Source organism: Emys orbicularis, chromosome 1, assembly GCF_028017835.1.
Source record: "Emys orbicularis isolate rEmyOrb1 chromosome 1, rEmyOrb1.hap1, whole genome shotgun sequence".
In the NCBI taxonomy this organism is placed as follows: Eukaryota; Metazoa; Chordata; order Testudines; family Emydidae; genus Emys; species Emys orbicularis.
The window spans coordinates 252,141,758-252,213,846 of record NC_088683.1 but is presented as its reverse complement, the minus strand read 5'-3'; positions in this window follow the sequence as shown (position 1 = coordinate 252,213,846).

Below are 72,089 nucleotides of genomic sequence, written 5' to 3'. Positions count from 1 at the left end.
AGTGAAGCAGCCCTGCTAAGCCAGTGTGTCTGTTGGGGAATAAGACTGAAGGCAGGGAGCTGTTCAGCCTGGGAATAACAAGTTTAAAGGGAAAGAGCTACGGGTCTCTGCCCAAGGGAGGTGACAGCCAGGGAGCCGGAAGCCTACAATGAGTATCCTTGGTTGGCCATTGAGGGGGAATATAGGTGCAGTTGCCCTGAACTGGAACACTGTGATTGCTGCCTATCATGCTGACCAGCATTGTTTCAGTCACGAGACTCCCCCTGTCAGTTTGTATTCCTGTTCTCTCTTGTTTTACACTTAAATTGTAAGCTCTTTGGGTTCAGAAACTGTCCTTTTGTTCTCTGCTTGTACAGTGCTTGTACAGCCTAGCATAGTGAAGTCCTGGTCAGTGACTGGAACTCCTAAGTGCTACCGGAATAGCTATGATAAATCATAATTATGCAATCATTTAGGACAATAAATTAAGCATGCTGCAGCCACGTGAAATGGCAGGATGAATTAAAGAATCAGTGGCAGAATATAAGTATGCAAACTGGAATTTGGCTGGACAAGTGGGCTAACAGGGGTTACTATGGCAAAAAAATGTTGTGGCATCTTTAATGACCACAAGTTGTCAGGACCTCAGTTTTATAGTTCAGCCATCTTCAGCCTCTCAGTGGTTCCTCTTACTACCTGGAGCACTGGCTCAATAGACTCAGATGGCAGAGTGATAGCTACTGAATCATCAACATCGTTTCTAGCAACAACTGAGCGTCCTTGGTTTCCAGGGCTCCAGCATTCTTTTCAGTAAAAAAAGAAAAATCCTCAAATAAACAAGCCTTGATGCCTACAGAATACAATGCTGACATTGGTATTGACTTCACTAGTGCACACACAAGGAAGTAATGCAAACAATGGCCTATCTTCTTGGGAATAGTATCCTAGTCCAGTCAGATGTTATCAAACATTCTTGTCCATCTGAAACAGACCCATTGACTTCTAATAATAAAAATAAAATCCCGTTTAAGTCGAGCAGTGCACAACATTTCCACTTGTATGAAGTAAGAGAAACAAACTTCCCTTTCAAGAAAAATATACTAAATCCTAATGCTGGTTAATCCAAGTTCTCCTGTTGTACACAAATGAGATGTTATTGCTACCTGCACTTCAGCAAGATATTTATATGGGATCTCCTCTCCTTAAACAAGGAAATTTGTATCCTTCCCACTTGATTGTCCTCCTAACAGCATGCACACCCACCTAGAGATACCAAAATGGAGGTAACAGTAATCCAAATAACACCTGACTATGGCGAGGTCCCACCAGGAAGCTTCATCGAACAGTCACTATTATAGGGATTAATACACCAATTTCAAGTATCTTTCTCTTAGGACAAAATGTACCTTTAAATCAGCACAGCAAGGTTATAACCTCTTCCCTAATCATATGCAATGAGAACTCAGCCTTTTTGTTTTTTGTTTTTAAATGATCATTAGATTCAGTCATGAGATTGAAACTGCAGTGCTTTATTTCACTTTGCATCCCTCCTGATCTTTCTCCCCATCTTGGCTTTTTTCAGTGAGCCATTTCTACCTTCCAATCATTCTGGATTTCAATGACCATCCCCTTTTTTAATTTAAAAAAAGGGGAGCCTCTTCTCAGAGGGCTTCTCTGGTTCAGTCTTTTGCGGAATGACATTCAGATCAAATAGCACAGCTTGCCCAATGTGAGTATGTTTTCACTTCGATGCAATTCCCACAACTTTTGTTTGGTTGGTTTTGGTGCAGCCTGTACTTCTGTGCTCAACAATTAGGACCAGCTCTGCTAGTACCTCTCATACTATTACTCAGAAGAGGCGGAAGGGAAGAAGTTCAAAAAGTTATCACAATACCTTCACAATGGGCCTTTTGTTAATGGAAAGTAACATGTTCACTTCACAGGAGAGTGGAAATACTGTACTCTCTATTATAGCTTATGAGACTTTTTCTGATTTTAAGAATTATGCTGGTTTTAGCAGCATTCCAGGACCATATAGTTACTCTAAATTTGAGACTAAGAGTAGACACTGATGTCAGAAAAAGAGGGTACTGCATTATAAATGGAAAGCCTGTACAATATTTCAGCTGCTCATTAGAGTTGCACCCAACTGTTGATCTACACACAAAAACAAATCAAATCTACAGACAAATAAAACTCGTAACAGCCATTTACAGAGGTCTGTATTAGAAGCAAAGTCAAGGGTCCATTTTAGCAGACAATTAAGAGTAGTTAAACAAAAATGAGATAGTTACAGGAATCCAAACATCCAGTTCACTTTGAGCCTGACCCAGCTCCACTGAAGTCAATGGCAAAAATTCCCATTGGCTTAAATGGTGCAGTATTACACGTATAGGAAGGAAGACATGGGCTGTACTCAGACTGCTTTTTTTGTCACCAATCTTGCAAATAAAAGCTATTTTTGTCCATTGTAAAATCCCACTTAATTACATAAAACAATTTACACAAGAAATCTGGAGAGAATCCTCCTTATAACTTATAAGTAAACTGGTACTTTTCAGTGCAAAACCTTTTTTAAAAAAGTGAAAAACAACCCCTTTGATGTTTTTGTATGTTCACTTGTTTAAAAGACAGTAATTTGTATGCCGCCTTTTTCTTATCCTGTTGTCCAATGTGTGGTGAAAACATTGCCGTGTGTCATTTGCATATAATACATGGGGAAAATACATCTATTTGGGCTGCATTTTCTCATCTATTATGGATTTAAGATCTTCACCGCACTGCATTTCAAATTCCAAAAAACCTGAAAACCAGACAGCTGTATCTGTGCACAGAAGGAAATCTCTTTTCATCGAGATGGGATTATTTTTCTGTGCCAGGTGCCTCAGACTGGGCTTTCTCTTGGTCTAATTGATAACTGGCAGGCTCCTCCCCCTTAACCCTTTGACTTTTGTACTTTCTCTTCCTGGGCTACCACTGCTTCAATGTTCTACCACATTTACTTATGGTTGACCCCAAGGTCCTGGGTTAAGCTTCCCCGCTGCTATTCAGCCTTGGACCTTATTATTGTTCTACTCGTCTGACCTTTGATACACTAAATTCTAACAAGGTGATCTGAAAAAAAAATTCACTCATTTCTCTGTGTGGTTTCATGGCTCGCCTTTTACTGCTTTCTGGTGATGTTCTTTTCTCCACTCCAGACCACCAAGTGCTCTGCTTTAGTTTGTCAATTTATAGTGCTGTCATGGTTTCAAATGCTGCAACCATTGTGTAGAATATACTCTCCTGACCTCTGAAGCAACTTTCTGTATTTCAATTGTTAACTCATTAGGGTTTGGAAGAACAGCTGAAAGGAAAATGGCTTTTTTCCCACAATTGCCTCCAATGAACTGCTTGAGAGTCATAACAATCTGGGATTAAGGGAAATAGAGAGGATACTGCTAAAAATTAGCTCCAGTTATTTTGCATTCTTGACTGAGGGAAAAAAACAAAACCAAACATTGGCGCTTGTCTTCAGCACTTCTCCAAGTAAGGCACCCAAACTAAGGAAGAATGCACAAGAAAACAAAGGTAAACTAGTGATATGGACTTTCCCATGCAATGCCAAAACCTAGGCAAAACATTTCCTTAACAACATTTTCATATGCCACTACTATTGCTATTGTCTAAAGTTGTTTATTTCTACTAAAATCCTCCCTCTTTTGATATTGTCCCTTACACCAGCACCTCCTGCCCAAGTTTGTCTACTACTGCTTCAGCTCTTTCCCTCCAGAGATGCTTCAGGAGTGGCCGTGTGTGTGTGTGTGTGTGTGAAGGGGAAGCAGCCCCAAACTTCTTTCTCAGGTCAAGTCTCTTCCCCATATGGACAACAGCAGCAGTGGCAGAGTGAGCAATAGTTATAAAAAAATATTTTCACCTCTTTGCCTTCCCCCAATCCTATTTAATTGAATTAGCCTTCTTGGCTATTGTGCAAATAAAGAGAGCTGCTTCTAAACTCAAGGGAGAGGCTCAATAGCAAGGGGCAAAAGGCTATCATCTCTCTCTATCCTCTATTTTCAGAAAGATGCCCAAATACTAGATTCCTCATTTTAACAAAGACTCTACGTACCAATTTTAAATAAAAAAAAAAAAGCTGCTCTGTGGGGCTGGCATTTTGAATGATTTTATCATGATGACAAAAGTTAAACTTAGCCATAATGAAATAATATTTTTAAAAAAATGTTTTTTATGATTTTTAGCTCTCCTCAGTCATCACAACAGAAAGGCAGGTTTAGGTTTAGCTTTGCCCCAGATTTCAATTGCATCACTAGAGAAATTAAAATTTTGTACTGTTAGGAAAATATCTTCAACCAATAATGAGACACTTGGCTTTGTGAGACCACTTATTGCTACATATTTAGAGAACTAGGTGATATCAGTCATGGCTGTCTATATATCTGACATGAAATACTTCATTATTGTGTAAAAAGTTAAATTCCTGTATACTACTACTACTAAAAATAATTAATAATATAATTTACACTTCTATAAGACCCATCATCAAGAATCTCAGAATAATTTGAAAACATTAATTTAAACTTTATTGTTCCTCTGAGGTTGGTGATATGGGTCAAATTCATCTCTGGTATAACTGCACTGATTTAAATGAAGTTAATAGAGTGATGAGTTTGACCCTATGTTTATTATATCCATTTTACAGATTTGTAAATTGGAGGAAATATTTTACCCAAGATCACAGAGTGAGCCAGTGAAGGAGCCACACATAGAAACTACCGCCCACTCTTTTCTTCTGTCTACTAAAACATCTGCCTAAGTAGCACCTACTTGAGGGCCACTGGTTTCACTTACACCAGTTTTACACAAGTATAATTCCCTTGATTTAAACAGAGTTACTCCTGATTTGTACTGCTGTACATGACATTGGCATGAGGCCTTAATAGTTTGACAACAGATCCATGGAATTTAATTAATATTTTAAGATGACAAAATGAAAAAAAAAAAAAACCCACCCCAAACATTCTGGAGTTTAATTCTTGCTAAAAAAGCAGTGACAAAACTCACTATGCCATATACTTCTAGCTTTGTAACTTTAATAAAATAGTACAGCTGATATTGTACAGGAGCTTAAAACAATTTATCTAAAATCACATTAAAGCTGCCAAATCTTCTAGACTTGTAGGTTGTTTCTTTCCTGCAAAGAGGCAGGGAGCTCTCCAATCTTATTTTCCCCTTTAAAAAAAATTTGCATGGGTGATAAAATGGTATCAAAAAGCAATTTGTGTTAGTGTTTGTAGAAGCAATTGCAAAAAGTGCCTTGGTTGATTTTGTTGCTGTGCTTCTTATGCATCACTGTTTTTAACAGATGGTTTGTTATTATGACTGCCTTTACCTCAACAAGACTTTCTAAGCTTGCATTTTTTTTTCACTTGGGGTTTTTTGAAGTACACCATTTGTATTCTAAAATTTATGTGGGTTACTTTCCAAATGTTCTGTGTCTCCGTTAAATTCTGGGTCTCTCATGGCTCTGGGATAGTAAATCTGTACTTGATCTGGACCCAAAGATATTCTGATTGTAAACAGAAAGTCTTCTTTTATGAGGATGCTCACCTCACAGCTTGAGCAGTGTAATTTTTATACTGGTCTCAGCAATCAATAAAAAAGCCACAGGAGGAATGATTTATCTTGTTGGCTACAGAAACTGTCACTGAGAGAAATTGTAAAAGATCAATTTACACAACCTGGTGTGAGAATGTTATTGATATAACATGGCTGATCAGTTTCTGGTTGTCTGTGGGCAGTCACTGAAAAGGGAGCCTACCCTCTGATAGGGCCACTGCCCAAGATCTTAATAGACTCAGTGGTCCATAAAATGGACAAGAAGCCAATGGAGGAAGAGATTCCACAGGCTCATGGCGTACTAACCAGCCTGGAGGAGAACGTATTGGCTAAGCTCCGCTTAGTTAGTTAAGCAGTGTTATGCATCCTCCTCCCCCCCCCCCATTGTGAGAACTGTTCACTTGGAGACTTGCTGCCTTAATTACAAAAAGGCCTTTTAACTACAGGTCACAGGAGTTGGCTCACTTGACAGGAAATAAGGAAACAAGCTACCTTCCTGAAAAAAAAATCAAACTTCCACTTCTCAAATTAGTTAAATGAAGCTTATCAGCAGTTGTTAGTTGATCCTTTGACAGTCTGTTAATTGCAGCTGGTACATTAACTATGTTATAACCAGCATGCCATATTATTTAAAAAAAACACAAATCTGTGGATATGCCACATGGCATGTATCTTGGTGGAGAAAAAGTAGGAACAATGTTAATCTTTGCTGTAAATATCATAGCCCAAAAGACAGAGAAACATTTACATTTTAATTCAATAGAGTTTAATTTTATTTAAACTGAAACTGTTTCTCTAGACCAGAAAGAAAATTACTTCTTTGAGTTACTAGTTTCAAAAGGTCCCCAATATGTTCTCTTGACAAAAGTCTACAAGGAATATACTGTAAATATAGGCAGTGTGAGTGTATGTTTGTATGTTACACATACAGTTTTTTAAATCTTATTTTTTATGAAGGTAAAAGTGTCATTACATTGCTTTATTTATTGACTTGCAATTTCTCAATATTGATACTAAAAGAAAGGAACATCAGCTTCAATAATAACCCCCATAGCAGTTGTTTCTTCCTTGGAGGAAGTTATTATACTGTATTAATGATAACAATATAAAGGAATCAGAGGCACATCAAGGAAAAAATAATGTTTTCATGTGTGTAACCTGTTAATTATAGTAATCTACACTACACTGTAAGTATTGTAACTTGGAATGAGTAACAGAAAGAATGAAACAGAAAGTTTTCATATTTCCTCACTCAGAGGTATGTATCAAAGTGAATGGTTTGCATTTGAAACCAATGTTTTCTTGCCCTCATCTGCTATATTTTTTAACATTCTTTTTAAAGTGTGACATGTTTCCTTGGTGTCATGATATGCCCTTTTAAAGGTAATGATGAACACATTCCAAGCTTAAGAAATTTTAATAGCTTATGTCCAATTAGTATGTACTCTCTTTCTGTTCACAAACAGTGAATAAATGCAATGTTACATTCATATTCCTGTATATTAAAAATTCCTATTATCTATCATTGTCTTTTCATTAGATAAAATTAATCTTCAAATCTCTCACTGTGTTCATTAGATGTCTATATTCTGAACACAAGCGCACACAAAATACATGTTCCCTCCAATTCATTAGATATTTGAACTTCAGTGTCTGCAGTGTGCTGGTAATGGATGCACTCAGGGCACTGTTCCTTTTCCATACTTACTTCAGTTAGTGACAACCAGAAACAGAAAGAAAAAGGCTGTAGAAAAATTATATCTAATAATACTATTGGCCTTTCAAATGGGTAGCTTCTCGAAAGGGAAATTACACCTCAGTCCATTCCATGCTATGAGGGGAAGGGCATATGCTCCTACCCATGTAAGAATATGGTGCATGTTATGCCACCATTCTCCCTTTCTAAATCTCCTTCAGCTGTGGGGAAGTCACCTCTGACCACATCCCAAACCAAACCTCTCTTGCAGGTGATCTTTCTGAGATATTTTTAAAAATGGGTGTGGGGAGGAGGGGGAGCCACCCCTCTGTTTCTGCCAAGCTCATCACTACCACAGGCATGTCAATAATCATTTACTAGTTATGTCCCAACACTGCACTTCTCAAACTAAATTGGTCCCTCCCCGGTATTCTACAGATCCAAGAAAAACAGTCATTTCCTGCTTCTGATAAGTGGCTGCTATCCAGGCAGAACAAATCTATGCAATGACAAACATGAAAACATTTAACCTCTGCTTTGATTCCCACCCTGCTCTTCAGTTGTTTTTGTGCCTGCTATCCAATGTGCTCTCCATACCCAAACTCTGACTGGTCCAAAGACATGTTCAAAAGAGGGGAAGTTTTCAAGCAGTTCCTCAATTTTTTCCCCACTAATTCATTACAGAGGAACCTGGTAGTGACCCTTATATGTAGGTTGCTGAATTCTTGCTAGTATAAAGAATTATTGTGACCTTTTCTTTGAGATGCTGTCACACCTCCTTTGATTGCAGAAGGTCTTAATATTTGGCAGAGGAAGTCCTCTTTGGCTTTTTAAGTATCTTTTCTTTGTCTCCTGCAATTCCAATCAGCTCTGGCTATAGGAGAAATTAATAAAAAATGGCCACCTCTTTTCTCTTATTTGTGTTCCTCAGGAGAAGTCTGGTGATCTGCCTAAATCACTGAACATTCCAAGGCCAGGTCAGCAGCAGAAGCACACACTGCATAGGGAACACAAGGGAGCTACTAGGACAACTGTAAGCAGGGCAGGGAGCTGGAGCAGGTAGGCTGGGCTGGGCTCCCTCTCACTCCCCAGGACCCAGCACGTGACCCACCTAGGTCCACCCCTCCAAGGGTACCACATGGGGCAGGAGCTTTCCCAATCCCCAGGCAGGGAGGGAAAGAGAGGGGCCAAATTCCACCTCAAACACCCCCCAGACCCAGCACATGGTGCAGTGGCTAACTCCTCACTCTTGGGGCAACAAATGGGTCAGGAGCTCCCCCAGCTCCAGGTGTAGGGGAGGGATAGTGTCAGGCTGGGCTGGACTAGGCTGGGCTTCCTCTTGACCACTCCTTGGATTCAGCAATTCACCCCAGGTGATGTAGCTCTAATAGTAGCTGTCTCTGCTGCAGTGCAGGGAGAGAGGAGTTCAGGTGTCAAATCTTGCTGGTGGTTCACAATAGGGGATGGGGAATTGTTAAAGTTGCACAAAAGAGAATTTGTTTTTAATTTTTTCTTTAAAAGAAAAAAATAAACCTAAGAAAAATTATGCACACACACAAAAAACCCTGTTAAATGAATGTTATTTAGGTTGCAAAGTGAAGCTCCTGAAAGTTAGGAAATGACAGATTTACAGTTGCCTGTGCAACCTTTACAGTTTAAACCATGCAATATGTGTAATATTACATAGTTTGAGTCTTATATCTTCAAACATAGAATCAAAGAAATGTAGTCCAGCCCCCTGTTCTGAGGCAGGACCAAGTAAACCCAGACCATCCCTGGCAGGTTTTTGTCCAAGCTGTTCTTAAAAACCTCCAACGACAGGGATTCTGAAACCTTTTCCAGAATTTAACTACCCTTATAATTAGAAAGTTTTCCCTAAATCTCCCTTGCTGAAGATTAAGCCAATTACTTCTTGTCCTATCTTCAGTGGATATAAAGAACAATTGATTATAGTCCTCTTTGTAACAACCCTTAACACACGTGAAGACAGTTATCAAGTCCCCCCCCATCAGTCTTCTTTTCTCATGACAAACCATGCCCAGTTTTTTTAACCTTTCCTCAGGTTTTCTAAACTTTTTATCATTTTTGTTGCTCTTCTCTGGACTCTCTCCAATTTGACCACAGCTTTCTTAAAGCATGGCACCCAGAATTGGACACAGTTTACCAGCCCCATGTCTTACATATGACACTCTTGTTAATACACCCCAGAATTATATTAGCCTTTTTTCCACCTGCATCCCATCGTTAACGTCTATTCAATTTGTGATTCACTATAATCCCCAGATCCTTTTCAGCAATACTAAGATTTAGCCACTTAATTCCCATTTTGTAGTTTTGCATTTGATTTTTTCCTTTCTAAGTGTAATACTTTGCACTTGTCTTTATTGAATTTAATCTGGTTGATTTCAGATCAATTCTCTATTTGATCAAGGTTTTTTGAATTCTAATCCTGTCATCCAAAGTGCTTGCAACCCCTCCCAGCTTGGTGTCATCTGCAATTTTTTATAAGCATACTCTACACTACATTCAGGGGAGGGATAGCTCAGTGGTTTGAGCATGGGCCTGATAAACCCAGGGTTGTGAGTTCAATCCCTGAGGGGGCCACTTAGGGATCTGGGGCAAAATCAGTACTTGGTCCTGCTAGTGAAGACAGGGGGCTGGACTTGATGACCTTTCAAGGTCCCTTCCAGTTCTAGGAGATAGGATATCTCCATTTATTTATACACTCCATTATCCAAATCATTAATGAAAATATTGAATAGTATCAGACCCAGGATTGATCTCTGTGGGACTCATCTAGATATGCCCTCCCAGTTTGACAGCAAACCATTGATAACTACTCTTTGAGCATGATCTTTCAATCAGCTGTGCACCCACCTTACAGTAAACTCATCTAGACCACAGTGCCCTAGTTTGCTTATCAGAATGTCATGTGGGACTGTGTCAAAAGCCTCACTAAAATCTACTGCTTCCCCCTCTCCATTAGGCCAGCAAGCCTGTCAAAGAAGAAAATTAGGTTACTTTGGCATTATTTGTTCTTGACAAATCCATGCTGGCTATTCCCTATAACCATATTATTCTCTAGGTGCTTACAAACTGAGTGTTTAATCATTTGTTCCAGAACCTTTCCTGATATTGCAGTTAGGCTGACTGATCTATAATTCCCCAAGTCCTCTTTGTTTCCCTTTTTAAAGATAGGTGTTATGTTTGCCCTTCTCCAATCCTCTGGGACCTCATCTATCCTCCACGAATTCTCAAAGATAATTGTTAACAGTTCCAAGATTAGGTCCTTAAGTATCCTAGGAAAAAATTCATCAAGCCCTGCCAACTTGAATACATCTAACTTATCTAAAAGTTCTTCAACCTGTTATTTCCCCATTTTGGTTTGTATTCCTTCTTCTCCTTGTTGTTAGTATTAACACTATTAATTCTGTTCAATATCTGGTCCCCATTAACCCTTTTAATGAAGACTGAAGCAAAATAGGCATTAAACACCTTAGCCTTCTTGATGTCATCAATCAGCTTTCCTTCCCTGCTAAGTAGAGGACTTACACTTTCCTTCATCTTTCTCTTGCTCCTACTGTATTTAAAGAACCTCTTCTTGTTGCCTTTTATGTCCCTTGCTAGGTATAACTCATTTTGTGCTTTAGCCTTTTGTCCCTATGAGCTTGCACTATTCTTTTGTACTCCTCCTTAGCAATCCATCCATGTTTCCATTTTTTGTAGGATTCCTTATTGATATTCAAGTCATTAAAGAGCTCTTGAGAGAGCCACTCTTTTTCCTATCTTCCCTTCACATCAGGATTGTCTGCAGGTGTGTCTCTAATACTGTCACCTTGAGAAACTGCCAGCTCTCCTGAACTCCTTTATCCCTTAGAGTTTCTTCCCATGGGGCATAGCAGAGTAGGGTGGCCATTTAAGTTTCTAGAATATAAAGTACAACTGGATGAAAATTCCAGGACAAAATTGATTTTTAAGGGATAGTCTGTTGATGGCATTGCATCATACACAGCAATAATGACAGCATACATTTGTATCATAGCACCTGATCTTTCACATGGTTATTGCTGAAAGAAAGGATGAAGTGCATCCTATATTGACTTGGTATGGAACACAAAACATTAGACACCAAACAAAGAGTATCACTTGAAATAGGGATGGAGATGAGAAATAACAGCCACCTGCTAATCTATCCAAAAAAGTGGGAGGGTCAGCTGCAAACAAAAAAAGACTGGGAACAACTGGAATAAAAACTATGGGAAGATCAAATGTCATCAATTTAAGGGACCAAAAGGACACTACACTTTACAATTAAACTGTTTTGTATTAACTGGAAGTGTAGCACAGGGTGCAGTGACACAACAATAATCAAATCAGGAAGTCCAACAACAAATTATATTTTTTATTATTTTCCCAGCTCTCCTACACATGCAAAACTGCACATATTCCAAGAGATACATTTTCAAGGCCTAACTTCCACTTGTGTGGGTGACATTTGTGTGTACACATGACTATTCCAAAATAAGTGCTAGTTTATTCAAATAAGGCAGGTGTGGAAAGGTTAAAGTACCCACACACACACATACACACACACAATTCTGCACTTGCCAAGTGCAGGCACCTGTATTTGCACACATAATTTGTTCCTGCATGAATGGCTACCCTTTTAATAATTTACCACTAAGTCTGTGCAATAAAATTACTTACACTGGGAATAGTGACCAAGCTTTAAAATGCATAAAGAAAAGACAATGTTGTTTCCACCAGTTTGTAACAGTATACTCTTATTTTCAATTTAAGCAAAACAGGAAATTGTCAGATGGGTGGTGGGAGGATCACATCTTGTCCAATTTTACAAGAATTCACCTAGTTCTCTGCACTTTCATAAGTATCACTGCCAGATTCACCATGCAATTCTCGTGCAAAGCAAACAGAAAGTACATTCATCTTGTCACATCCATCTAGTTCTCCACTTTAACCCCTGGTTCAATTATTAATTATTAATGTGATTTACTATAGAATCATATTATAGATGAGAGTTGTTTGGTTGGTTTTACTTAAGAAGATGTGGAGGGGGATTGGATGTTTCTTGAGAAGAGTAATAATTTTCCCTTCCAGGCCACTTGTTCTAATCCAGCCCAGGTTAGCAGTGAATTAAAGTTGTTCCTATCTGATTGATGGCTGCTCAGTGGTTTACGTAAAATGAATTTGGTGGTCTCAGTCCAGTTCATGGTAGAAATGTGTTCACATCACAAATTGTAGGCCAGAGTTGCCACTTACAGGAGCTAAGGATTGAAGAGACATGGAGCCTGAAATACCATCTCAGTTACAATTAGTTATACTTCCAGATTTGAGATGCATGGACAGCAAGGGGAAGTGTGCACTGCTACTGCCTTTGAGGTATTTGTCTTATGTATGCACAAATGGATGACTAGATTTTTAGATTCTTTAGGGCTATTAATCCAGCATCATTCAGGAGCATTAAATTTCCATTGCCCCATTTTTATTTTTATAAAAAGTTAATGTGGAAAGGTCAGGTGAATTATTGTGCTTCCTTCAGCATCCACGTCATTTATTAATTAATTATTAATTATTATTATTATAATATAGGAGACATGAGATCAAATTGCATTTCAAACACAAAGGTTGGTAAACCCAAATATAAAAAAAGTTTAAGTAGAGTATTTTAAAAATGTGGAGAGGGATCTTAAATTTTTCTCTTGGCTTAAAAACTGTAGCTTGAAATGGAAATGGTCTGGAAACAAAACCACCATAGATGCTGTTTCTATCTAAAATATAAATCTTATGTTAATAAGGGCCACTGGTAGCATAGTTAGAGAGGCCAAAACATTATAGCCCCATATATATAAATAAATTACAACAAGAAGAGAATATAAAGTTCTTTTGGAGAGGAGAAGAAAGCAGGGGGACGGGGAGACAAAAGAGAAAAGTCTGTCTTTCAGTTCCAATAGGTCTTGATGTTTAAAATCTCTGAAGTTTTCTTATGTAATGAAAAGCTACAAATTTATCTTTTGCCATTTTCCCAAGGGAAGCTGACCCAAATCCACCAGCAGCAGTTGAAAAGGTTTTTCCAAGCTTTATCAAATGGCCCCAACAGAGCCCAGCTTAAAATTAAAAGCTTCCCCTACCAGAGGGAATATATGTGACTTTAATAACTGAAATGTGTTTTTACTTTCTATTACAGGGGTCAAAAGGTTTCTAAACAAACCAAATTTATCAATTATTTAGAGCTGATTTCTTCTGAAGTGGTATTTCTAAGATATTATTTGGTGGATAAATTCAATGTTCTAAGGCCAGCAGCAGCATTTTATTCATAACAAATTTCTCCTAAACTGAATTTGCTGGGGCAACTTAATTTTCACTATCGTGTTTGCACTGTAGAAATATCAACTGAAGTGTTATAGGGCCTAACTAGTAGGCTTTTCAAAGAGAAATTCTATATAAGCATACTTATTCAGCATCACCCTGCTTGCCATTTATTGCTTAAGAAATGAACTGATACACTGCGTCTGCAGCAGAATTTCTTTAGCTGCTGCAATATTCTTAAAAACTGCAAGGCACCTTTAAAGTCAGGAAACAATGTCTTAAACTACATTGTCACCCTAGCATCAGAAGAAAATAAGCTAACCGTCAAAAGTTTTGTTAAAGCTATTTTAAAATGAAGGACACACATACTCTAGTAGCTTTCTCTGAGCAGGGAACACTTTATTTAGGATATTGTGGAAAGGCATTAAAGAGCTGTAAATTTAGAAAGCAACCATTCTTGATTCCTAATAGGGTCCACAGACTATGTAAATACTATGTTTATTATATATTGGCTAAACATACATTGGGTTTCTGCCTAAAGTCTGCCATTCGGTGCAGGCAGAAGATGTTACAGAACAGTTCATAAATTCATGTGATGCCCTGTTAAATGAAACCAACCATCTAGGAGCTGACATTTTGCCATCTTTAAAATAGCTGCCTTTCCAGCAGTAAAACTGCAGTTTTATTTATGCAAGTAAATATAAAGTAGCAATGCAATCAAGGTGTTACACAGTGGGTTTTTTTTTAGATGAAAAAGTATTTGGCTATTAACAAACAAAAATGACTGGAATAGATTCTCCTTACTTACATTTGTTTTTATTTTCTGCTTTAAAATTGTATTAAATAGGAATGTGACCATTGAAAATGGAACTTTCTTTTAGCAATTAGCTATTTCAGAAATATGAATTATTTTGAAACTGGAAAAAAAACAACCCCCGTTTATCCCCCCACCCTCTAACTATTCCACGGAAGCAAAAGAAATAGACAAAAAAGGTAAAAGAAAATTCTGGTGAGTCATGTTTGATCTAGGCTCGGGTGTTATCAAAGTGATGTAGAGTCTTTCCCATCTAGGGGGCTGTTCTTGCTTCCAGTTCAAATACGGCCCAGATTGTTACTGAATGATTAGACATGGACCGAGGAGGCCATGTTCAAATCCTGATCAAGATTAGGTTTAATCTAGGGTTTGCTGTTTGGGCTGTAAGCTCAAAAGAGCTAGATTCTGGATTCAATGTTATTGAAATCTTGTAAGATTTTGGACCCCAAATCTTGCAATGTGATAACAATCAGGTGTGATGGTGTGATTTTGACATCTTAACAGGAATTGTAACACAACCTCCACTACTTCCAACTCAGAACCAAATTGTAGGGGTTTAGATCCCTTCCCCATCCCAAGACTAAAAAGGATTTGAACTTAAGGCTCATTTTTGGCATCTTTCTGATAGTGACTGAAAATTACCATCTAATGGCCTGCGTGAAATGAGAAGGCAGGCACCCAAGTCACAAAAACGGTACCACAATTTTCACTATCTGGCAAATATCCTGTTGGCAGCCTGAGCAGGACTGAATATTTTGAAAACAAAATAATTAGCCAATCACTGCAAGAGGTAGCCTGTTCAGAAGAGAGCTGAGGCAGATTGACAGGTCAACATTGGGAGGCTTACTTTAGTGATGCCCATGTTGTTGCTTATTTGAAGGACAATTCAATGTCCAAGTGGTATCAATCTGCTATCCTTCATGAGTGCAAATTTGTTCCCAAAAGTCTTTTCTATGTTGGTCAGTGTGTTACTGGGGTTCCGTGTCATAATAAGAAAACCCCAAATAAAAAAACCCAGGAGCATCTGTTCTAAAACAGCTACAAAACTGTAAGTGGAATGATCCTGGCTGGCTCAGCATATTAGTAGAATCTGAGAGTGTGGGAGGGGCTGTTCATTCAGCCCTTAAGCGGAGATATGATTTCATCTCTCTCTACTGCTCCCCCCCCCGGATGTTTTAGAAGTACTCTTGATTGGCTTTGAATGGAACCATTCCTATCCTTCCTTTGCCTTGAGGGATAGGTAGTACAATGCAGACACCTTGATGGTGTGGAGAGGGGAAGTGAAAATTGTATGTTGGAAGGGGTTCTGAGATGTGTTTAGAGGATTCTCCCAAGGGAAAAAAGCTAGAGTCATTTAATTTAATTGTTTTTGAAGTCTTCAGGCAGTACTGCATCATTCTGAACTGAAACCCACAATGACGCCAAATTAAACCTTAGAACACATGGTACTGGTATTGGCTGGAGAATGATTTGCACCACAATGGCAAGGGTGAAATGAACTCACACGGCACTTCCCTGCTCTGTACCAGTGCTGTGCAACCAATAGCCTGAGAGTTCTGGCGCTGAACATGTGGAGTTGTTTCAAGTGGAAGAAGAAAAAAATCAAGTCAGCTCATATACATTTACATGGTCATGACCTGACAGTGTGCTTCTTGCTTTCACTATGCCTTATAGTTTCCATCACTGTTCAAAGTAACACATTCTTAAAAACGGAATAAACAAAGGATCCCCTTACTGGATGCTAAATGGGGAAAGGGCAGCATAGAGAGGTTGATCTTGAAATAATTAATCCACAAGCTCAGATCAGATATGCACAGCTTCCTCCTTACACTTCAGAAAACTAACCACACAGCTAGAAAAATATTAAACTCCAGCTGAGGAGCTGAACTCTTTCTATAGAAGATGTATTGTCACTAGGGTTTATAGTAGCGTTTTTGCCTGCTTAGCCCTGATAGTTTACCTATCATATCTGTCAGATCCTTCAGAGGAAAAGAAAAAGCAGCCTGTCTTCTTTGAGTGCTCAGAACAAACTAACTTGGAAGAAAATATAGTAGCTGCTATATTTAAATTATTCAGTCAGTTTATTATTTTCTCTCAAGGAGGTAAACTGGAGTTTCCTCCTCCCCACTCCCAGTTCTTGCAAAGATGCTTACAGGATCATGGGTGAAACATCAGGCATAATTAAAGAAATTGGCATTGCAAATCTCAGCAGAAATAATGTGCCTTTTGTGAAAAAACTCCCACCAGAAAGGATGTAGCTCCTACCCAAGTCCTTTCTCCATAGGTCTAAAAATACGACAAACCAGTTAGTTACTCATATGCTGCTCATAATAATGTCATAATTGAACTATCTATAAATGGCATTATGCAAAGGAACATTGAACAAATGCAGCTGAACGCTCTTATATTGGAATCTTTTCTTTCTCACAATTAAATGTCATTATGAGAGATTTTACTCTATTTTATATTTAATCAGGACTTGTAAAGTCTCAATATAAACAACATTTTTATTTGATCAGAGTTCATTATGAGAAGCAGCTACTGTATAGAAAATGCCTGAAATTACACCCTGGACTGGAAGTCTGAATTCACTAAATGGAAGGGGGGTGCGGGGAAATGGCTGCCTTTTCAACCAAGCATACCTTTGCAATCTGGTGCATTTCCTTATGTGGCCTTGCTCAGGCTTATAAACCATTGGAATCAATTTCTTTTAAAAACACGTTTTTCAGAAACTTATTACGCACTTTAGAGATATATTATATACCTTCAGCAGCAAAAGAAGAAAAATTACAGGTGCAAAAGCAGCCCATTTTTCTAGCAGCTGAAAATGATGCTGTGTACTAGTCACAGGGGAACAGTAAAAATTACACTCCGACAGCAACAGGGCAGAAGCCCACAAAGCCACAGCAGCGTGAGTGGCACGGCCAGGCAGTGCTCTAATAAATCAAGATAATTCTCTGCCTGCCTTGAACTTAGACCTGACTACAATTCACTGGTACAGCAGGGGGAAAAAAAAGTCTGTTAGTGGAATTCAGCTTTACTGGGGGGACGTGATTAGTCACTGGCCAGATTGAGCCTCGATTGCATCTAAATGGTCCACTTTATGAACCATTTATCTTCTGCTCAGACCATTTTCATTACACCAAAAACTGATGCTGAGCTACCAGCTGTAAGATACAGCCTGGTGAAAATTAATAACCTTTTTTTTTTCCTGCAGGACTCCTGCATATGTGAGCAGGAGCATTTATCCCTGTTTTGTTGCTATTTGCATCCCAGCATCCCTGGCAGTCTTTCAATTTTCTCAAGTCTCTTAGCCTTTGCCCCCTGTTTCGCTTTTGCAACACAAACAATCCATCCTGTGCATTTAAAATTCTCTTAGCGCCCTGACACCAGGATATAGCCTTAGAGCAGGGAGCAGTTTACACAGAAAAGGCTCTTATTAATTCCTCTGTCCTGCCTTCCTGCTAAAATATAGGGATCTTGAGATTACTGCTGGGTCCCTTAAAGACCATTTTGAGCAGTGCAATTTTAAAAAGGAGATCTTTATTAATACCTGCTTAGGCTACTGACTGTGGGGAGGGCAAAGGAGGTCTGGCTGTGATGGAAGATAGTCTCTTAGTGAAACAGAGTCACATGACTGATAATTCATGAACAGCCTATTGAGTTTTCTCTAGCTGCTGAGATATATGCTGATATGATTACAATAACATACAATGAAATTATGGAGTATTAATGGCGCTTAACCACTGTCAGGAATTAAGCAGAATTAACATGAGTCTTTCTCTGAGCAGACATAGTTTTGATAGGGCTGATTAAGGATTTGGCTATCTAAGGAAACTCATTATAGTATTAATTAGGATACAATGAGCACCAAACTGTGTTGTTTTGGCAGATTTCTGCATGGTGCCACACAATTGGTGAGAGGCTTAAAGCTCATCACATCAACCCTGAAGATTTTGGAATCAATACAACTTTTTTCCCTGATATGATTGATTTTTAAACTTTTTATCTTTTCTTTGACTTTTATAATTAAAATCATCCTCATAATCATCCAGGAAGTAAATATTTTTGATTATATATTCTACAATAGGCAGATCCAGGATTGTTAAATTACGCTGTTAAGATTTTCTTTAAGAATTAGAGAAATTTTTTTTTAATTATAAGGCATTAATTATATGGCATTATGTCCTATCAAAATAAGTCTATTTAAAGTACTTTATTTTACTGTGACCAAACTGCATATCTTTTTATCACATATATGTGGTGTACTTAACACAAGTTTAAGAATGTTTTAGGTCATATGGAGAAATAGATTTAAAAAAAAATGTTGTTTGAAAATGTTCCTATCTGTACTTTCTTTTATATATTGTATCAGAATCTGTACTCCAGATATATTAAGGAGAAATCCTTCTTAAATAAAAGAACAAATAATTAAAAGGTATTAGAAAAAAAGAGCCCTATTCAGATATTTTCCTTTTTAAAACTTCTTTCTCAAATAAGATTGGAGCCTAAAGCAAAGAACATACAGGGACTGTTTTGTAAAACTAAGCGTCCATACACTGTTAGTGGGTTTCTGGGTGTTGATCAGATTGCTAAAAAGAGAACCGCGTGCACTAACTTAGGTGCCCAAGTTTGAAAGTTGGGCTTCCCATAAGTTATACTTCGATGTTTACTGTACTAGTGCAGTCTGTCTCTGAAACAGAACCTACAGAGCAGTAAATCTAGCTGCCTTTGGAAAGAACTCTCATATAATGATTAACAAGTAAATGAGAAAGACTTCTTGGCTAGGTTCAGCCCTCAGGGCATAGGCAGGTACATATTACTTGCAGCACCCAGGAAGGAATTTGTGCCCATTGGAAGGGGGAGGGGAGATTCACCTCTATGGGGAGGGCAGACAGCAGAACCATTGCTGCCCTCTTCTGGGGGTTTCCTAGGGGAGAGTAGCTTGAAGTCCCAGCCTGGAGGCTGAGATTGATCAAGAAATGTGCTGTATCATTACATCATCTGGGTGCCCTGGTCCCTCCTTCTTTTTATCTTTTTTTTGCAGCCGCATCAGCCAACATGCCAACTCCACAACTCTAGCAGAGTGGGGGGTGCAGGAAGCTTACACTTTTAAGTCCCTACTCTGACTGGTCTTTTCAGCCTCAAGGGCCTGCTACGTGAGTTCCACTGTTTTTTCCAGCAGCAGAGCCAGTTGGAAAGACCTTTGCTCCAGGCCTTCTACACCTCAACAGAACTTGTGTCTGCTGGCTGGAGCACTGGACTGGAGTCAGGAGTCAGGAGTTTTCAATTCTATTCCTCATGTCACCTGTTCTATTCACTGAAGTCCTGATCATGTGAGGTGCTAAGTGCCTTCAACTTTCAAGTTAATGGGAGGTTGATCAAGCCCTTTCTCCAGGACTTAGTTTATACATCTGTAAAATGGGAACAACAATCCTTACCTATCTCACAGCAGTATTTTGGACCTAATTCATATTTACAAAATGTTTTGAAATACTCTGGGCTTGTCTATATCATGACTAAGTCTGCACCAGCGAAGTGCAAATTCTAGCCTACATCCTGTGTGGACCCTGCTAGCATGCACTAAAAGTTCTCTAGTGCATGTTAATGTAGTACTGAGACTATGCTAATGTGCACTAGAGAACTTTTAGTGTGCACCAGCAGAGTCTACACAGGCCAGTTAGTGCATGACACTCTGGTACGGACTAGAATTTACATTTCACCGGTGCAGACTAACGCACGGTGTAGACAAACCCTCCGATGAAAAGTATAATATAAGTGTAAGTTATTATTAGTGATCCTGATCCCTACAGGAATAAGACCAGTACTATTATTGCATTATAGCTACTGAATTATTATTGATTACTACACTGGGTCAAAATTTTTCCAACAGGTTTTTTTTGGTCAGAAAATGATGTTTCCTTGAAATAGAAACTTTCTGCAGGAACATGTTGATTTTGACAAAATTTTATTTTGAAAAAAAAACCCAACATGAAGCATTTTGATGATGTCAAAATGTTCTGTTTTAACATTTTTGTAAAATAACATTTTGATTTTTCATTTCAAAATGACTTTTCATTTCAAAATTATGTTTACTTTATGTTATATTTTGTCTTTAAGAAGTTGAAATCAAAACAAAATGGTTTGTTTTCCCCCCCAAAAAACTTCATTTTGTGAGAAATTCAGCATTCCATTCCAATTTGGAATGAAAAACCTAGAGATCGTGGAATTTCCTGCAAAACGGAAATTCCAGTCCCAACACGGATCTACCGAGTAGCTTTTCTTGCACTGTGGATGGAAGGAAAGGATCTAGCCTGGGCAAGGTATTGTGTCACACACTTCAACATCCAGCCAACAGAGGACTCCATAAGCTCTTGACACTAAGAAAAGGAAGTAACATCCTGAGGTCAGCAGGGGCCAGGCTCAGGAGAGAGCCAAATGCTGTGTGTGAGCTGGAGCAACAGGCTGGACGGAGGCAGCAGCCTGGGAGCTAGTTGCAGAGGGAAGGCTGGGCAGCAGGGAACCTGAGATCTGGGACTGAAAGCTGAGTGCTAGATGGGGAGGGGGCCAGCAGAAGTTACAGCAGGAAGATACAGCACAGTGGCCTGCAAACAGGAAAAACTGCAGGGATGATGGCAGGGCCCCCAAGAGGGCTCTGTTACCTTTATGCCCCTGTACTGGATTGCCCAAAGAGCAGGGCTAGGAACTCTTTTGATCTTTTCTTGTAGCTGTTAAAAGAAAGAGTATTTGCTAAGGTATTTTCACTGTTTGGTTCTGGTAGCCCTAATGAAATAATCTTCTGCTACATCCTCAGAATCTGTGAATGTTACCGGTGCCAGCTGAGGGGTAAAGCCTGTAAAACCTAGTTCTTGGGGTACTTGTAGCACTTGCCTCTGAGCCTGGTAGATCCTGCCAGAACTCTACCAGGGAGTGGTGTACAACACTAGCAGCAACACCCAGTAGTAGAGGATATTGATTACATTATTTATACCAAGAAGACTCTTACGTTCCCTGACATGTTAGTGTAGAGCATGAAAGATCTGGAATATCCATCATGAAATTCCCCCCCTTTAACTTTCTGTGCCATCTTTGTGTGCCCCCACTTGTATTATGAAAACTAATGACTTTGTTGTTTAAAATTGATTATCACCCCAAAACTTTTGTGCTAATTGTAACCAGCTCACAGTATGGCTCCTTATAGCAATGCATCACACAACTTTTCATCATTCCCAAGCTCTGCTAGCGCAACATGGGAGACCCAGACATGAGCCTCAAACCCAGATTTCTGATGCAAAGTCCACTTTGGTTTTGGTTTTGATTAAAGTATGTGAATTTTACCATTCACACACACTTATAGTTAGGGCTGCGGAAATAGAGGTGTGAGCGCATAAGTGGGATGAGCAGAATTGTCACTGTACAGAAATAGGGACTTGTGGATACGCATAATTTTCAAAATAGGATTTCTGCAAGAGATCTAATCAACGCTATCTATTGCAGGTATTTCTAAGACACTGACTTTGTGATACCTAAGTGAACATGCAGCACCAGTCTGTCTGCTATGCAACACAAGTCAATGTGAGCACACTATCTTAGTACTCTGGAGTAGGGTGACCAAATGTCCTGATTTTATAGGGACAGTCCCGATTTTTGGGTCTTTTTCTTATATAGGCTCCTATTAACCCCCACTCCCATCCCAATTTTTCACACTTGCTGTCTGGTCACTCTACTCTGGAGAGTGCACTGGCTCCCCATCAAACACCCCATCTTGATTTTCAAAGTCTCAGGGGGCTGTGCCCAGGCTCTCCCAGGGACTGCTTCTCTCGTCATGATCATAACTTACAAGCAGTCAGCAAGGGTAAGACTTGCCGAAGCAAATACAAAGCTTTAATTGGACACACAGGTCTCATACTCTATCTATTCCCTAACTGGATGAGCATATTTCTTAGAATCAGGTCGCCGGAGCAAATTCAAATTTGAAATGTGCTTGCTAGTCACTTAAAATTTGCTTTTTCATCCAATATGCCTGCCAGTAAACTCGTTTGCTACGGTATTTGTGGTAAACAAATGCAAAAGGAAAGAGCACACACTTCCCCCAAGTGTTAATCATTTTTTGCTCTCTTCGCCCAGCTCTAAGTAAGACACAAAACACATTAGTAGGAAAAGCTACTGTAGACCCCCCTACTGTCAAGTCACAATGGGGAGGACTGCAATGGGAGTGCAGCGCAGACAGATGGCTGCATGGGAAAGAAAGGGTAGATTATGTGTGTGGGGTTTTGGGATGAGCCAGGATGAGGGCTTCCATAGGATGGGTTCAGGTTTGAACAAGCATCTGAACATTTAGATGATTACCCAGAACAAATCTACAACACCCATTACAGCTCTCATAAATGTTGGTATAAAAAAAACTGGCTGATGCAAAATCCTAAACGCGATGCCATAGTACAATTTTCAGAAATGTTAATACAGCCATATAAATAAAGGAAAAAACTGATTACAGAAATATACCTGATAGGTTTTGTCTGAGAGTCAAGTTAAAGGGTATAAATAATTCCCATAACATGATTGCACAATAAAGTAAAAAACTCCTCAAGGAGAATGTTATATATTTCATTTATTATACATCACTCCTATGTTTACAACCGAAATACGTCTTTCCTTGGGGATTGTACCATCTTTTATTTCAAATCAATGTTTAAAATTAAATGGTAATCCTCACGAGAGGGGAGACTCTTCAGTTACCAGTCCTCCCCAATTGGAATCTTTCTTTCATGTTTCTATTTAATACTCAATCCAAGGTTTGAAATTAATTAAAAGATATCCTTTCTCTAATCTTTTGATTATTAGCTTCAAAGTTTTTTTTATTCAGAATGTTATACTAACTTCATCTTTAAGGAGTAAATCCAAACGGTTATTAAATGTACAAAATGTTTAATCTACTGGCCAATAACCGGGGGGGGGGGGAGTCTGCTAGGGGGGCATCACAACAAATTGTGGGTTCTCGGTGAGCGAGGGGGACCTAATGGGAAAATAATGCATGTGTATATATTGTTTAATTATGATGTATTAATATTGATAACATAATTACATGAATATTGTTAATGAAGCTGTAAATGTAATGTCAATTGATGCATTATTTTGAGTAGTCTTGGGATAGTTCTTTGTCACCCAGCATAAACCTTTCACTTAGCTCATAGCACATATTCTTGTTGAAGCCTCAGCAAAGAGGCCAAGGATTGCAAGGGGAAATGGAGGCTGAACTACACTCTTAGACCTAAAGGTGGTCCCTTCAGGTTAAGTTTGGTCCACACATTGGGGCTCATATTCATCATCCATCCATCAGTCTATCTGTCTGTCACCTTATACCATGCTAATCACCATATCTGTGCCTGATCTGAGTGCCTCCACTGGATCTGTTCTGTAGAAAAAGATAGGACTTCAGAGTCCAGTTCTGTCAACATTTTTCATCAGGGCCAGCCAGTCCAGCCCTAAAAGTGGCCAGTGCCGGGAAACAGAGCCCACCAGTCTATCCTAGCTTTGCTTTGATTAAGATACATACTAAATTATGCAATTGGAGGTGTGTGGATGGACCACTGTGCCTCTGTGGAGCCCCATTGACTTCACTGGAACCCCATATGAGCCTAAAAATGGACCTGCATAGAACAGAGACTTTCTAAAGAAAACGGTGGGGAAAAAAAGCTTCTCAGAAAGGCACTTAAAAACACATTAAAAATAACGTGCCTGTAAAATCTAAAGCCAGCTGTGTTAGAATTCTAGATCATTCCTCCTCACATTCTCTCCTCAGTGTCCACTAGCAGCTAATTCTGATTGGAACTGGGGGAAGCTGGAGATCTGAAATAGCTCTTAAGCACCTATCCTGCAATCTGTTCAATGCAGGTCCATTTTTAGGCTCACATGGGGTCCTACTGAAATCAATAGGGTTCCACAGAGGTGCAGGGGTCCAACCACACACCTCCAATTGCACAATTAAGAACTTAGTATGTATCTTAATCAAAGCAAAGCTAAGCTAGACTGATGGGATCTATTTCTTCTTTTACAAAAGGAAAAGGAGGAAAAAGCCACTGCTGTTACAAAATCTGCTAATGAGGTCACCCTTCATTCAGTACAACCAGAAACACAGTTTTCTGATACTTCATGAAAATTGATAATATAATAAGACTTTTATCACAGATTAGTTTGAAATGGAATTTGTTAAAAAGATCCAATAGAAAGTAACTAGAACAGTAAGACTAACATATTGGATCAGCAACTTTCATGTAATTTGAAGACTTTTGTTCTTTCATGTCACATTAGCGACTTTCATATACATTTTTGCAATTTTCATACTGTATTAGTGACATTTGCAACTTATGAGCAACTTTTCATATATTCCGTCGGAAAGACTTTTGTACTGTGTTGGCAGCTTTCATATTTTATTTAGGACTTTAACTTAATGTCAAATGTTCTGTTCCCCAAAGATGAAAAGAAAGTCACTGATACTACACTTTTAAAAGTTCTTAACACAAGTACTGCTGCTGCTGCTAGGGGAGCAATCTCTGAGTTTTGAAACTTTTAGATATGAAGATGTAAATTTGTATTTTATGGTTAACTAAAAACTTCTCCCAGCGTCACCTTGTTAACTGGCTAAAGAGGTGAATTGAAAGGAAATCAGAAAGTTGGTTGTTGCTTTCTCCTGAGCAGACTATTCTGCCCACAATAAGACTTCAGAGTGAATGAGTGATGGGATATTTGACTGATGTAATTTATGGCGCTCCATATGACAGCCTATTTCAGAGTGCTTGAGGTTTTTACAGTCCATGGTAGTATAGTACGTGCTGCTGAAACAAGAGATTACTCTCTTTGGCCCGACAGTAATTTAATAGTACAATGGTGTAGCTAGCCACCTCCTACTGTATTTCACCACCCACTCCAGTCAGCTTTTGATAGATAGGCCTCAGTACTTGGAAAGTGAAGCAGTATGTGGCCAGCTCACTGTCTTAAAAATACATTAAGGGTGGAAAAACTGGAAGCAAAATAAGTAAATAAATAAATAAATGTGCTAATAAAGTTGATGAAGCAGCAGCTCTCAGTTTTGTTATTTTTACAGAATAGATAGAATGAAAGGGGTAAACAGCTGTACTGTGTTACTGCATAGGTGTTAGCTTTGAGAGATACTGGCAGAACCGGTAGGCTTTTGGTTTATTTTAGTTTTCTTGCATTTTATACCAGTCTGCACAATCCATTCAGTTCTTCATACAGATATATTTAAACAAAATAAGACAACATTTTCTCTGGAACTTTTTGTAAAATAAAAAATAAATGCCAGCAGCCTAGTATACATGGATAGCTCAATACTAATGTGACTCCCTGTTCTTGAACAGGAAACTTTTTTGCTGGGGCAGCTGTCAGGGATCAGGTCATAATTACAAGATTTGACTGTAGCAGGAGTGACATTCTCCTAATTTTCAAAAGTGCCCAAGTGATTGAGGCACTTTTGAAAATGTTACCCGTGGTGTTGCATCTAATCTAATCTGATCCTCCCATCACAGTAACATGCACGCATCGTGACAGCTGCTTCAGGCCTAAGAGGCTATGTGTGATCACATCCCCAACCAAGCGGGCTGGTGCATCAAGGTCTACCTGCCTCCACTTGGATGGCAGACTATAGAGGAAGAGTCTATGGCTTCAACATATGGAGAGAGAGCTGGTGGACTAATTTATGCAATCTTCCCTTGCTCTTGTCGTGGCAGGGAAAAAGTGACATGGCAGCTCTTAAATAGCATATGCAAGAAGGGAAACTAAATGGCTCTGGGACTCGTCCTTGTTCGGGGAGGCTTGAGTAGCCTTCTGTGCCATGAGCCCGGAGTTAGATGCTTAACATGATGCAGCACCAACCTTTAAATGTCACCTTTAGAGGTGGTGCCTGAAGCTTCAGGTGCTACCTCCTTACTGCCTAGCTGCAATGCACACACCCGGCCAGATTTTAATTTGCCACCAGACTAGAAACCCATCTGTCACTTCTCCGAGAGGAGGTGATGGTGGACACACTCCATCCTCCTGACTGCCACAGCTCTCTTGAAGCACCTTTTCCCCTCCTGCTCCACTGCAACAACCTAACTCCTTCCATTCCTTCCTGTACTACGAAAAACATTCAAAATGGCCCGGGAGCACTCCCAGTGAAAATACTCACATGAATATTTATTTGTGCTGGTATTTGCTGTGCTTTGGCTTTCTTGTGTACATTCTCATGAATAAAATCTGACCCGCACGGAGGAGGTGCTGGTGGTCTGATGGATGAATGTGCTTTTCCACCACCCATGGCAAACAGGCAATTGATAACGAAAGGGGGAGACCAGAATCAGACAAGACTCTGACACATGCATAGAAATTGTCACCCGCAAGGAGAGAAAGGAACATTCAGTAGGATTTATTCCCTAGGGACTCCTGCTGGACACTCCTGTGAGGTCTTGAGCACTCACAACCCCCCCTGAAGTCAGTGTGCTTAAGGGTGTTCATTGCCTCCCAGGAGAGCTCAGCACCATCTAGGACCAATTACTAATTATGTGTTTACAACTAAGTTCTCAACAGCAGCCACCTGTGGTGCTGGACGTTTCTTCCTGGGTATCATTTGATTCAGTACTTTCATCCGTCAGCAGGTGCGATGCGGAAATGTTCTTTGATGAAGTCTCCTTTTAGGCTAAGAAGGGCAAAGCAAATGCCCACCCCAGTTAGGGACAAATTAGAAGGTTCCGTGCTTATTTCCAATCTATAGATTCTCAATATTAGAAGGCTGATTGTCCAGGTGAGGTGCTGTCAGGTCTCAAGAAGAAGACAAGGCACTGCCCTAACACACTGCTAATAAAACACCATCTACAAGTGTGAAGTCAAGTTTCCTGTTTACAATAACCCCCCTAAAAGTCTTTTAATCCTCCCAGTGTTCTGCTACTATATCTTCACTTTTCCTTTCTAATAGTTTCTTTCCACTACTCTTTTCCTTTTCCAGCCAGTTTTTTGCTTCCTTTCCCTTCTGTGTAAATCTTTAGATATTCTCTTTGTTTCCCTAATCTACAGATCTTTCCACCTGCATCTCAGCCTGGCCTCACCTGTCTCCCCAAATACCCATTGCTCTGAATTCCAGATTTCTGATTGGCACATGCCTGTTCAGCTTCTCTTGTAACTCTTAAAGGTACAGTTTTTCCCAGCAGAGCAGCTAATCCTGCTGGGAAATAAAAAAAAAATATTGACATTGTCTTTTTAATAGCACACTCACTATCCCTGCAGATGAATAATAATACTATAGTTTCTAAAATGGTTAGACTTGATCTGTTTAATCAGTGTGTGCAGCAAAGCCTTTTAGATTTAGAATATACCTCCAGAGATATATTCTTTAGTCAGGAGGGATCAAACGTGCTTTTCTAGGCGGGTAGTGTCCTTGACAAACTGTTTTTGCTTCATCTTTTAGGCAAACTTTTTCTTTTAAGAAAATGTAGTTACTAACATTCATGATAAAAAGGTACCAACTTGATAGGCCTAAAAACTGAAGTCCTGTGTTTAATCACGGAGCAGGTACAGCACAGGCACCAGCAGTGAAAGCATCCCCATGCTCCCTTGCCAATGATTTTGACGTCCTGTGACTAGCACTACAGGAGAGAAGAGAGTTCAAATCTCCAATGCTTGGCCTATCTCAGGCCATACAGATGCCATTTCTGAGGGTGGCCAGGTTGGGTCTTGGGTTTTTTGTTTTTTTGTGGAAATAAGGAACTGTACTGATTTCACATAACACGAAATACCTAAGAGAGGCTAATGGCATTCAGCCTGCTGCCACACTGGCTCAAATTCAGAACAATGGCCTGCAGGTGAATATCTTACACATAATTCTAACCCATACAAGCAATATCCAACCAGAATCAGAGTACTAGTCCCCTTGCTTTTTCATTTTCTTAAACAGACTCTAATGGCAACAACCAGATGCTACCCTCTGGTCTCATCTAAACACCCACAATCAGTATGCAAACTCTAGAGGGCTGGTCCTATCTGCAGATTATGTGTTTGAATTGTGATTGGCTATTGGAAGTGATATCAGCTAGCAGTGAGAAATATATGACTTTGAAATCTATGAATGTCTATTTTGCATGCAGGGAATAGCTGTCTGAAGTTATGCTGCAGCCATTTGAGATCAGAAATGTTGTAATGGACTATGGTATGATGTCACTAACAATGCATTGGTCATACAGGAAAAATAAACACCCATTCTGCCAGATTTATAAAACAGATGTCCAAGAGAGTCATTTTCTTCCCCCACCTCATCCCCATATTAGTGTATGAATTGCATTCCCTAACATTTTCAGAGTAATTAATGGCAATGAGTTGTGCAGTGATAATGCCCAGTTTTCAAATTAGTACACATGGGCAGTAGAGAACACCATTCAGTTTCTCTAAAGGACAGGCTTATATAAACATTTAAAAAGAAAGTAAAAAGCTTCCAATAAATAATCTCTACAACCATCTGTGAAAATTCGGAAGCAGACAAATAACATTTGTAAAAGCTATTTATTTTGTAAAACCTAACCCCATCCCCCAATTATGTGTCCATTATCCCTTTTTCAAATCTGTCCCTTGAGCTCTCTTGCGTTTGCTCTGTGCTACCAGTTCAGGGGAGAAAGTCCAATAAAATGCTTTTATGTTGTTTGAAGTGGTGTGCCATTAAAAGATTCATGGTACCTGCATACCTTCAGTTCCCAGAGACTTTCTAAATCCTTGCTAGAAAGTCCTAGCCCTCATCACTGCTAATTTTATAAATCATCCCAAATATAAAGAAGACTTTTTTTCTTTATTATTGCAAACACAAAGAAAACAGTATAAGATCCTCAAGGGAGCACCTGCTCTATAAGGAAGCTGTGAGCGTCCATGGTACTGCTGCAGCATGCACATCTGTCTCTCAAGAAAATGTCATCCTGCCCAAGCAAATCCACTATGCAGTCAGAATGGAGAAAGCACTTGTTTAGAAAGGTTTATGGACTGATGTCTGTTTGAACGGGCAACATCTGGGCTAGCATGAGTAGCAGGTGTAATCTTGATCAACCAAACCAGGGCAGGTTTAAAAGCTAATGGGGTGTCTTAATTGAAAAAAATATATATATTAAAGGAAAGTAATCATTCTGACCTTTCAGAATCACATTATTTTTAAATCCTCAGCCTTAAAGAATTCCACCTTTCATGAAAATACATAAGAAATTTGTTTAATAATATAAAATGTATATAACAAATAAATATTCTTTAGTGATCATGATTCACCACTAATGGCATAGCTGCATTTGATATTTGAAACACATGTTATATTCTTTTTTCTTGGGCTTGTAAAGCAAGTAATCTCCCAAAAACAAGTGCACAGCAAAAGATCATGTACTGTTCACATTTGGAGGCGAAACCAACGTCTCCCATTTGTAGAGACACAAATGCACTTAGATTCTCAAATTACACATGCAAAATGATAACAAGTTAATATAGGTGTATCACTTTCAAGATGTAAAGTACTAAGCAGTATTCCTTTCTTAAAATGTGAATAATACAGGAGGAAGCTTATTTACTACTAGTCTTTAAGGGACTGATGCTTCTCTTATTTACCCCAGGTCTATTGGTGTAATTCCATTGACTTTCCTGATTACACTGGGAGCACCATCAAATTCTAACTTCTTCTATGGCTAGGAATAAGAGGCTTTAATTACAAAAGTTTACTATTTTACTTCCACTCTTTAAAGAATATCTTTTCAACCCTTATTATACAGACTGTAGTTGCTTCATTAACATGCACTACTTTAGGTTAAAAAGTACTCAGCAGAATGATTTGTCTGTTTCATTTTTTTGTCTTTGTTGTTGAAAATTCCTCATTCCCTTTGCTTTGAAGTGCAGAGCAGCACACTTTCACTCACCCACCATTTTTGAAGGCAAAATGTAAATCACAAGAATTTATTTTCTTTGCTAACAAACATGTCCTCCTGGGGATTTCTATCACCTTTAGAGATAACTGTTTTTTTAAAAAGAAATAAATTAAATCAGACTATTATGAAATTTCCCAAAGGAACATCTCCTTCATTTATAAATTACTGCCACGGGAATTCTGAAAATCTTACACTTTTCTCCATTCTTTTGCAGAAAACAAAACAAAAAAACAACAAAATAAGAATCGTGATCTTTAAATCGCTAGACAATCTAATAGATCAGTAGGTATTTTCTTATCTGAAGATGTCTCAGTGCAAAAAAATGTGCTCGCAGAGTCCTCTTAACCTTTTTGCCCCAAGAAATCTTTTACTCTAAAATAAGACCCCCAGTTTCGTTTCCACCCAAAGTTTTTGCAATTGCATACTAAAGATTATGAGGTACTTTTCCACAGAGCTCCGATCAGCAGATTTGATATATGGATTTAGATCAATTTTTTCTTATGGCAAATCTATATGTTATTCTACTTCTTCATTTGGTACTATTTGCTGAGTGGCTGTTACTTGGGAGCAAAGGTCACCATCTTGCTGTTTGAGCAGCCGAGTAATCTTTTACTCCTCATAAGGGTAGTGAGAGATATTAAATCACACTTGACGTACCTGAAGCACAGCAACTTCATCCATATTTTATCTGCTGTAAATTTAATACCACAGCACTTTTTAGGGTGATGTATTTATTAACTGGCTGGGGAAGAGCAGTACAGAAATTCAGTTTGTTCAGGAAAATAAAATGAAGACACTCTGACAAGTTTATGAAGTAAACTCAATAGCTATTTATTACTTTTTAAACACACAGAGCACCTAAATGTTTTTAACAATGCTTGCCCAAATAAATGAATAAAGCTTCCCAAATCATCTGTTTACTTTTCTTTTGAGTTTTAATACACTTTTCCCCTTTATTTTAAAAAAAATCTCATAGCTTCCTTCAGGATAAAATGTACTATTTTTTGGAAATAAACATATCTAAGTGTTCAGATAAGCTGCAGAGAGGGACTCTGGGAAGTGAAACAAATCATTCACTGCCCGGCTGTCTATTAATCACATCTTTTCCATTTTTGGTTCCAATTTGTTTTGTTCTTAAAATTCTACTTCCCCCCAAATAAATGAAGCTATGAATACAGTAATCTTCCAAATACAAGTACGCACCCTATTGAATTCTACTGCATTTGAACAGTACTTATTATTTTTACTCAGTCTTTCTCTTAGCATTCCTGGTAGTAAATGATGTACACTGCCATCCATTTCTTCTAACCAACATATAATCACATTTTTGTGCAATTTAAAAAAAAATCACTGAAGGCCTTCTCATCCCTAATACATATGAAAAGTATCCCCTAGTATCATGGTATAGAAAATATTTAGATATTATAGATGGATTCCATATCTAAAAAAAAAGGACTGAAACCTCATTGTCTCTTTTGTCTAACTTGTTATGATTGTACTGGTCATTATTCAATAGCTGGTTACCAACACAGCCTGGTTTAAAAAAAAGCTACATGTTAAGGCAACCCTGTATATGGATTCAAAGAAGCAAAATAGGATGGAGTGTGTTCATTTACATGTCATTTCCCAGAATGTTTTTACAGCTCACAGATACTTTACAGAAATGACAGTGGCAGAGTTATGGGAACAAACCAAAAGGGTTTTTTTTTTTTTTTTTTAAGTGTTATGGTAATGTATGTTTGTTCCCTGTGGCTCCTTAAAGGACATTCCTATAAATAAAACCTCAGTGAGCATTCCCTATAAACACAATTTAAATGCCGTTGTTTCTGCACTGAGTAATTTTCTGTTTTTCTCTGATACCTCGTTTTTTTAAAGGCAAATAGAATGCCTAAACAAGGATGAGATATACTACAACTGTTTTGTCATTCTTTTGATTACATTAGTTACTTGTTTCCTCAGGACATTATACTACACTATATTTTAATTTTTCCCTTGCCCACTATTTCATTAGAGGATTCAAATCTACAGGTACCTTAGAAGTAATGCATCAAACTGAATAATCAGAATATCAGCTCTGGCTCTGTGCACTCTGAGGAAGCTAATTACATAACAGCTGTTTGTGTCATGGAAGCAAGATGACTAAAGCAATGGAAATCCACTGGAAGAACTCTCAGACTGAAGCTTGAATTTCCCTCAGAAATCCTAAAAAGTCTTTTCAGACTTCTGTCTCTTGCTTTCAGCAGAATAAATCCAATCTGTATTGTTTCATGTGGACGACACACTATTTTCCTCCCTCCCTTTCAGGCTGAGTGCCTCACCTCAGGGTCCCCTCCCCTCTCTCACTGCTCACTATTCCCTGTAGCTTCCTCTCAAAGGATTGTCCTGTCAACCTTAATATAAAACTCCTTCCCTCAGAAGTCTGTAAACCTACCTCCACTGCTCTCCACTCCTCTCCTCTCCTTTCCCTCTAAGCTCCCCTATCTGTTTTCCTTTCCCCAGCCTTCCATCCTCCCTAAACTTCTCAAGGTCTTTCTTTTTATAGAGAACATTAGCTGCACATTTCCTTGTTCATGGCCCGATCCCAAATTCATAGACGTCAATAGAGAAGCATCCATTGACTTCAGGAGTTTTTGGATCACATGTCCATTTGTCTCTTTTGCTATGATGCTCTACATGAGTACTGAGGTAGTCCACTGTACAAAACAGCAGAGGAGCTACGTGACTCCGTGAGCTAAAAGAGGAACTGAGTAGCCACCCATCCATCTGTTAGCTAGAGAAGAACAACTCCACTGCAGAACATGTAGAGAATAATGAACATTATGTAGTATGTGCAGAGGGAAAGAACAGCAGGAGAGCTTTGGGCTTTGGTGTGCTGTGGTCTGACATGGACTTATAATAGTAATAATTAAAGAGTTCTGACATGGACTTATAATAGTAATAATATTTGTACGTAATTTATCATTATATACTACAAACTCAGTTCAAGCCTTGGTACCATGCACTTTTCCTGCTCTGTATCCTCCTCTCGCTATACTCTTTTTATTGGCTTACATTTGCTGTGGAAATGAGTTTTATTCTAATTTAGCGCCTATGAGAGAAGGCTGAAAAAACATGTACTACTCTTTAGTCATTAAAAAACTCAAATGACAGTATTTCATCCTGCTTTTGAGGCTAAAAAATGAGACTTTGAAACATGAATCACACAGCTTAGTTGAGGCTGTGAAGAAGCTTAGGATCTCAACTTTCGTTAAAAATAATCTCTAATACATAAAGCTGAGAAAGGGGGAGCAGAGAGAATACCTCGAAATCAGAGTACTTAGTACAGCTTCTGAATAGCTCCGAGTTGCACGCATTCTGTATTGCTCTGATAGTAACCCAAGAAGTGTCAATTGCCACAGAAGGCTAGGATGGACAAGCAGGGATGAATTTAGGGGTGAACAGTGGAGGGAAATGAATGGAAACAATGTGTAGGTGTTGGGGAAATCATATTTTTTATCTTCAGAATAGCAAAGCATTTTGCAAATGTATCTCAGAGTGTGGGAGAACACACTCTGAGATACATTTGCAAAAATTGCCTTTCCTTCTGTGAGAAAAATACAAAAGGCCCAGGCCGGTAGATCTTAGAGGCCACTTGTTGCCAGGCAAGAATAAAATATTTTAAAACATCTTTTGAGAGACTTATACTTCAGAAGGCTTTAAATTGTTAGTTAGAGACCGATTTCCATGAAGCTGCTCTGCTCTAAATACTATCTGAAGACTAGCCCTACAATGACATATAGGCCTAGACCTAAAGAAGAAAGGGGAGATCCCCCCAAAAATCAACCAATCAAAATTAAATAATAATAAAATAAATAATAATAGTAATAACAATTAATAATAAATATAAACTGCCATCTCTAGGAGCTGCACTACCAGCTCTCCACTGCACAGGCAGAATTCCATACCTTCCAGACTGCCTCCTCCCCAGTCCCTGGTGGAACAGTCTGATGTCCTGGGGCATCATTTTGACTGCTGGTTTCTTGAGCAGTCAATTTCAGTGCAACTTCATCTAATTTCTTCAGCCTCATGCTCTGAAAAACGATGGGCTAGATTGTTCCTCGCCCTTGCACAGATGCGCATGGAGGGGAACAGATGAGGCTGCAGGAAGCCTTCAGTGCTCACTCCTTGGGCAAGGTCTAGGGGCAGTCTCATTCTCTGTGCTCCAGGGACTGGAAGTCTCAACAGTGCAAATATTCCATGAGGTGGGAGTAATGATGTGGCCATGGTCTTGTTTTCCTTCCCCGCTTCCCTTCCACATGCCTTTTTGTTTTTAATCATTGATCTGGCTCATCACTGATCTTGGGAGATCTGACCAGCTGCAGAGAAGGGATGGGGCACCTGTGACGTTGTGCAGTCTACATGGTTTTATAAAAACATGATAATAAGTGAATATAATGTAACTGGGATAGTTTTATAAAAATTTGATAATAAGTGACTATAATGCAAATGGGATATGCTTTGTGCAAAAGGTCTCTTGTAAGGTATCATTACAAAGCTCATAATCTACTGAGTGTGATCATCCTATTTGTAGAAATGTACCACTCTTGTATCTAAAACTAGAAATATAAAATGTAACTCTGAGGGCCTATTGTAATTATGTAAAGTGTGGGCCATTAATGATGGTTTGGAATCTTGATGACTCCCATTGTCTGCAGATGGCTGTTTACCTGTGAGTCTCCCTGTATATGTGTGTGCTGGCAAGTGAGTAATGAAGTCTTGCAGTGACATGTGATCATGTCACCTGAACTGGAATCCATCTTTAACCTGGTGCTTTTCCAGTGGGGGTGGGTGGAAACCCAGAGGGACAAAGGGTTCCCGCCTTATGCAAAAGATATATAAAGGGGTGGAAGAGAACAGAGGGAGAGAGGAGCCATCATGGAGAAACCCCTAGCTAACACCTAAGCTGGAACAAGAGCTGTACCAGGGGAAAGAATTGTGCCCAGGCCTGGAAGGTGTCCAGTCTGAGAAAAACTTACTGAAGCATCTCTGAGGGTGAGATTATCTGTATTTAGTTTGATTAGGCATAGATTTGCGCATTTTATTTTATTTTGCTTGTGACTTACTTTGTTCTGTCTGTTACTACTTTGAACCACTTAAATCCTACTGTCTGTATTTAATAAAATCGCTTTTTATTTAGTAATTTACTCAGAGTATGTATTAATACCTGGGGGAGCAAACAACTGTGCATATCTCTCTATCAGTGTTATAGAGGGCGAACAATTTATGAGTTTGCCCTGCATAAACTTTATGCAGGGTAAAACGGATTTATCTGGGTTTAGACCCCATTGGGAGTTGGGCATCTGAGTGCTAAAGACAAGCACACTCCTGTGAGCTGGTTTCGGGTAAACTTGCAGCTTTGGGACTAGTGATTCAGACCCTGAGTCTTTGTTAGAGCAGACTGGAGTGTCTGGCTCAGCAAGACAGGGTGCTGGAATCCTGAGCTGGCAGGGAAAACAGAAGCAGGGGTAGTCTTTGCACATTGGGTGGCAGCTCCCAAGGGGGTTTCTGTGATCTAACCCGTCACAGCACCTTGCTCACTGCCCCTGCAGCTGGAGCAGATGAGAGAAGAATTGAGCCTTCTGAAGCCCAGTCCTTCCTGAATCTCCCTCTGGGTTAATGATGCTCTACAGCACCCAAAACAGCTCTGTGCCATAAAGTTTGGTGGTTTCAGTTAAAAATGGCAAAATATATATCTTGGTCAAATTTTCTATTTTTTATGAGTACATCATATATAAATCAGTATTTTTGCATAGATCAAGAGGACCTATTATAATTTAGACATAAAATCTGAGGCATAAAGCTTGTCATTTTTGTCATACAAGAAACAAAGGCAAAACACATAGGTTTATAAAATAACTCTCAGGTCCTGGAAAAAAGTTTGCAGAAGGAGCATTCCCTAATTATGTTGCTGCCTGAATTGCAACTTAGGTAGCATTACCATACTGAGTGCAATTCTAAAGATATTTTCTCACAAGAGGAGGGGAAGGGCCTTAAAGACATAGTACTCAGACAAGGACTCTCAGGCCTTATCTACAGTACCTGGGTAAGTCAACCTAAGTTACATTACTCCAGCTACATGAATAACGTAGCTGGAGCTGACATAGCTTAGGTCAACTTACTGTGTCAATGGGAGACGCTCCCCCATCAACTTACCTTACTCCTTTCATTCCGGTGGAGTACTGGAGTCGATCGGAGAGTGCTCTGCAGTTGATTTAGCGGGTCTTCACTAGACCTGCTAAATCGACCCCCGCTGCATCGATCCCCAGTAAGTGTAGACATGGCCTCAGAATGCTTAATTACAGGACAATGCCCCAAGAAATTTAAGTAGATTTTGCCCATGATTTTACAGAAGGTGTAAACTATTCTCTACCATTTGCCTGACCAAACACACATTGCAGCACAGCAACTAGAGTTTTTGAGCTTTTCAAAACCAGGTTACACATCAATTTCATTATTTCACCCTATACGTGAAGGCATGCCACAAAGATCTCTTCATTAATATGGCCCACATTTATATTTTATCATCATATTGTGCAGACACCTGGATTCTTTTCTGTAAACATTTTCTTTGATGCTACGGTTTCCTCTTTTAAATGCCCACATGAAAAAAAATTACCAGAAAAATCTCTCCCTATGTCTCCCTCAAAAGAGACAGAAAAAAGGACTAATAAAACTGGAGGGAAAATTACAGTCTTGATTGACCTTCTGAGGATGGTGACCTGGCCAGCTAGTAGGGTTGGGTCTATGATCTTTCATTCAAAAGGGTGATTACAGAGAAGACTACAAGCAGAAATGCTGTTCACACCTAGTTGTTTCTTGTTAGAGGTAAATGAGGGACAGTAAAAATTAAGGTTCTGAATATGAAGGTTGAAAGATTTATAGTGAATAGAACAGGGAGAAAAAAGAGGACTAGAAAGCTAATAGGTAGAGACATAGTTTATGGAGAGTGAGGACATTTTTAGGAAGGTCAGTGCTGCTGAATAAACTATATAGCCTTCATTAATGAACTGTTAAAACTATTAAAGAGTTAGAGTGCTGGGATCCAACATTACCATAATCCCTATTCCAAGTGAGACATGACGGTAGCAGATGGATGGATGGTGCAAATGTGGTGAAGACACTAAAACCCCTAACCTGCAAAGACATAAGTTTGTGCTCACTTTATGCTCTTTGACGAGCCCCATTAAAGTCATTGAAGTCAGTGGGTCTACTCACAATATGTAAAGTTAAATATGTGCATAAATCTTTGCAGGGGATCTGAAGTGATAGTTCGGATGGGACCAACAGGGAATGCTGAAATTCAGTCATTAACTATACAATTCAGGGTATCTGAGGTCCGCAGATGAAGCATTAGAGTACGGAGATAAGACACTGTTACTTGATTGTAGTTGTCTAAGGAATTTCATTCTAGATATGCTTTCCTTTAGCCCGCCAAGTACACAAAAGTGATATATGTAAATAGAACAATTATTTTGGTTAAACAGAGCTTAACAGTTTCTGATACAGTCATTTATTTGTCAAGTCTATTTTATGTTAATTTAATTATAAGAAAATTGAAAAGTGTGATACATAGCTAAGCCCTTAAGGCCGGTTAATCTATTTGGATTGTAACAAATATAATTTTTATTAGCTCAGCTATTTGGATGGTAACGAGTCTAACCTTTCGGTAGACATTACAGACTCTGAATTATGGTCTATTTTATGTAAAACCAGCATTTAGTTCAATAAAAGGAAAGTTCTTTTATCTGTCATTGTGTTAGGGAATTGCTGTATTAATGAGCATGCAGTATGCACTATGACCATTATCTAAGAGTGAGGATGCCCTTTTCTCTGGCTATGTTTGGAAAAATGCCCAGGTAAGTCTTTGAGAAAATAGTAAACCAGATCATGTGAAAAAATTTCCTGAAAAATGACCAAGGGCAAACTATTGCCATTTTCATGGAGAAAAAAGGCACAATATACAGCAATACATCTTCCTGTACATCCCACAATCAGCCAAAAATAAAATAAAATAAAACAAAAACAAAAAACAGGTGTGGGGGCATTTTTTGTTTGTTTTTGGAACAAAAACAGCATAAGTTTTGAGGCAACCTCATGAATAGTTTCTGGGTATTTTTACTGAAAAATAGGCCATCCTCACCTGAAAATGTTCACATTCTTAATCAAATGCAAAATACGACACAGATTTAGATGTTTTTTTTACTTGGATTAATTCAAAATATGGACACCTCAGAAGCCATATGCTTATAGTGAGCATGGAGTAATGATGCTTTCAGAAACTGTGAACATGTACAATTTTCACCAAAAGTCTTTCCTCAAAACCTGACCTACATGATAAGCTGAGTTTATAACTACATTAACCATAAACCTCTTTTGAACCTTGTAGTTAGACTGATGAGAGAACATCTGCAAGTGTATCTACAGAAAAACATACTCAGAAAATACTACTTGTACTGTAGACCAAGAATCTATTTAAAGGTATTTTACTGTCATTTACCACACTGGCTTTCACCCAGTTTCTGTTAATGAAAGTATTTGTGGGCTTAGGGTGTTGTGAGATGGACCCATGACACTATGACTCATTAAAGCCAGTGGCACTTTATTGATGAGGGATTAATGTCTCCAGCAAGGGTGGAAATTTTCCAGTCACACTTAAAGGCTGAATTGCAAAGGAAATAAAAGAAGTGGTCATGTCCCTTGCTGCAGCTTTATGATGTACTTTAGAAAGATAGCCTCACATTTTTAATAGTTTGTATGCTTTTTCCTCCCCTTATATTAGGGCTTGATGAAAGGGGTAAGAAATATTTGCAAAAAAAATTGGAAACAATCAAAATCCTAAGGGATTTTTTAAATTATTATTCAATTATGAATGTGAAAGTTTTCAAGAGAAGGGGCGTATTTTAGAGTGAAAATGCCTGTGCAATGAACAAATATGAGCACTGGTATTTTCAAATACTTTTGATGGGGAAATACTCATTTTCCTGAATTTAAAGGAAAATCAAAATTTCGGGAAAGCAAAATCACCTGAAGTGAAACAGGCAATATTTCTGTGAAGACAGTTTCATGGCTTTCATACAGCTATAATCCAGATTCCCATCTTTCTCTTGGAGATGATTACTTTTTTAAACAGCTAGGAACAAAGAAGAGATGTAGATGTTAAAGACATAGGCCCTGATCCTGAAAACATTTCAATTGGCTTCAATGTGACTACTCAAGAGCTTAAAGTTAAATAGGTGTGTGAAGTCTGCAAGACTGGGGCCATAAAGAGTAAAGTGACATGGTATAGCCTGGATGCGCATGTGTCTGGGTAATGGAAAAAAGAAGTTAAAATGATAGTGAGGTTGGGAGCATCAGTGTGAGGGAGGTCTGGCCATTTATCAGTGTTGCTGGAGAAGGAAGGGATTAAGTCCTGAAGACTACGTAGATGCAACATCCCCTCTCTTTACCATTGCGAATACAAGGAACAGTTTTCAGCTTCCCATGATGTTACCTTTCCAGGCTCTCGATTACCAAAGCCCTCCAGGAAAAAGGAGGAGGTGTTAGGCCCTAATATCTACAATGTGAATAACAAGTAGAACAAAGTTTACACACACACACACACACACACACACTCTTTATGAAGCCATCACAAAGGAGCAGTACAGGACACAAACAAAAACTATTTCTTGTTCTTTGCAGTTCACCTTTAAACAAGCAGTGACTGTTGCTCAAGAAACTATCTTTGGATATTAATAATTTTGCTAATTATTGTCTTGTCGCAAACTTCCATTGTTTTAGGAAAGATTATTAAGAAGGTGATAATGGACAATTTCTAGTTATGTGTGGACTCCACAGATTTCTTTAATCCCTTTAAGTTGTTTCAGACTTGAGTTTAAAATAGGTGGTATTGATAGTTTATGGTTAAGGATCTCCTTCTAGTGAACTAGAAGGGAAAGGTGTCCCTGCTGATTCTGTTAGATCTACCAATAGCTTTTTGTGTTATTAACCACATGGTACGATTGATTCTTCTGTGGGATATGGAGTGATCTTTTACTGGATTTCTACTTGTTCCAGGTAGAGGTGGGAAATTGCATTCCTTTTCTAAAGGCTCAGAGTGTCGTTTATAGTTCCATCCTTCTGCACATACTGTTTGATATGTATGTAAAATATGTAGAGATATTTTGGATTACAGCTTCATCAATACGCTGATTTCCCTCAACTATATGTCTCTTTTTTACTGAACCCAGATTTTGCAGTATCATTACTTCTACAGTTTCTGACTGTACTTGGGATCTGGCTATGACTCATTCCACACATAACAGAAATTATGGTTGTTGGCAGAGGGAACTGTTTGGAAGATGAACAGAGATGACATTTATACTATCTTTTGAATGCACCAACATTCTCCAAGATAGTTTTCCTCTTCAGAGTTCTACTGGATCCCTCACAAGTTCTCTTAAGCATGGACTTAACAATGACCATTGTAATTGCCAGGCTAAAGTCCTGTAATATATTGTACTTAGAACTAACTTGGACCAGCATCTAGAAATTTCAGCCAGGGCAGAATGCTACTGCGCGTCTTCTCAGTTGGGTGAGCCATTATGAACAAATAATACACATTGTCAAAGTTCTGCACAGACTTTTCTTTGTTTTGGGTGCACTTCAAAGTGCTGGTGACACTCCTGAATGCCATGAATGGTCTGGGCCTCATACCTGTGGACTACCTCTCATCTTATACCGCATCACAGCAATGAAGATTGGTCAGGATGCCCTGGAGTCTGGAAACTGAACCCTTTAAGACCGGGAGCAGAGATTTCTCAGGCAAGCTTCCTTGCCTTTGGATCTTGTCACCCTGGATAATCCAAACGAGCTAGTGTTTAGTGGCCCTTGGATGAAATGGAGATCATATTTATTTGTTTTAGTGGTAAGATCCTTTTGTTTTTAGTTTTGTTCCTGATGACTTACTGGATTACATATTATGGTTTACAGTACTGGACAAAGCATCTCTATTGCTCATCATAGTTAGCATTATATTTAGGCTTGTCAGAATTTGATTTTACTTTTTTATAATTTTGATTGATATATTTATATTTTAAAATTTATTTTATTTTATCAATTTAAATTTTCAGTTACACAGAATTATGGGTTATAAGCATTTTTTCTATTTTTATTTATTTAAATTTTCACAGCTTCACAGGGACATTATGGGGCATTAGACAATAGGGGGTCAGACAATAATTATTTAATGACAGTAGATGTTGAGATTCAAAAAGTTAAAGCTTTATAACCATTAAAACACAAATTGTCAACATTACATATCAAAATATATAAAGTAAATATCCTTAAAATCAAACTAATTAATTCTCAAGCTGCATTTTCCTTACTTTGCCTATCTGTAAATTTCAATTATTATTCATGAAAATATTTTTTCATTGGTTTGTGTGTACACAGTGAAATCGATGTTCACCCACATTTACTGATAACAATTTAATCCTTCCATGCCTTGTTATATTTTTATTTTTAAAAGTAGTTTAACAACATTCAAATATATAATTACAAACATTACACTAATCAAAGTATGAAGTAATACCGAATTATAAGCCACACCCCAAACAAACAATACATCACCAATGAACCTGTTATACCCTTCTTTCCATCCCCATCACCTTTCTGAGAAGTCCTAAATTAGGGTTTGTATTGACTGGAAGAGCTATTTCAGCATAACTCCCTGGGTGGACACTGTTATTACAGAATGAAAGGTCCACAAAGGGAATTATTTCAGAATAGCTATAGTACTTTAAATTCACACCATACATTATCCACAATAACATCCCCATGTATACAATCCCTTAGACACTCTTGGTCCAGGATGTGTATCTCCTCTCTCATAATGAAGCAAATAACCTGTGATCACAGTGTATTCAATTAAACTGCTCTCCCATTAATTCTGTATATCAGGTGCTCATAGGAGGACACTTCTACCATTACCACATACCAGTCTTTGGTTACTTAGATATTCATATGTTTTTATTTCCTAAAATCAATGGCTTAGCACATGAAATAGATATAGCCACATATCTTTTGAAGTTGTTAGCTGTGTCATTAATTGCCAATACATTGTTTAGAAGGTGCAATTGTGCTAAGGATGATAATTTGTAATCCCAAATTTTATTTATAAAACTGAATTATCTTGGGGTAAAGTAATTTAATTCTAAGACATGGCTTCATAATCTGTGGCAGGTTACTTCCTTGTCTTCCTTGTCACAACATTATCTTTCAGGCCAAACCTGAGCACACCATTATGTGCTGGGGTCTAATAGATTCTTTGCAACATTATGAAATGAATCAGTTTCATTTTTTGCATTCTAGGAGATGATAAAATCTAAGGGCTTGTCTACTCTTAAAACGCTACATAGAGCTTCAGGATAGACACTACCTATGCCAATGGGAGGAATTCTCCCGTTGGCATAGGTAATCCACCTCCCTGAGAGGTGGTAGCTAAGATGACTGAAAATTCTTCTGTTGACCTTGCACTGTCTACATGGGGACTTAGGTCAGTTTAACTATGTTGCTCAGGGGTGTGGATTTTTTACACCCCGGCATGACGTACTTATGCCGACCCCAATTTTTTTAGTGTAAACCAGGCCTAACATCTTAAACCACTGTTTATTATGCCATTGTGTCACTTAGCTATATTTGCACGCAGGCATAGGTGGCGAGTTATATGGGCCCGTGGTGCCCATGCTCCACCAATATTCATGAAGGTGGGCCAAGATCCACCAATGTTTGGGCCCCGGGCCCCAAGCCCCATGCTTTGGGGGGCCCTGTGCCATGGGTCGGCAATGTGGGGCGCTCTCACCTCAGGGGCAGCTCCCCCACCGCCCCACAAGCAGCTCCCCCCGTCCCTGGAGTCGCTGCGTGCTGCGGAGAGGCCCCAGCGCCGACCCGGCTCCCAGCCCATTGGCCGGGAACCCCAGCCAATGGGAGCTTCAGGGGCTGGCGCCAGAGCTGCCTGGCCACGCCTCCACAGCAGGGAGGGGGAGGGAGCTGCAGGCAGAGAGAGCCCCAGGAATCTGTCACTGTCAGAGACACACAGACACAGCTGGGGGGTTGTGGGGACAGACAGATGGAGCCGGGGGTGGGGGAAAGGAGCAGCAATGGTCACCCCGGGGCTGGCATAAAATACACAGTACAGAGGGGGCTTCCTGAGGGGGCTATAGCAACACCCCCCTGCAGAGCAGACCCGGGCTGCGGCTGGTTCTGTCCATCACTCCCCCCACCCCACAGAGACCCACACAACCCTCTACCCCCCTGAGAGACCTCCAACGACCCCGTGCCCCTGTCACCCCTCTCCAGAGAGCCCCCCTTTGTGCCAGACAACTCCCCTCCCACACTGCCTCCCCTGCTCCAGAGCTCCCTACAATCTCCCCCTTTGCCCCCCCCCCCAGCCCATTGGCCGGGAGGCTCCCAGTCTATTGGCCAGCGCGGCCAATGGGAGCTGCACCTGAGGCAGGGCACCTGCTTGCAGATGCAGACCTGCCCGGCCATGCCTCCACAGCACGGGGATGGGGGAGCCACAGGTGAGCAAGCCCCAGTCATCATCATCACAGGCACAGCAATTCTCTGGATATTTAATTTCACTGAGGCAAGTAATTCAATCTACTCTTCCTTTTCAGGCAGTTTGTGGCTTTTCCTGTGAGAAAACTTACAATTTCTTTGTAAAGAAGTCCATTTGTAGTTTTTTTAACTTGAGCAGTATATTTTCTGGTTGTTCATAAGCTCATTTATTTTGTTAACTTCATAGGCAATTTTAAAAGTCACTTGAATTGTACCTGGTTTTTTCCATTGGTCCAAAAACTAATGGAAGATGTGCAGATTTTTATTTCTGTGAGCCAAACCACCCTGTGTAGAAATGTAAATGTCGGAGCTAGAAAAGCTCTGCAAGGGTAAGGGTCCCTTCAGGAAATTGTCCTCAAGTCATTCATTCTTCTGGGCATTCCATCTATTGTTCCCTCTTGTAGTGATAGTGATCAGTGTTTCCACCCACAGGGGAGAGGCAGAAGACTGGGTCAACCCTGCAGTGACTCTGCCTCTACTCTTGTTCTCTGTCTGCTCCCTCTACCAGCCCCTTTGGTCTCCCTAGGATTGCCCCTACCATTACTCCCTCTGGAGCTTCTCATGAAGTAAAGTCTGTCATGACAGGTTCTTATCTCTGTAATGTATTTAATTTTGATGTATTTATTGTTAATTAATGCACTATGGGAGTCCCCTTCAGCCCTCTGTATAAATTGATCCTCTTCTTTCTATATGTTTTGCCCATAGGGTTTTCTGCCACCCTAGGGCAGCCAGCAATAACCTCTGTGCTTTTGCAATGGGGTGAGGGAAGGGGACCATGGGTTCCCTATTTATGCGATTTGCAAGAAGTGTTATCATTACTCAAGGTACCAAATGTGTTTAAATGATATAAGTGCCTTGTAAAATCCCAAAGTAAACTCATTTTCATTTATCATATAATCTCATATACAGTATACACACATTTTTCATTAATGACATGAGTTGAATTTATTATTATTATTGTTATTATTATTAGCTAGGTTACCGTTTTTTTTTCAGTGTGGCAAAATGTGTGCTATTTTATGGGTTGAATGTTTGAATGACATAATACCCCCCACCCCCAATGTCCGTCACTAAGTCAGGTAATTTTGTCAAGTGTTCATCACACAACATGGTGGTGCCTACCCCTGCGTTGTGCTTCAGGGGGTCACGGGGTCCAGGGCGGCCTGGGGAGTTAGCGGGGGGCCTGGCGCTGGCAGCAGCGAGTGACCTGGCCCCAGCCCACTCCGCTCCACCTCGCTGGCTCCCAGCATTGCTCAGGGGCGGGGGCTTCAGGAAAGAGGTGGAGTGGGGGCGGGGTGAGAAGAGGTGGGGTGGAGCAGGGTTGCTCGCTGCTGTCGGTGCCAGGCACCCCGCTAACCCCCCAGGCCACCCTGGACCCCGCATCCCCCTGAAGTGCGGGGCCCCCCAAAGCGCGGGGCCCAGGACAGTTGCCCCGATCCATCCTATGGATGGGACGGATCCACAAAAATTATACAAACCTGCCGCCCATGCACGCAGGATTTATAGTTTTGTATTAAAGCTACGAGCCTCTCTGGTGTCAAAATATACCTGGTCTCTCGTCTCTTCTCTCTTCCTAATTAACATGCTCACAAAAGCTGGCCTCAGGCATGATGTCTGAGAATTAAGGATGGCTGATAGATAACACTGCTCTACAGCCAAAATGCTTCTGAAATAAATGTAGTCAAACTTTACTAATTCTGGGTCCCTGAGAACGAAAATGATGCTTAAAATTGTTGATTGGCTCTAGTTTTCAAGATATGCTATTGGGTCAGTATATACGACCCTTGACTTGGGAATGGCGGAGGATAAGTGAGTTATAAAGGGAAGGGATCTCAATTTAAACCAGAAATGACTAAAATACATCTTTGACTGGATCTATGAATAAATCTATGACTGGGTTTGGACAGTACTTGCTTTTTAGGCAAAACAATGAATGATGCAATCTGAAGCTGGTATTGCGTCATACATGATATGAATTGCATCATGTTATTCCTAGAAGTCATGGATGATGCAATCATAATGAAGCTTACATCACTCTGCTGAACAAATTGCCCTATATCAGCTCTAGAAATCATACAGTGTCGTGCTCTCTTATTTGTCAGTGTTTGATTTTGCAAAGGGACACATTTCTGTTTAGCCAAAGTGAGCAGAGATGCCTCGTACTTGTGTGAACAGTGCAGATAACTTCTGCTATGTTTGTGGTGAAGTGACTTTTGCATCACAAAAGCGCAGTATAACCACTATGGTTAAGAAAGCCGATCACCTTTATTTTGGCTGCAAAATTGGAGATCAGGACAAGAGGTGGGCCCCACACATATGCTGCAACACTTGTGCAACAAATCTTCGCCAGTGGTTGAACAGGAAAAGGAAATCTATGCCTTTTGCAGTGCCAATGATTTGGAGAGAGCCAGCAGATCATACCAGCAATTGTTACTTCTGCATGGTGCCTCCAGTTGGGAAAGGTGTGTCAAAGAAGAAAAAGTGGACTGTGCATTATCCAAACATTCCATCAGCTATACGCCCAGTACCCCACGGAGAAGGACTGCTGGTTCCTGATGCACCAGAATCATTCTCACTTGAGTCAGACGAGGAAGAGGAAGAGGATGAAACTTCTGGTCCTGAACCATCAATGTCACAGGACCCACATTTTCTCCCATCCTCCTCCTCTGAACCACACCTCATAACACAAGGTGAACTGAATGACCTTGTCAGGGATTTGGAACTACCCAAGAGTAAGGCAGAGCTGTTGGGCTCCAGACTACAGCAGTGGAATCTCCTGGCAGGTGATGTTAGGGTTTCCATGTTCCGTGACCGTCAAAAGGATCTTGTCCCATTCTTCTTCATGGAAGGTGATCTTGTAGCCTGCAACAACATCGATGGTGTGATGGCAGCCCTCAACATCGTTCACGATCCAGATGAGTGGAGACTGTTCATTGATTCATCGAAGACGAGTCTTAAAGCTGTTTTATTGCATAATGGCAATGTTTTGCCATCAATTCCAGATGGTCATGCAGTCCATATGAAGGAAACCTATGACAACATGAAACAACTTTTGAGGTGCATAAACTATGACCAACATCAGTGGCAGCTTTGTGGCGATTTGAAGGTTGTTGCTCTCTTGCTTAGTCTGCAGACTGGATACACAAAGTACTGCTGTTTTCTCTGCGAATGGGATAGTCGTGCAAGATATTCCCACTACATCAAGAAAGATTGGCCACTCCGACAGTCATTGGGAGCCTGGGAGGAAAAGTGTTCAGCATCCACCACTTGTTGAATCAAGGAAGATTTTGTTACCACCCTTACACATCAAGCTGGGTCTGATGAAGAACTTTGTCAAGGCCATTGACAAAACACAAGCAGCTTTCAAGTACCTCCGTGGAAAATTTCCAAGGTTAAGTGAAGCTAAGATAAAGGAAGGTGTCTTTGTTGGTCCTCAGATTCGTGAACTTCTTCGAGATGATGCATTTGACCATGCACTGCGTGGCAAGGAAAAGACGGCATGGAAAGCCTTCCAGTTAGTGGCAGTAAATTTTCTCGGAAACAACAAGGCAGACAACTACAGGTTGTTGGTGGAAAACCTCCTCAAGGCATACAAAAGCCTTGGTTGCAACATGTCACTAAAGATACATTTTTTGCACTCTCATCTAGATTTTTTTCCACCGAACTGCGGAGCAGTGAGCGACGAGCACAGCAAGCGATTTCACCAGGACATTGCAACAATGGAGAAACGCTATCACGGCAAATGGAGCCCATCAATGCTTGCAGACTATTGCTGGACAGTGACAAGAGATGCTCCATTTAATGAATACAAGAGATAAGCCAAGAAGCGCCGAGTAGACACTGAATAGGACTAAACTATGTACAGAATAGTTTTTTGCCTTTTGTTTCATAATCAATTTTATTTATATAACCCTTTTGCTGATTTTTAAAGTGTTACATAAACAGGACAGGTGAAATATTATCATGTAAAGCAACCATAAACACATGAAAAGACCTAGGTTTACAATTTATGATTAAAACTCTACTATCTACACAATATACATAGACATAAAATGTAAAAACTTAAATATCTTAGAAACAGTAGCCAATCAGTTGTTTTAATTGTCATATTTGAATTCAGCACATCAAAATACATAATAAATAGCACATTTTATCTCTGAAGCAGACGACTTCTCAAAAATTGTAGACCAGTGTAATCATGCAAGAGAAATCAGCTATTAAAAAGAATATTGACTAATATTTTTGCATGTCTGGGTGTAAGCAGGTGAAGTACCTAGTTAATAAACCTGGTTTATTAACAAAAAGGTAATTACAAAATAATTCTTCATGAAGCTCCAGCCTCAGGTTTGGCTTCTCCTATGCATGCTTCCCTCAGGACCTGTCTATCCCAAGCCCTACCATTCTCTCTTCCAGGGTTTCTCCTGCTTCCCTTATATCTGGGGTGGGAGTGGAGGGTAGGTAATGAGCCAGCTTCACCACTGGGTCAGCAAAAACAACTTAATGCATTTCCAGGCCTCCACTGCTGGAGGTAAGAAGGAACATGAATCCTCTGAATGCGGTATTCAAAAAGGATGTGCTTTGATTAACAACTAGACTTCCTTAAAAGAAAATTCCTATTTTGGGCTTGTCTGGAAGCCATCATTGTGCTTGGATGCCAAGGAAAGAGGCACTATAAAAGACAATAAAATTAATAAACATTATCAGGATTACTTTGTAATTTGCTAACCCAATTATAGGGAAAAAAGTCATATACTGTACACTATCCAGTATTAGTTGTGTTTATTATATCAGTCATAGGTCCTATTTACACCTTTCTTACATATTCCCTGATGCTTGGGCTCTAAAACGTGAACTTTCATAGTTTTCCCTTTAACTATGAAGTGAGGGTCATTAGAGCTCTATTAATTTCCTGTATAAAATCATTGTTTCACTTTTAAAATATGTTTTTATCTGCTGGATTGCATACTTATGTACACAACAGTTCTACTGGCATGAAAGAGCAATAATGCACATATCAATCAGTACAAGAAGGAGCCATTATAATATATCAGGTCAAATTACTTCTTAAATTGCAAAAAAGCAAATGTGTAGAGGACTTTAATAACATCAATAAGATTAATGTATTCACCCATGTACTTCAGTTACATCTGAGATGGTGTAATGATAATGAATCTAAGGTACCACAATATATAACAACAAGGCTATAGTATCAACAGAGTCAGATTAAGGCAATCTGAGGCCCTAGACACACTACAACATGGGGTCCCTCCTGGCTCTGTTCCCACAGTCCCACTCCCACCCTGGCCATGTCTTGACTAGGATTTCAGGTGTAATGTTGACATATGTTAGCTAACATTTTAAAAGACAACACATGTTGTCTAGAACATATGCTAAACTGGTTCAAGGTGAAATCTGCAGGAAGTTTAGGCTTTAACTTGATCAGTATAGTACATGTATATACTGCCTTGCCCACACTTGACTTTTGAGATGGGCTAGTTAGCATGTACTAGCATCCCATTTTTAAATCCAATTCTAGACAAGGCCACTGTGGCCCAGCCCCCCATGTGGAGTGGTAGGTGTGTCTTTCCCCCAGTGATCTGGAATTCTCCCTCAACAGGGGGCTCTTTTCCATCCCAAGACATGGTTGGGACACCCTCAGTACTTACCCCAGCTGCATGTGCTCAGTAGGAGGGTGAGAAGGCTGGGCCCACTGAACTCTTCTTTTCTGGCTGCACACACAGCCCTCTGCTGAGATGGTGCAGGTGGAAACTTGCAAAGTGGTGGAACTTGGAGCAGTTCTCACCGCTCAGAACTATTATTTCAGCTGTCCTCAGATTCAGGAAGCTGAATAGATGGCTATCTATTTTTGATAGTAATTTGGCCTACATTACCATGGGTTCCAAACACCTCAGAATCTTCTAATTTAGATATCTGTACAAAGTTATCCCCATCTTACAGATGAAGACTGAGGCATACAGCGAGTGAATGCCTTGTTCAAGGTCACACAGGAAATCTGTAGAGGAGGAGGACAGAATTGATCCCAAGTCTCCTAACTCCCAAGCCAGCACCCGAACCACTGGCTCTTCTTCCTCTCCTACCTAGGTCTTAAATCAACCCTAAGTATTGATTCTGTTTCATGCATCTGTCAGTTATTGAGGGAAAGTTTAAGAGGCAATGGACCATTAAAATTCAAGGGCCACTAAAAATAAATCAGTGATTAGCTGCAGATTGAAAAAAACAGATTTTTCTAGACTTGCACATTGCAGGCCATAGGAGAATATGGCTTTGTTCATAGAATCATAGCAGTTTGAGATAGAAAAGACTTATTAGATTATCTATTCCATCTCTCTGCCAATGCAGGCTTGTCCTCTACAGTATATTTTCTACATGTTTTAACTAGTTTAATTTTAAGTAATTCACATTCTCAGACAGCTCTCCACCCCTCCTGGGGTTGGCACTTTAAAGGGCCTTTACAGACTGGCTGAATTTTTACTCAACTGGCAGCAGCATGGGAGCTAATTCATGCTTTTCTTATTTTAATAAATGTAGTCCTAGAATAACAAAGTTCTTAAATACACAAGATATTATATTTCTTGTAAACTAGCTTGTTTGGGCTGAAGTTAAGATATAGATATAAAAGAACATTTGAAGATCACTTTCCTAAGTCAACACCTTGGGAAGGTAAGAGCCTTTCTGTCATATATTGTGACTCCAGCTGGAACAATAAATAATATACATCTTAATATATAACATATATCTGTATCTACCTGTCTACACACACACACACACACACACACACACACACACACACACACACACACACACACACACACTCTGTCTATCTGTTCCCTGACAAAAGCTTTAAGGTTAAGGTTGAGAGTTGGGCTGTTCGGAACATTTAAAATTTAATTTAGTTGGAATATGCCATATTGATGAAGTGTTTTGCAGAGACATACTGGAATCAACAAAGTTTTGGTTGGGGAAGTGTTTTTGGCCCAGGGCTCTTTGGTGACTTTTCATAAGTGATTGATTGATTGATTGATTGAGACCCAAATTGAAAAACTCATGGTTTTGATAAGAAAAGTTTAGTTTTTTGATCTGAAAACCAAATTTTAGACACAATTCTGTTTTGTGAAAATGTTTGAAAGGTTTTGTTTTCATTCCAATGTGGAGCAAAACCAAAATTTGAAACATAAAAAGTTGCTGTGAAATAGAATTGTGGTTGTCCCGACAGTTCGAGTTGAGAGTACCTAGCAGACATTAAGGGTTAAATACACTATTCCATTCTGTTCTATTCTGCTTATGCTGAATAGGTTCTTATACCTCACTCATCACTGTATTATCTGAGTGTCTTCCAATAGTTCATTAGGCAACATGGCAAACATCTGTAATATGTTTGTTCTTTCATCCTATCCTCAGTGGAGTGTTTTATTTTGCAGCTTTAAAAAATAATATATACACACTACAGGGAGGTAGTAGTTATCCCCAAAACAAGCATTAGAACCCTGGAAATTCAGAATTAAAATTACACTTAAAAATGCAAACATGTTAAGGTATGAAAATGCACAGGTAGGGCATCCAAACAACCTTCACTCTGTCCTATAGAGACATCAGGGACCAGCCATATGATTATGATTCAAGCAGTTAGTGTTTATAGTCCCCTATTACATCAATATGATTTTTAAAAACACTTTAGATTTTTTACCTTAACTCCCCCAATTCCCCCTTTTTTCTGTCCTCCACATTCAGCCAAACAAATACACACTCACATCCCTTCTGCCATCTCTGTGTTGGATAGATCTAGTACAATCGGTAATTTTTGAAAAGAAATAATTAGCACTAATGGTCATTTTTAGCTGATATTTTCATAGCTGAAATGTATCTTTCAGCAAAGGCTCATGTACAAAATGTTCTTCAGAGAAACTCATGAAGAATTGCCTTCTATCAAAAAGGCCAGAGTCGCTCTCTGTTCTTAATGGGATTGTGGCCATAGACTGCCTTCTGTTTATTCCCTGTCTTTTGAAATGGCCATTTGCCCCCAGGAAATAGAGCTGAGTGAAATTTTTCATCCAAAACTTTTTTCTGTCAAAAAATGCAGATTTAGGTTGACTTAAACATTTTGCAAGTTCAGGTCTAATTTGCCAAATCATTTCAGTTACAAAAATTGAAAAAAGAATCAGAAAAAAATCAAAATCTTTCATTTTGACATTTTTGAAACTATGCATTTTGATTTTTCAATTTTAAATGTATTTTTGTTTTGAATTTTACTGTAATTTTATTTTTAAAAAACATTAAAAAACACAAATGACAGCAAAGTATCTAATTTCAAATGAAAAGATTTGTTTGGCCTGAAATTATTTTTATTTTTTTATTTTTCCATTCAGCCAGCAAACCAAAATATCAGTTATTCACACAACTGTATGTATTATTTGCATATGTGTGTATGTTTATAATAAACACAAAAATGATATAACTTCTAGATCTATAAATGTTTGTATGTTTAAAGTATGATCATTTACTTCAGACATACAGTATCTTCCTTTTCACTGTACCATATAAGCAAAACAGTGAAGGATTATAATAAATAATAATAAAAAAATCAGTTTAAAGTTTCTTTCTTTCTTTCTTTCTTTCTTTTTGTACACCCATAGTAGATAGTTTGAAATTTTCTTGTGAAAATTACCTTTTTTGAATATGTCTTGGGACAAAAACTTCCTACAAGCATCATTGTTCTCTAAATGTAAGGTATGATACCATTGACAGGACCAGCGCAACCCATTAGGCGACCTAGGCGGTCGCCTAGGGCGCTAACATTTGGGGGACGGCGACCGCGGTGGCCGGATCTTCGGCCGCCCCGGTTGTCGTTGGTATTTCGGGGGCGGGACCTTCTGCCACCTAGGGCGGCAAAAAAGCTGGTGGCGCTCCTGACCATTGACATTATGAATATTACACACTTGAACCAGGGTTGCTGAAGACAACAGACTGTGCTGGACTTGTGGTGTGTTTAGGGCTAAATTCTGAACTCACGGAAGTAAGTGGGAATTTTGCCACTGAATTTAAATGATTTGGCCCTCATTTCTTGCATCTATTGCTCCATGATTTTAATTAAAGCATTTGAATGCTGGCAGGTTACTAGAATGACTGCCTAATTAATTGCTTATATCTTTGTCATAGCTACAACCTGAATGCCATGAGTTTCTATATTAGACTACAAACGATTCCCGCTCTGGTGTGAACTTATGACTAGACTCTAAGCAATCAGACTCTTTTAATTGGTATAGAAGAAAAGCCAAAAGAGATCACTTTAAAAAATCTGCATGTTAAACATGTTTTAGTGTAATGTACGGAAGACCAGAATGGCTCTTCCTAGTGTATATGTTACATAGCTATAGATGTTAAATACAAAGTAGCTACTATACAGTACATTGACTTTTCTGCCAGTCAAATTAATATATGTGCAAATTATTAAGTATGCCAGAGCACCAAAGAAACATCTGCTAACCCCCAAAGTAAAAGTTATGATAATTATGGTAAATAAGGAGAGACAAAAGTAAGTGTGGTTTGAGATTGATTTTCATTCAGCTGCGCCCTACTGTTCAAGAGTTATCAAAAGAAGGCTACCCATTAGTTAACAATTCTGCACAAGTTGAGAAAGCAATTCCTATGCTTCCAAAGACATTTTCCTAACAATGCAGCTTCTTCATTTCAGCTTATCGCTAAGACCTGCATGAAAGTATCCTCTCATGAGTAGAGCTGGGTGGAGAATAGTAATTCCATTTTGCAGAGGATTTAAATATTTTAAATTTTGGTTATGTTCTAATTAGGAACAAACCTTCAAAATTTCAAAATTCTCCATGAAAGGGAATAGAGCCAGGGCCCCTAGAAGTCTCGGAGTCCCTGTCCCTAGGGCAGTCTACATGATGGGGTGTTCCAGGGCCACAGTGCCTGGAAGCCCTGGAGTCCCTCTCCCCAAACCAGTCCAGCTGGAGGGTTGCTCCAGAGTTGCAATCCTGGAAACCTGGGCTCTCCAGCAGCCCACCAGGCAGGCTGTTGAGGTTCCAGGTGGATGAACTGGCAGAAAACAATGGAATGGAAAAATGTTTCATCATAAATTTTCCAACCAGTTCTACTCATCAGCTCTGTTTGGTTCTGATGTATCTCAGAATATATACTACCTAGGATCACTTCCCAGAAACAACATTTCTAAAGAAATCAAGACAGGCACAGCTTACACTATGGAGTTTCATTTGCAGATTTATTTGTATAGTGAATAAATGTCAAGATGCATTTAGGTATTTATTCATGTAGCAGTTGTATTATTCTTATTATACGATGACAAGATGTTGACTACAGTGAGCAATACATGGGTAAATGCAACATTGACCTTTGTACTCATTCCACAAATTGCAAGTCAACCATCACCATTTAGAAACAGAAACCAAATAAACCCTGTGGCTAAACACTCATAACATTCCAAGTCCTTGTCTTTACCATCAACTTTAACTTCAGCACTGATAACACAATGTTCTTTGCATCTTCTCAATGACCTTCACGTGCTATGACAGTGCAACATGCTAATCACTAATAACTGCATATTACATGCTGACCTGCAAACCCTTTCATCCACATCTGACCTTCCCACTCCCCAGGCAACAATAACTGTCATTCGGTGAAACCCTCTTATAGAATAATGGCTGCCTAAACATTCTCTAAGGCAATATGTATAGTCACTCCTTTCATGTAGAAAAATAGTAATCCTGTAGGTGTTATTCCATATACCTCCTCTATTCTTTCACTCAACTTAATAGACTCAGCTTCTCAGTCTATTTAGGTATAGTTCTCCTAAGTAGATTCCCCTTGCTTCTATCACTTAAGGCTGGGTATGACCATCACACTAACTTATCTCTAAGATTCCCTTGCAATTAAATCTTCCATCTTGTGTAATGAATGGCCTAATCTTCCTTCCTTCAGTCTCAAGAGAACAAGAATACTAAGATGCAGCCAGCAAGAATAGCCCAAAGATGTTTGCAATCCTTCAAAAAATCTAAGAATATTCTTTTATATTGCAGAGTTGGAAAATAAAATACAGATGTTTACCTTCACACATCTGACTCCCTCATCCATAATAAAGAGGACAAATGAGGGCCTTATAATCCAAGAGTGTACATTTGGTGAAAATTTTGTTCAGAAAAGTAATTCCTTTTCTAAATAAACTCTACCTAGTAGCATAGGAGCCACCATGAAATGAGAATTCACCTACTAATTACTTATTACCAGTAGTTGAATAATAAAAGGAAATATCCAGCAATGGAGTAAAATATTTGCAAGGAAAGATTTTGTGTGGCGGAGCTAAGCAGAAGTCACAACATGGACAGGCCACAGAGCTTCAGCTCAGTCCCTATGGCCATGTCTACACTTACCGGGGATCGACGCTGTGATTGATGCAGCGGGGGTTGATATAGCGGGTCTAGAGAGGAATAAGGTAAGTCAACGGGAGAGCATCTCCCATCAACGCAGCGTGGTGTAGACACCGCAGTAAGTCGACCTAAGCTAAGTTATTCACGTTGCTGGAATAGCGTGACTTAGGTCAACTTACCCCGGTAGTGTAGATAAGGCTTATGTGAGCACAATTTCAGCCAAACTGTGACTGCAATCCCTCTACACACTGTATGTGGGATTTTCCAGCTCTTCCCTTCACCCATTCTGGCCAATTCAGAGATGGCATAGATTGCCTCCATGATGAACAAAGACTAGTCAGTTGTTTCCTAAGAGACACACATATGGCTGCCATTGGTTTTAAGAGCTGTGGAGTACCTAGCATAGGCCCTCTGTACTAGGGTGAATTTTCACTTAAGTGTCTATATATTCCATCAAATGTTTTTTCTTATGTCATTATAGTTACAAAGGAATATAATTCCCTCTAGATAGCAGGGAAGTTGCAAATCAATATTGAGATGAATGTGCCAAGATATGAAGAAGCTTGCTTTTTTTAACCTGGGCTATCAGTTCCTGAATTCATGAACACTTAATTCTGGACTATTGTATAAACTACAGTAAATCTGAAAACATTGATCTATTTTTTTGTGAAAAATACTGTAACTGTAAAAGTTTCAAAATTAAATTCCATCACATACTACTTTGTGCAGTGAAATGCAAACCAGTACAGATGAAATATAATCATCCTGAATCTTTGCCAAAAAATCAAACTGAACCTGAATGGAACATTTAGCAGTTCAATAAAGTTTGCTGAATATTCTTTTAAAAATTATTTTCATTTTCTGCTGCTTGGATCCAGCTGGGATTGGAAGTGCAAGTGTCTAACTAGCATGGAAGCCTTTTCAAGCAGTATTTTCAACTAGATTTGAAGCACTGGAAGTCTCAGAAAAAAACTGTTTTTGCAACATTTCCAGACCAATTTTGCAGACTCAAGAGGTTCAGATAGTTTGGAAACAGTTCAGATAAGCATCCAAAAGTTAAGGTACTTATCCAAAGTGAACTGAAAATCTTGAGGTTTGTCCATCTCAAATGCAAACCAGACATTTCCTCCATCTCTATTTATAAATCAGTAATCACTCTCAGATTACTTGAAAATACTATGACCGCTATTTATTATTTCTGGAGTGGGAGAGATCACTATCAGTAGGTACAAAATCCTGTTTTCAGTGACTTACAATGTTCCAAAACTTTTATGTTTTTGTGTTTTCTGTTCAATGTATAGCAATGGTAAAAACAAACAAACAAACTGTTAGAAAGCATAGAGACTAGGATGGAGAATATGAAAAAAATATATAATGCCATTGTAGAAATCAATGGTGCTTCTCACTTGTTCAATTCTTCCCACTCTCTGAAAGGATACAGGAGAATAAGGGAGGTTGACAGGAATAATCAGAGGCATGAAAAAATGCATATGAAGAGAGACTATAAGATTGAGGCTGTTTTCCTCAGAAAGGAGAGGAATAAGAGGGGACTTGATAGAAGGACACAGAATAATGGCGTAGAGAAAGCAGACCGGGAACTTCTATTTACTATGTTTCTTCATAATACCAGCACAAAGAGACACTAAATGAAATAGAAAGGAGGCAAATTCAAAATACTTTTTAGCACAATTCCGAATTAGAGCATGGATCTCATTGTCATAAGGTATCATTGAGGCAGAGAGCTTAGCCAGACTCAAAAAGGGGTTAGATAGATAGATGAAAAAGATATCCAGAGTTACAACAGTATTATTAAAAAAAAACACAAAAGGTTAGGAAGCTTCCTAAAGCTTCAGGGAATAAGCTCACCAGTAAGAAATGGGGGATAGGAGGAAATTATCCCTGAAGACAGATTATCCCATAACTACCTACTGCAGGTTATTTTATACCTCCTCTGAAGCATCTGGTACTGGCCACTGTTCGACACAAGATATTGGATTTGATGGACCATTAAGGATCCAGTTTGATAAGTGTGAGGATGCTGTGTTTATCCATTGGGCTAACTCATTCCACTCTTGATCTGCACCTAAAGTTAAAGTCTGATCAAAACTTAATCAGCCATTTTTGAATGGGATGAGAGTAAAACAAACAAAAACTTACAATATTTTAGCAGCTCTGTGGCAAAGGTAGAAAGCTGGAATTTGGCATGGACAAGGTGCCTTTGAGTGTTCTGGTAAAAACTGGTTTTGATTTCACTGAATTATGACTGCTTGATAATAGTAAGATAGTTGTGCAGTACGTTCTGAATGGGCTTTTCTCGCAAAGCTCAAGGAGAGGGCAGATAGGGAGGACTCAAGTTTGTATATATGCAAAGCTGACTTCATTGTGTATTGAAAGTGCACGGTCAACGGATATCTTCTATTGATGGAAGGGTCTAGTGGACAACCTAATATGCACAGGAATCATAGAAGGGGAGATGTATTAAAGATTGTATTGAATTGTGTATTAACAACTAGCAGAATTAAGATTTATATTATATCCTGACTTTTGAGTGTGTTACCATTCAACTTTAATTTTCTCCTATTGTAGATGATTTTTTGGAATTCTATCTATCTATAAGAGATCTTTTACTGGAACAATTTCTGTTTGTGGAAGGTACAATCTTTCAAACTACAGAGTTCTTCTTCAGGTCTGGGGAAAGAAATCAGAGTATTTGAGCTAAATACAAGTTGGGAAAGATAGTCAAGCATAAGGGATAACACACTGTAAGACGTCACTTGAAATGGGGTGGGCAACAAGGGTTCGATTGTTATGCAAAAGGAGTTTGAAGTGTACCATTAAGGGCTAGCAGGAGGTGTGTATTACAGATTGTTGTAATGAGCCATGAAACCAATGTCTCTGTTTAAGTCCATGGTTTTTAGTGTCTAGAAGCATTATGAATTTTCTGTCTCACCTTTTGACGGTATTGTGAAGGTTTCCTTTGAGGATGAGTATTGAAAAATCAGATATGAAGTGATTACTTTGTGAAAAGTATGGTGTGATATTGTGTTTTTATCTTTTATCATTTTTCTGCGTGAGTTGATTCAAGAGCACAGTGACTGTTTGGTTTCACCCACACAGTTGTTATTGGGGCATTTGATGTACGGAATAAGGCACGTTTATGTTTAGGACCCATGAACAGCCTTGGGTACTAGGATGGCTCCCTGATATTCCAACCTCTTCATGGGCCACCTTGAGGAAGAATTTCTGAAAAAATTCACCCTGAAACTAACAATATACCAGGGATACATCGACGATATTTTGATCCTCTGGACAGAAGACCTAAGCTGATTTCCACCACAACTTCAATAACCATCACCCAGCCATCAAACTCTTTCTAGAACCCTCCCACACCAGCATCAACTTCCTGGACACCACAATTAGCTTCAGCAATGGAACCCTACAAATATACAAGTGACCCACAGATCACTACACTTACCTCCACAGATTCAGCAACCACCCCAGACACACTAAAAAATCTGTTATCTATAGCCAGACACTCAGATACCACAGAATTTTCTCTGAAAAGAAAGAAGAGGATACATACCTACACACACAGAAAACCACCTTCACTGAATAAGGACATGCCACCAAACAAGAAAATCACATCATGGAAAAGGCCACCCAAATACCCTGGGAGAATCTGCTTCAATACAGAAAAAAAAAAAAAACCCCTCACTGACTGCACACCCCTAGTTATCACCTACCACCCCACAGAGGAACCCATATGGGATATCATCAATTGTAACCAATATTTGATGGGGGACCACATTCTGAAATAAATCTTTCCTGAATCCCCTCTTCTGGCCTTCAAACCATCCCTAACCTCGCCAAACTCATCATCAGAAGCAAGCTCCCCAAGCCCAAAATGCACCAACTCAAAGCAGCACCAGACACAGCCAGAACAGATGCAAAACCTGCAGACATACCTCTACTGATCAATGATCAATACCCCCACAATACACCTTTCAAGATTCATGGGTTCTACACATGCCTATAACATGTACCTCATCCATTGCTTCAAATGTCCCAGTAACTATGTTGGTGAAACCAGACAATCACTATACTCTTGTATGAACTCTCGCAGAAGAATGATAAAAGATGAAAACATGATATCACCCATAGACAAACACTTTTCACAAAGTGATTGTTCCATATCTGATCTTTCAATGCTCATCCTTAGAGAAAACATGCACAACAGCTTCAAAAGTTGAGCATGGGAACTTAAATTCATAAAACTGCTAGACACCAAAAATCATGGACTTAGCAGAGACACTGGTTTCATGGTTCATTACAATAATCTTTACCACATACCTGCCTGCTAATCCTTAATGGCCCTCCTACAATATGTTACACCTTATGCCAAACTATCTGCCCCAACTAGTATTTAACTCAGCCACTGTAATTTCTTTCCCCACACCTGAAGCAGAACTCTGTGTAGTTTGAAAACTTGTACCTTCCACAAACAGAAGTTGGTCCAATAAAATATATTACCTTACCTGCTTTGTTGCATATCTGTGACTGTGGCGGGGCCAGGCAACCCCGCCTTAGCCCAGAAGGAGTTAAGCCCCAGGGACTAGAGGGAGGGGCCAGGCAACCCCGCCTTAACCCGGAAGGAGTTAAGCCCCAGGGACTGACAGCGGAAGTCCCGCCTCCCTGGGCGGACTGGGCATGCTCCAAGTGCTATAGGAGTATAAAGGGAGGGAGACCGGCTCAGTCTGGGGTGGAGCCCGTAGGCGCAGGACCTGCCGGGGAAGCTCCTGCGGCGGACCAGCCACAGCCGGTGGCTACGCCGGGAAGAGACGTCGTCCACGGCCCGCCGGCGCCCCGGTGCTTAGAGGAGACCCAGGGGACGACCGAACTTGCCGAGCACCAAGTACCCGTCGACTCCTGGGAGACCCCAGCGGAGACTCTGGTAGGAAGGGACCCCGGGAGGGTGACAGAGTGGTACCTCTCCCCCCCCCCCCCCCGGGAATCTCAGCGTGTTTCGGTCGGAACCCCCCCGCTGAGTTGGTAAAAAAGCCTCACGCTACCCTCCACCCGAGGGTCGCTCTTGGAACTCCGGCCGTTAGGCCACGCTACCCTCCTCCCGAGGGTTGCTTTGGGGACTCCGGCCGCTAGGCCACGCTACCCTCCTCCCGAGGGTTGCTTTGGGGACTCCGGCCGCTAGGCCACGCTACCCTCCTCCCGAGGGTTGCTTTGGGGACTCCGGCCGCTAGGCCACGCTACCCTCCTCCCGAGGGTTGCTTTGGGGACTCCGGCCGCTAGGCCACGCTACCCTCCTCCCGAGGGTTGCTTTGGGGACTCTGGCCTATAGGCCCTCCCGCCCGGTAGCCACGGGCTGGGTTCCAGACTCTTGCCGTTAGGCTGCGTCCCCTTGAGGCAAAGGGGACGTCATAGACTTTGGCCACTAGGCTATACAGCCCTGGATTAAAGGGCTAGTTGACAGACGGTGGCGGATAGTCCACGCCGCCCGCAACCTTAGGGGCGTGGACCGTCACAGTGACCAACATGTCTACATGGCTACAACAACACTAGAAGTATCTTAGATAGATAGATAGATAGATAGAAAGACAGACAATAGTACATATGCATGCATACACATGTATACCATTTTGGAGAGTGGAAAACTGAGTACGACAATTTGGTTAAACTATAGTATAGCATAGGTCATGAAAGTGTATGGAAGACCCAAGACTCATTGTTCTTGCCAGTAAACTAGACAGTTAAAATATAGAGGATGAAATTAAAACCTTTACAGTTTTGTCTTTTGCACTATTAATGTTTCTGTACCATTAATAGATCTTCCTAATGTATCCATTGTCATGCTTGAAAAGCTTTTTCCATTTAAAAGCTTCTATTGGTTTAAAAGAGAGTTCCTATATCTAAAATACTTGTGGAACCAGTACTCACTTGCAGAATAGAAGACATTATTTTAAAGTGCATCCATTATATTAACATAAGGAGTACTGTAAATACCACAGTAACCATTACTTGCAAATAGCAGTTGAAAAGATCTGAACGGCAACCACTGGATCAGATGGTGGCTCACTTATTCTTGAATGTATATCTTTGTTAAATATGTCACGGTATTTTATCTTTATGTAATTAGTTATTAAAAACTAAAAATCGAATTATGTCATTGAGGCTAGGATTTTCAAAGGAGTGTAAGGGTTAGGCATCCAAATTCCATTAACTTTCAATGGAAGTTGGCTGTGTAAGTCCCTTAGACACCTTTGAAAATACCAGACTAAATTATTTTTTTATCTTAATCATCACTTACAATTTTACAGCACTCAAGAATGTTAGACTCCTAGTAATAGAAGTTCTGATTACATTTCCAATCGCACAATTTCACTATAATCCATATACATAAAAAACTGGTAATGTATGCATGGGGAGAGGGAGGTACTGTATATATATTACATAGAAACACAACATTAAAGGAACATTATTAAGGTTACAAAGTAAAGCACTCAAAAGTTAGGAATTGCCAGAATTAAGGTTGTCTGTGCAAATTAATTTGGCCACCTTGTTCCTATACATTATGATATAATCTTTATAATTACATGAACATATAGTATTTTTTTCACAGGATCCCTGCCTCATTCAGTGCTCAGAATAGATGTGCTCATTTAATTATTTATTCAGTATTAAATAAAAAATATTTTGTTTTCTCCTCATTGTTCAATGAAGCCTTATTTATTGCACAGTATTCAACGCCTGCTGTACAAGCAGAATTATTAATTTCCTCATGGGCTTTTGTATGGTGCTTATCACCTTAGATTCTGAGTGTTTCACAAACATCAATGAATTTATCTTCACAACACCTCTGTGAGATGAGGAGATAGATATTATCCCCATTTTGCAGATGTGGAGCTGAGGCACAGAGAGATTAAAAGAATCCACTCATTTGCGGTTCCCAATTTGAGATGCCTAGGACCTGATTTTTTTCAGCGTACTTAGCATTAAGTAGCACTTTTAATGTTCAAAGCACAGCCCCCTTTTTACTTCAATTGCAGCTGTGAGTGCTCAGCACTTCTGCAAATCTGACCACAGTTTATGAAGTAGGGCATCCAGAAAAGGAAGAACACACAATTAGCAACCACCTGTGAACAGTTTGATTTAAGTGATTTCCCAGCATCACACGGGAACTCTGTGGTAGAGGCAGGGAAAGAATCCAGTTCTCCAGGGCAGCATTCAACTGCCTTAACCCTGAGACCCTCCTTTCTCTTTCTGCAGTCCCCTTCCTCATTGTCTACCACTTCCTAACTTCTGCAACAAGTAGGGTGAACTAAGTCCTATGGACAGTAGCCTCCTTTACTACATAGCTATGATTCATCCCCAGAGCAAATCCATCCTGTCCATGGTCTGAAGCAGGAGTCCTGTGGAAAAAATAATATGTGATCTAACAATTAAAGACTGTATCATAATGCATATGCATACGGAGGGCAAATTAAGACTGCATAGGCAACCTTAATTCTGGCATTTCCTAACTTGAGTGTTTGACCTTGCAACCTTGGTAATGCTCTTTTAACATAGTCTTTGTGTGTGTGAATTCCAAGGTTTTTTTTAAAAAAAGCAAACTGAAAAAACAGAAATTCCATCATGAGGCATCATATTGACCGCCCCCCTACATGGGTCCTCAGCAGGGTTGGAATCTTTAGATCCACTGCAAAGACCTCTGCCACTTGAGCTAATGGAGTAAATGATACATTGTCACCCTCTATGCGGACCAGCACTAGAGGATGATGGGGGACACACTCAGCCAGCAAGTTTCACAGATATCTGCTGACAGCACAGGAATGGTGAGTATCAGGAATCTTAGGTTCCATTCCAGCCTGGGGTGGGAGGGGGTGTGCTCTTGTGGGGACAGACTTTTCTGCCTGTTGCCCATGAGCGTGATCCACTTCTGTCCCATCCCCTCGAACCTGTGCCATCCCCACCCTGACTCTCTTTCCCAGTCTCATACTCTTTACCATCCCAGTCTCCAGGCTTCATTTTTCTCACTCATGTCCCAGTTTCTTTGTCCAGTCAGTTCTAGTCTCCTCCTCTGGGTTCACTATCCAAATCCAAATCTCCCTCCCATTCCTTGTCCTAGTCTCCTGCTTCAACAACTTGTACCCAGTCTCTGTGTCCATTTAGTCCCAGTTCCCCCCGCTAGTTCTTTGTCCAAACTGTCTCTTCTTTCCTCCCTTACCTGGCTCCCAGTCCCACTCTTTCTCCAGAGTTCTCATCCAATCTCAGTCTTCCAGCTCCATGTCAAGTCTCATGTCCCCTGGGCTCCTTGCCCCAGTCTCTTTGCCCAATCAGGCCCAGTTTTTCCCTCATACCCCATCTCCTAGCCAGATCAGTCTCTCTTCCTCCCTACTCTCATTGCCCCTGCCACTGATTCTTAGTCCCAGTTTCCTTGTCCAGCTAATTCCAATCTTCCCCATTCCACTCAGATCCTTCTCTGATCTCTGTGTTCCTCCCCCAGCCTACTGGCTCTCCATTGTCTCCTCCATTTCCCTCACTGACTCCCAGTCAACTTGCCCAACCATTTTCAGCTTCCCCTCCCCCAGATCCTAGTCCCAGTCTCCTTGCTCAAACAGTCTCAGTCTCCTTTTCCCCTCACTACTCCCAGTCTGAGTCTCCATGCCCAGTCAAGTCCTAGCCTTACCTTCCTCCCATTTTCCTTTCCCAGCCAGTCCCAATCTCATTGTCCTGCCAGGCCCAGTTCCGCCTACCCCGACTCCCAGTGACAATTTATCTTCCCGCCTCCAGTCCCAGTCTCACCAATATTTGTTGTCTGAATCTACTCCATTTGCTCTCCCTAGCCTCACTTTTGTCTCCTCTGCATTTGCCTCAGTTAGTTTCCTCCTCTATGTAGCCTGGGAAGCAGCATGGTAGTCATTGAGAGCACAGGACAGACACTTCCAGTGCCAGCCCCCACCCTGGTCTGGGGCAGCTGGGAGAAGCCACTACAGAGTTTTTTTGAGTGCCAATAGCCTTGGGCTAGAGCATGCTTGATCACTCTGTGGAAATGGCACATGTGAAGTCTGGTCACACATAGGAGCTATGAGAGGATGGGACATGCAAAGCTAGGAGCTGAGAGAGACTCAAGCATGCTCAGTGAGGATGGAATCTTCAGAGATTTTAGTTGCTAAAATCAAAAAAGTCACTATTTATCATGTGTGAATTGTGATGTTTCATAGGCTTATAATCTGGCCAAATTTGGGTGGGACATCAGGAACAACAAAATACACAACCCTGATACAAAGGCCACTCTCTTGCCAAATTTCAAATTGCCAAAATTCTCTTCCCTGCTCCAAACCATGGGAGTGCTAGAGCTTTTCAAAGAAAAAACTTCCAGTATTTTTTAATACGGGCAAAATAATGTATTTCTTCATAGCCTCAGTACTAGAAACCTGGTTTGGTTGTAATTTAAAAAAAATTAATGAGGCAGACATCTGGCAAAGAAAATATCAACCTAAGCATCTTAAGTCTGGCAAAGTTCTAAGGAACTGAAAACAGGGTCTTTAGGGTGTCTTATTAATACATGGTGCTACCAGCTCCATCTATAATATAATATAATAAATGCCATGTCAATGTGATTGAGAATCGAAATTCATAGAGTAAAACACCAACTGACACTTGTCCTCATATTTCAGGAATGGAATTATTGTAAACCCTCATATTCTACTCTTTTTTCATACAAAAAAAAATTATTAGCATTAGTTAATGCTAAAGAATGGGGGAGGGGCTATCAATGAAGCATCCAGGGGATTAAGTACACTGTTCCAAATCTCACTAATAATCTGATTTTGATTACATTGAAGTTTTCTATAATGTTTTATATGTGATATGATTGTAAATCAAGCTGTTCAGGAACAATTTCTCTCTCTCTCTCTCTTTTTTTTTTTTTTTAAACTCTGAGTTTAAATTAGTATAGCTGACTCCCAAACCATAGGAGGATCAATCCTCAAAGCCATATGTAGGTAAAATCCCCTTTGATGTTTAATGGGAGTTTTGCTTTAGCAAGGACTAAGGGCCTGAACCCTAAGTATATAACAAAATAATGAAAAGGGGTACAGAAATATTGTCAATGTCCTAGTAATTTTTGCATTTAAGTTACCAAAAGTTATTTCCATGCTTTTCAGAGAAAATAGGAAATATTTTTAAATCCTCAGTGGTGATCTGAACACCCCCCCCCCCCAACAAAGTATATAGGAGTCTATTCATGCAATAAAACACAGCTACATTTTTCAAATTTTTTTGAAGGATGTTGAAATATTAGTGTATTTCTGTATAAATGACTGTGTTCTAAATGCCCCTTAAAAAGAGAGCAGCTTGAAAAATATAGGAGATAGAATTAGTTGACTTGCATTCTATTGGATGTCCATGCTATATTTCCATTTTTCTTATGTTCAGCAAATTCTGAAAATAATACAGAATAGAGGAAATTCCAATTTACACTCTCTATCAAAACTAGAGTTGAGTGAAAACTGGAAACTCAAATTAGAACTCCTTTCAATGTCATGGGATTTGATTCGATTCCCTAGATCCAAATCTGTCAGATTTAAACCCAGAGAAGGGTTTGGTTTCATTTGGTCTGGATGCAGCCAAAATCTTGTAAGGTGAATTTTTTTTCTGTATTGGGTCAAAATCTTGTGTGAGCAGTTTGTGAGCTTTCAGTGTTGTTAAATCTGAACTCTAACTTAAATTTAATCAAGCTCTGAACACTGCCTTCTGAGCCCACCTAATGAATTCTAACATAACAATATATAATACTGAGCACTTACACATAGCATTTCATCCTCAAAGCACATTGTCTAGTTAATTCTCACAACAATCCAGTTAAGAGAACATAAACCTACTATGCAGCGCCAGCTTCAATTCCCAGAGCTATGAGGGGTCCTTATAATTCAGGATGGGGATTGTCTCCCATCCCAAACTTCAGGGGACAGTCCCAATTTCCTGAATTAATTGTAGCAACTAGGACAAAATAACATTGCCTCAATTCACAATAATGCAAATGTCAAGGATGGGAATGGTTTGACTTCAAGGGCCCCCAAATCTAACTTCATTGGTGGCTCACACCCCAGATTCCAAAAGCCAGGTAACCAAACTGTAATGGCCCCCAAGGGGATCATAGAATCATAGAATATCAGGGTTGGAAGGGACCTCAGGAGGTCATCTAGTCCAATCCCCTGCTCAAAGCAGGGCCAATCTCCAACTAAATCATCGGATGTTCCAATGTCTGGGGTTTGCTGGAGCACTGAAGCCTTCCAACATGTTCCCTTCTCATAGCCATACTATCTAAATGCCCCTACACTGGGGCTTACGACAGTGGAGAGGTGTATGTGGAAAACACTGGTTCTACACTACTTAAGGATTCTGGTATGTCAGAGAAAACCTCAGCTGAATGTTCAAGCTGGCTTTAAGACTGCTTTGCGCTGCTGCAATGGCACAAAACAGAATGAACAGTGTCACAGATCTGTACCATAAATATTCTCATAGAAATAATCTTGAATTTTTTAATGTTTTAACTGGGAAATATCCTAAAAGAGAAATTACTTCACTACACACATTATTTCCATAGTATGGGCCATACTCTGGAACTGTGCAATTTAGACACAAAACCATACATTAAAGTGACAGTGTTAAATTGTGACTGTACTCTGGTGATGCAGAGTCCCAGTACAGAATATTCCTACTCATAGTAGCAATAATCTACAAGGGATATGCACCTGTGTAGGTCAGTCAAGGGACAAAAGTGCACAAATGTCTGACTCAACCCCCAATCTCTTTCATCATAGAATCATAGAATTTAAGGTCAGACGGGACCATTATGATCATGTAGTCTGACCTCCTGCACAATGCAGGCCACAGAATCTCACCCACCCACTCCTGTATCAACCCCTAATCTATGTCTGAGCTATTGAAGTCCTCAAATTGTGGTTTGAAGACTTCAAGGTGCAGAAAATCCTCCAGCAAGTGACCCGTTCCCCATGCTGCAGAGGAAGGCGAACCCCCCCCCCAGGGCCTCTGCCAATCTGCCCTGGAAGAAAATTCCTTCCCGACCCCAAATATGGCGATCAGCTAAACCCTGAGCATGTGGGCAAGACTCACCAGCCAGACACCCAGGAAAGAATTCTCTGTAGAATTCTCAGATCCCGCCCCATCTAACATCCCATCACAGGCCACTAGGCATATTTACCGCTAATAGTCAAAGATCAATTAATTGCCAAAATTAGGCTATCCCATCATATCCCTCCATAAACTTATCAAGCTTAGTCTTGAAAGCAGAGATGTCTTTTGCCCCCACTGCTCCCCTTGGAAGGCTGTTCCAGAACTTCACTCCTCTGATGGTTGGAAACCTTCGTCTAATTTCAAGTCTAAACTTCCTGATGGCCAGTTTATATCCATTTGTTCTTGTGTCCACATTGGTACTGAGCTTAAATAATTCCTCTCCCTCCCTGGTATTTATTCCTCTGATATATTTATAGAGAGCAATCGTATCTCCCCTCAGCCTTCTTTTGGTTAGGCTAAACAAGCCAAGCTCTTTGAGTCTCCTTTCATAAGACAGGTTTTCCATTCTTCGGATCATCCTAGTAGCCCTTCTCTGTACCTGTTCCAGTTTGAATTCATCCTTAAACATGGGAGACCAGAACTGCACACAGTATTCCAGATGAGGTCTCACCAGTGTCTTGTATAATGGTACTAACACCTCCTTATCTCTACTGGAAGTACCTCGCCTGATACAGCCCAAGACCGCATTAGCTTTTTTCACGGCCATATCGCATTGGCGGCTCATAGTCATCCTGTGATCAACCAATACTCTGAGGTCCTTCTCCTCCTCTGTTACTTCCAACTGATGCATCCCCAGTTTATAACAAAAATTCTTGTTATTAATCCCTAAATTCATGACCTTGCACTTTTCACTATTAAATTTCATCCTATTACTATTACTCTAGTTTACGAGGTCATCCAGATCTTCCTATATGATATCCGGTCCTTCTCTGTATTGGCAGTACCTCCCATCTTTGTGTCATCCACAAACTTTATTAGCACATTCCCACTTCTTGTGCCAAGGTCAGTAATAAAAAGATTAAATAAGATTGGTCCCAAAACCGATCCCTGAGGAACTCCACTAGTAACCGCCCTCCAGCCTGACAATTCACCTTTCAGTACGACCCATTGTAGTCTCCCCTTTAACCTGTTCCTTATCCACCTTTCAATTTTCATATTAATCCCCATCTTTTCCAATTTAGCTAATAATTCCCCATGTGCAACCATAGCAAATGCCTGACTGAAATCGAGGTAAATTAGATCCACTGCGTTTCCTTTGTCTAAAAAATCTGTTACTTTCTCAAAGAAGGAGATCAGGTTGGTTTGGCACGATCTACCTTTTGTAAAACCATGTTGTATTTTGTCCCAATTACCATTGACCTCAATGTCCTTAACTACTTTCTCCTTCAAATTTTTTTCCAAGACCTTGCATACTATAGATGTCAAACTAACAGGCCTGTAGTTACCCGGATCACTTTCTTTTCCTTTCTTAAAAATAGGAACTATGTTAGCAATTCTCCAGTCATACGGTACAACCCTGAGTTTACAGATTCATTAAAAATTCTTGCTAATGGGCTTGCAATTTCATGTGCCAGTTCCTTTAATATTCTTGGATGAAGATTATCTGGGCCCCCCGATTTAGTCCCATTAAACTGTTCGAATTTGGCTTCTACCTCGGTTGTGGTAATATCTACCTCCATATCCTCATTCCCATTTGTCATCCTACCATTATCCCTAAGCTCCTCATTAGCCTCATTAAAGACTGAGGCAAAGTATTCGTTTAGATATTATCCTTATAATTTTATCCTAGATTATCCTTAACCTCCACTCCAGCCTCAGCGTTTAGCGGTCACACTTCTTCTTTCTTTGTTTTCTTCTTATTTATATGGCTATAGAATCTTTTACTATTGGTTTTAATTCCCTTTGCAAGGTCCAACTCTACATGGCTTTTGGCCTTTCTCACTTTATCCCTACATGTTCTGACCACAATAAGGTAGATTTCCTTGCTGATCACTCCCATCTTCCACTCCTTGTAGGCTTTCTGCTTTTTCTTAATCACCGCTCTGAGATGCTTGCTCATCCAGCTTGGTCTACAATTCCTGCCTATGAATTTTTTCCACTTTCTTGGGATGCAGGTTTCTGATAGTTTCTGCAACTTTGACTTGAAGTAATTCCAGGCCTCCTCCACCTTTAGATCCACACAGGGCCGGCTCCAGGCACCAGCTGAGCAAGCTGGTGCTTGGGGCGGCAGCTTGTAGGAGGCGGCATTCCGCCCAATCCTAGGGCGGCACGGCCGCTTTTTTTTTTTTTGGTGGTGTTCCGCTCCGGCTGCCCTGTAGGGGGCGGCGGCATGGAGGACGGGAGCGCCCTGCAGCAAGCCCAGCAGGGCAGCCCGTGTCCTTCCCTCCCAGCCGACCGGAGCAGCGCAGAGCCCTCCTGGCAGGCGGCGGGGCCGCATGGCAGCGCCCCGCTGAAGCCCTGGCCACCCCCCTTCTCTCTCTCTCTCCCCCCCGCTCCCTCCCCCTCCCCCCACTAACCGGGGCACATCTGCAGCGCAGGGAGTCCCCCTGGACCCTGGCTCCGGCCGCGCTACAGGTTTTTTATTTTTTTTTTTTGCTTGGGGCGGCCAAAAAGCCAGAGCCGGCCCTGGATCCACAAGTGTCAATGTGCACTAGTTAATTATAAATTGGCCCTATAGGGGATTGAACTGGGCTAGTACTGGCAGGTACAGTGCACTAGTGCATCTTTGGTGGTTCCATCAGTTTCTGCAGAGTTTGTTTCATTCTAAAAAAAATACATTTCCAGTTCCTATGGCTGCACAGAAAACCTTCCAAATGTTACCCAGTGCAGTTGCTGTCTTTCCAAATCTGCATGCAGACAGACCACATTACTGAGAAATCATCTCACTGGTAGGTTAACTCTGAAGCATGATAACAGATTAAATGTCAACACTGTTCACTGTTAATCACTTTAATAGGGGAGAGGGGAAGGAACTTTTATGGGGTTGCAGGTGGAGCTTGAAGAGAGGACTTTTCCACCCCACATTCTGACTTGTATAAATGGTTAATACATAAAGTGACATATGTTTCATCAAACAGCAAAATAATAGGCTCAGTTTGACAGGGTCCATGGGAAGGAAACAAACAAACACCCCCCCAGTCCACCCCCCCACCCCCCTACAACTGGACAAATATGTACATGAAGCCAGGAGTATTCTTCAAAAGGCCAGAAAATTCTCAGTGGAATACTCAGTAGTGAAGCAATACCAAAACAGAAACAATATATCAAACTCAGTATACAGGCTGAGTCCTGAAAGGCACTAAGCATCAGCAACTCCTGTTGAAGTCATTGGGAGTTGCAGGCACCGAGCATCTTTTAAGATCTGGCCTGCATTTTTAAATCGAGTGTTTTATTTTACTTACAAGTGCTAATGACATATGCCAAGCACAATGGAAGAGAATGTTTCAGTCCCTCAGAGATTACCTCAAGGCTGAACCTTCTTTATTCTTGGGATATGAGATCAGGGTCTGTAAGTAAAGTCAAATTAGGTCTAAACATTTCACGTGTTGAAAAAGCCTAGTGAAATACAGAACAGAACATATAAACAAATATTAATAATGTAATACCTTTGAAAACAGTCATGTTAGCCAAGGAGTAGTTGTTTAAAAATGATCAAGTTAAACAAGACCCATCAACTCAGTGCAAAGCTTCTTAAAAACCATTAAAAAGGGATAAAATTGCCCCACACTGTTTCTTGCCTTAAAACTTGCCTTCTTTTAGGTTTAATAATAGTGGGGCTCTCACTTGGAACCAAGTTATCTTAATTACATTTTGTTTAACATGACCATCTGAAGATCTGATTCTTGTCCTGGACAGGTGGAAAGAAAGACAAGATGCAATGGATGTGGTTTAATTAGGCTGCAACTTTTTTACTTAACTCATCTGTGAACTAACCAACAATAATGTATATAGTGCAGATTATCATTCTTTCCTTAATTGTTTCCACCTGGTGGAGGCCTGCTGTCTGTCCCCCACCTCTCCGCAGCTGGTCCCCAGCCAGTTGCTGGGATCCCACTACCCTCCCCTGATATGAGTGCTAAGGGGCTGGATAAAAAGGGTCATCTCCTTGCTGTATCAGATGTTAGGAGTCCCATTGCCCATCTTCTTTAAGGAAGGCCTTGTCCTATGTCCACTTCCAATTCCTGTTTATCAGAGAACCAGACCACTTGCAGAACGAATACCTGTACTGGACACCACATTGAACCTCACCTCCTGATCTACCCCACTGTGATGTTATCTGATTAAAATATGACCATATAGATCATTGTTGCAAACACTGTTATATACACCTCTACCCCGATATAATGCAGTCCGATAGAACGCAAATTCGGATATAACGTGGTAAAGCAGCACTCCGGGGGACGGGGCTGCTTTACTTCATTATATGCGAATTCGTGATACCGCAAGCGGTTCCTCTGCACCCTCCCATTACTTGCTGCGGCCCTCCCCAGGGCCCCCCCGCCCCAGCTCACCTCCGCTCCACCTCATCCCACGAGCGCGCTGCAGCTCTGCTTCTCCTC